The sequence below is a fragment of the Camponotus floridanus genome, unplaced genomic scaffold (assembly GCF_003227725.1).
Source record: "Camponotus floridanus strain SB8 unplaced genomic scaffold, Cflo_v7.5 scaffold7, whole genome shotgun sequence".
NCBI classification, from domain to species: domain Eukaryota; kingdom Metazoa; phylum Arthropoda; class Insecta; order Hymenoptera; family Formicidae; genus Camponotus; species Camponotus floridanus.
Window position 1 is genome coordinate 4289995 of NW_020229838.1, and position 72089 is coordinate 4362083.

A 72089-nucleotide genomic window follows, 5' to 3' on the forward strand; every position below is an offset into this window, starting at 1 on the left:
TAATATAATATAATATAATATAATATATAATAATAACGGGGTGGAGGGAATATGCGCGCCAACTACGATATTATATTAAGAGATAAATAAGAAGAAAATATACATGCGATTTCTCATATATATGTGCATATATATGAGCAATGAATTCATTTGTATTCGATTCGGAGAAAAAGTGTCAAAGAGAGTATGTGTATGTGTGTGTACACACATACATACACGCATATTATGACATGGTATTAGAAATTGCTATATATATATATGTATATATATATATATATATATATATATATATATATATGGGGATTGATATATATATATATATATATATATCAATCCCCATTTGATAAGTAAAACTGTACATCAAACAAATTTTCTGTACTATAAATTAAATAAATTTTCCTTGTCCAATGATGAAAGTGTGATGATAAAAATAATTTTCCGTCTCTTTTTATTTTTCATCCTAATCTCTTGTTGATATTCTACCAATAATATTACGAATAATATTCTATAGCTTTTTTCTTTGGTATTAATTAATTACGTACGTAAATGTAAATGTGTGTGTGTGTGTGTGTGTATATGTATATACACACATATATATATATATATATATATATATATGTGTATATACACATATATATATATATATATATATATGTATTTATTTATCTATTTATTTATATGCACACGATACATGTGACCCCGTAACGACGAATGTGCGTATATGATAATAACTATAGTATCTCTACATGCGAATGCACCTCGTGACAAAAAGTCACGTTGGTCCTTCTCTTCAGCCGGAACATCCAACATATTCTCTTCTTCCGATTTCTTCTTCTATATGACTTTCTCTTTAAAGTTAAGATATTCGTTTTTAGTTAAGCTAAATTTACACGTGACATTTTTGACACTCCCCTCAGTTTAACATTCTTTTATGTATTATATTATGTATATGATATCGGAGCCAGAAACGCTCCGATACATAAATTATAATATTTCTCTTGTATTATCAAGTTATAGAACAAATGTCAAATTTGTAAAGTCAACATTACAAATCTATAGCCTATAAAATGAGTTTGTCCAGTTTATTTAAAAAAAACTGTACCCCTCAACAATGAGAATAATGGTATTTCATGCTTTTTGCATTCTCAATAGCGTCAAAAATATCGCCTTTTATATCTTAATCGAGTATTTTACATTATCTTTGGATCATTCGCATCACGTGCTCGCGCTCAAACCAGGATTTTTCGATTTAGAGCATGATCAAAAGTGAATTTACTTTGGCTAAGTCGCCAATCGTATTTATTCTCGCGGAAGTACTAGCTGTGTCATTGGCACTGTCAGAAAGCACAATATATAGGAAGCTTAGTTTTATCATGCAAAAAAGAGCAACAACTTTTGAGTGGTAAGGTGATTTCGACTCTTTGATGCTTTATGCTTGTCGGTCAAATTTGCATTGAGAGCGCGAGAACGGTGTCGTGTAGAATGTACAAAACTTGCGCAATCGACGCTTTTGTACCATTATTTACAAATTTATTTAAAGATATGACACACTATGCTCCCGAGGCTAGAAAACTGTGGTCACTCGAGCGCAGAAAGATCGATCATTAATCGCAAAATGGAAAAGGAAATGTAAAATACGCGAGATAATTCTCGCGTTTCTACATTTTCGTAAAATACGAGATGAACGAGACTGTAAATATGTGGAGACACAAAAAGCGTTTATGATATTAATTTTTACTAGACTCGAATATAGTTACGGATCACCTTCCGAGATCTCGTCGAGAGCAAAATCATATTTATTTCGCAATTTTGACGTACGAAAGAATCGCGTTACCGTTTCGATGAATAATATTATCGCGATGATAATTCTGCGTACGTAACTCAATTATCACAATGCCGATGACTGAATTATCGTGAAAACAATCTCAAGCTTTTACATCGATGATTCGAAATGTGTCATTTTCGATCTCTCATCTTGGATTTACACATTTATTTTATTAGCCGCTTGAACTTGAAGAGAACTAAAACGGGAAACGCGTATGATGAAGATTCAAAAAATCTCATCGTCGCGATATCTAATAATGGTATAACTATACAACTATATATATATATATATATATATATATATATATGCATATGTATATATATAGACATATGTAATTCTTCAAAGTTTGCGTACAAGTTAGAAGATTACTCTTTCTACTTTACGATAATCTTACAAATTTACTGCAATTAATTGTAATTGCATATTCTATGATGCACGTAATAAATAAATGCTCGAATACATATTAAATCTTTTATCTATCCTTTATATATCGCGTACAGCATCATGGCTGCAATTACGATCGTTGCTAAAATATATTATAATTGTTACGTATAAATACGAATTCTTCGTTTTTAATTTTTAAGACTGCTTTTCAAATCGATTATATGTAATAAATATATACCGACCGTAATATTGACGAGAGAAGAAGACGGACAGTCGACATTCCTAGACAAGTGGCTAACTTATTGAAAAATTCGATCGAGTACAATTCAATCGTCGCTATTACTGCGCTCGAGTCGATCGTCGGAAAAAATTTTGAAGGATTTGCGTATATCGCATCGATCCGTCCAAAGTCGGAGTCGATCTTTCCTTAACAAGTAGTACAATGTTATTAAAATATTTGGTGTAAAAATATAGAGTATGTATAATAATACACGGGCGTTGCGGGATGATGCGCGGGATTTGCGCAATCAATTTTCAAAGGATAATTCTTGTTGTTGTCTTGTGTGTATCTCCTTCCCGCGGAGACTGTAACAAACCGCGCTTCGTTTTTCGTAAAAATTTTCCCTTTCTCCGAGCATCGTGTCGACTAAAAAGGACTTGTGCGTCAAATTTTCAAATCGAAAAAAAGCTTTATCATAGGCGGAACATTAAATTTTATGTCCCCATTGTATTATTTACTACATTGTGTTATTTCTCGAAAGTGCACTACCATTTAAACCGACTCTCCTTAAACTACTCTTGCTCTTTACTCCCTTTTTTTCTCGACGCGCTTAAGCCCTTTTTATCTTACAATATTTGAAGATGAATCTATATCGTAGTTTCACACGATATATCTCAGAAGGATGCTCTCGTTGCTCTCTTTGTTTTTCGTTTAATTAGCAATCGTTTGAAATTTAAATCACGATCCTCTTTAAAAATCCTCGCTAAAGTGTGATTCTCTGTGAGTTTGCCGTTCGTATCGATTCAAATTTCTTTCTTTTCGCAAAATGCTCGCGACGCGCAAACAACCGAGTAAATCGCTCACGAAAGTCGTTTTCCAGCGATTCTTGGTGCGGCCATACCCTACGTTTTACGTTTCGTCCTCTGTCGAAATTTTGACTCGGTAACGATCCAAGACGTCGCGACGTCGGGTTTCAGGTCACGTCCACCACGAATCCGTGAACCCGATCATCGGCTGGCTGCTACGTCAGCAATTTGAAGAACATCAAGGCTAAGGATATGTTGATAAAGAGCACCAGCATCACGAGTTGTTGTCGAGAGAACCAGTCCTGAAAGTGTACGGCACATTATATATTATTACATTATGCAAGTGTCTGTCTTCGAACGATTATGCGTTACGTTAAGCTTTGTCGCTCGTTGCCTCACGAATTTTGGCGAGATTGATATCCATTATTTGTTAATTAACGAAATTGCGTTTGTGACACGATGTGCAATTGCTGTTTCATATAATCGCGTATTTATTTATATATCTTTACATCATCATTTTACGTGATTTTATCAAGATGTATAAATTGCATACTTATTTATTCTCTTTTTGTGACATGTAAAAACTAATGTTGATTTTGATAATGTTGATTTTGCATTAGAAACAATTATAATCTCGCCGCACAGTTTATCGATATGAGAGACGCGCGAGAATCGATATACATATAATATCGTTTATAAACTGTAACATATTCTGCCCAGATATCGTTTTATCTCGCAATATTTTCGGAGCGATTGTCGCATTGTCTTCGTCACGAATGCAGTTTCTCAACAAACAATTTCGACAGTTGTAAATAGATGTAAACACGAAGGATAGATACTCACTTTAACCTGAGGACTGACTAGATATAAAAGCGGATTGGCTCTGAGCCTCTCACTTTCGTCGATCTGCCTGCGGATCTCCTCTCTCCTCAAACTGCTCAAGATACTAACTTCTTCCCTCGACAATGGTGCCGTAGCTGTGAGCTGAATCGGCTGCGCCACGTCCGGCAGTGACTTTTTTCGTTGAAGGGGCATTGCCGTTGTCGGCATCGCCTGCACAAAGGAAGTAAACAAAAAACAAAGAGAGAGAGAGAGAGAGAGAGAGAGAGAGAGAGAGAGAGAGAGAGAGAGAGAGAGAGAGATGGGTTTTTTTGAACAAGAGAATGCGTGATTACTTATCGACAATTATATACACATTGGTACATTAATATATATGTATGTATTATAAAGGCATACAGAGGAAAAAGAGAAAATGGAGTTATATAGTCTCTCAGGGTGAGTGTTATTATACATGTAGTTTAAACATTACTACTATATTTGACAAGAATATGGGGAAATAGTATCAAGTCTATTCTCCGAGCAACATATAATTGATTTGATCAAACATGTCTTTAAGAGATTCTAACGTTCAAAAAACGGTTACGCGAACATGCGTGCTTTACAATTTATATTAATACATTTAATTTAATTAAATATTGAAATACATTTAACTAAATTTAATACTGATTTAAGCCTTTATAAAATAGGGCAAATCACTTTTGAACGAAAGCGTGCATCTGTCTGTCAAACACTACTAATTCAACATATGTTTTTCTTTATTCTTTCCAAGCTTTTTGTTTATATTAGAGCTATATCTCTCTCTCTTTATACATATATGTATTCTCTTTACACATACACTCACGTACACATTGTATATATACGTAATTAAGCAATCACTTAAACGAGCGCTTTCTTTTTTGTAATTTTGTTTAGTTTTGTCTTGCTAGTCTGATAACAAAATTAATCAATTTGTGATATCAATTTGTTTTTTTTTTATATCGTTTTACAAATGTTACCATTATTAAATTCTCAATCATTGTCCATCTAGACAACAGAATATCTTCATTTATTTTACATAAAATGGCCATTATATATAATCACGATTTATTTAATTTGAATCTTATCTGGATCGATAACCCGGTAGAATTTTTTTATAAAATCGAATAGAATAATGTTCAATGTAATTAAAAGATAGTCGTATAGATTTGTAGAAACGTTATGCGTGTTTTGTTAATTCAGAATTTAACGCAAACTCAACGAGTGACAAGGAAAAAGTTATTGGCATAAGCAGAACACAGAATCTTTGGAGCTGTTTCAAATTCAAAGGCCTTAAAGTTTCGAATCCTATGTAATGACTGATGTAATGATAACAAAATTGAGTTTTAGTCACATTTTCCTGGTCTGGCACTAGATGATTGCATAACAACATTCTTCAAGACTTACACATATAAGATGAAACATATTTATCATCTGTTTTACGGTTACTTTTTGTAAAATAAATAACATAAAAAGATAGTTTCAACTGAATTAAGGTTAAAAAATTTACACACGTTGATTTTCCTTCCTTTTCCTTCAAGGAAAGAATGCATATGTGTATATACATATATATCGTTATTATGAGAAAATTTTGTACGAGTTTCCGCACAAGACATTCTAAATCCGTTGTGCAATAATTGTTCAGCAAAGTTCTCGCCAAAGATTGCATAATTGTGTACGTTTCATCTCTCGTGATACATACCATGTAAACACATAAAATATATTGCATATTTAAATTATTCTATATATATGCATAAATTATCTTGTAAAGAGCTTTTTCTGTTTTTCGCGCTGATCGAGCGTTATTCGTGCGCGCTATCGTCTTTTTTTTACAAAAATTGCGCGATCTTTTTAACGAGGGCAGAATTAAACGATACGATATTTTACACGCGCCATATTTATTAACTTTTTTATTCTTTCCGGATATTACGCATTTTACTTGTAAATTTTCATTTTACGCTTTGTCGTGCATATATCATCGCTAAACACGGGTAGAATCCATCATACAACGACTGCGAATAAATAATATTTTTCCCCAATTTGTTGTTTCTTATTTTCTCATTCTTTCGTTGTATCTTCCAAATTTTCTCACGTTATTTACACATTTTTTGTCGAGGGTAAATTTTTGTCTGGCGTACCTCTACGGGAGGTGCAACGATCCAAGACTCTGAGGCTCGTCGAGCCATCAAAGCAGGACTGCATAGCAACGCCTCTTCCTCTTCATCAGACTCGATCCAAAACATGTTTGCTTTCTCACAGTAAGCAGGTATCTTCAAGTTGTTTTAAAATCTCGCAGGCTTTTAACTATCTGCGGAGATGAGAATTATTGCTGTTTCTTATGATTTAAGTTTTTTTGTATCATTGCTGTTTGTCCGTTTGATTGTGTGTGCGTGTGCGTGCGTGCGTGCGTATATGTGCGTGTGTGTAATTATTTATATATATATATATGCCATATATATATATATATATATATATATGGCATGCTTGATAAATATTTCTCTACAAGTGTAGAGTTGACAAATATTTGTTACCTTATATATATGTGATAGTGAATACGCTTACACAATTTGTGTCGTTGAATTATATCAATCGGTGTGCTCATTGATGAGATTCAAATAGTTTTCTTCCATCGTCACAGATTTGCTTAATCGAGTATCATTTGCAAACGCGACTGCATCTGTTATCACGTATTGTGATTAATCATTAAATTTTAATATGCTGTTACACTTTTGCATGTTGAGGTGAAATCAAGCCGACATCTCGATTCTTCGAATCCACGTTACTTCTGGATTGAGCTTGGAAGCAATAATTATAGCTAGCTGATCTTCCGTTTTTACACTCGTCTGGACCAAAAGTGTCTTGCGCGCGAGCGTATGATTGTATATTCGATGATAAGAATCTCCTTCTCGTGTCTATCGTCTTACGACTCGATGGTCTTTTGATTTTCAGCGAAAAGCACGAAAGAGGCTAGTGTGAAATTTTCGGATACGCAGCTTCCTAGTAAGAAAGCCAGGCCGTAGACTAAATGGCCAGCCCTGCCTAGCACGACCGAAATAGAGCGACGCCCCACTATTTTCGAAATAACTTTGCCGAGCGTCGCGACGCTCGCGGAGATCTGCGTCGGGACACTGCCAAAGACGATCTTTGCAATTTCGCGATTGATGCTTAAGGTCTTCAATTTTCCCCAGTTTTTAAAGCTACTTCAAAGTTAAATTTTTTCCAAGCTTAAGATAGCAAAATATGTGATAAAAAAAATTTCGAATCATGTAAGATACAATGCGTCAATTTTGCCCGACCGCGCGTGTAATACATATGTAAAGTGAGTCCAACAACGAATCACCTATGAGTCATGTATTTAGCATGCCATGAATAAATCCGGCAAGAATTTCAAGATTTTCTTCTTTGCCAGGAAGAAGCTCGTCTTATTTACTTGCAATTTCTTTCTCCCGAAATAATAGACTGACAGATGCAACGCGCTTAATTAGTTTCGAAAATGGCGTAAATACATATATCGCAATATTCTCTTATGATTATAATTATATTCGCTTTTCGACAAAAAATTGTCTGCATTCAATCAAATATGATAATAAATCATATATGATTATAATTAATACATAAACGATTATATTTATTTATCCGTAAACAAATTTTCCGTTAAAATTTTAAAGACTCGCGCGGCTTAGATATTTCGATGGAATGTATAAGCATATGTTTACGCAAAGATATATTATTGCAAATAACAAAGACTTGACACAATTTTTAAGATTAATGATAATGAGAAAAATATAAACATCGGAAGCATTCCATTATTCTCGAGTCACGGATGTGCATATGATCGTATTTTTCATTGATTGCGCGATTTCGCAAATCTTTACATGTCTTATCATTTTTTCTACAAAACTTTCACTCCTTGTCGAATATTATAATTGCGCATATTCGACATCAACAGTAAGTCTTATCATGTGTGTAAAATGCTTATGGATATATTTCAATTTCCCATCATTTAATTGATTTTTAACATTAAATTTGTGTGTATTGATTTTTTAACATTCACACACACACACACATATGCATAAAGCTTGGAAAATATGACTGAATGTGTGTGTGTGTGTATATAAAATATTAATCATATATATATATATATATATATATATATATATATAATATGTGTGTGTGTGTGTGTGTGTGTGTGTGTGTGTGATTAATATTTTTTTATTAACTCTTTTAAGAAAGTAATAAACAAAGACATTCCGATAAAAGAAAATCCGATTTATGCGATGTTGTTTAATTTGTCGTAAGCACACAATAAGTTCTTTTATATATATGATATACATAAATATATTTAATTACATTTAATTACATTGAATTAACGTTTGCAATATCGTTATTTGGTAAACGGAAGTCGATACAGTTTCTACATAAAGATCGATCTTGTCCAAAATATGATTTGAAAATTTATCGAATGCGCACAATATCATATTTGTTGTCACATCTTCATTTGTGACATTTTCTACACACATCTATATGATCGCGTATTTATATATAAATAATTGTGCATCTGTATGCTATATTTTAAAAATTAAAATATGACTACTCTGCTAAATATCTAGAAAAGCTCTTGTTACATTGAACAAAATAATTATTGACAAGATTGGCACTCTCAAGAGTACGAGAGAGTAGGAAAAATATATTTATATCGACAACTATTTGTATATTATATTGACAAAGGAATACATTTTATTATACATATTACACCTCTCTCGTACTCTATTCCTTATTTGCGCGATATACTAATTATGATTCATTTATAAGCGAGTAATCTGAACACATGAATAGATTAACGACTTGACTCTCAGAATTCAATCTCTTGTTTAATAACGTTGCATTCAGAATCACATTTGCGCGTTTACACAAATGATGATAAATCTTTTCTCGCCGCATTCTTTCGTTATTGTCAAAAATATGATTTATAATTTAACATAAAATGTTAATGCACATATATTAGAAATTGTTAAATCGACCCTGTATAGAAAAATAGCGAGTATTCCTTTCTATAATAGCTTAATCGAAAATCTTGGAGGATAATGCCTCGTTCGCCTTTTTTTTGTTTGCGTCGTCCTCGGTAATTTCTGTCGATTAGAAATTCGACATAGCAATTGTAAAGATCGCGTAAAAATTAATCGGTTAATGTTAAGATTAGATTATTGTTGGCAAAATCGGTCTTAATCTTATTACATAATTGTACATAATTTCGTTATATATAATCTGCATATAGATTTATTAGCTTTATTTACACGAAACATATTCGCGATACATACACACACACGCACGCACGCACGCACGCACTCACAAGTGCGAGTAAATATATATACATGTGTGTGCGTGTGTGTAGCTTGGATATTCTTCATGTGTGAAAAGAATAGACGTCATAAATAAATTTAATACAGACGATCGTGAAATTCTTGTTGTCTCTCTTTCTTTTTTCCCTCAAACGTTCAATTCTCACGCATAGGAAATAAGCATTCGGCACGCATTTTTTTTTCATGTTACCTATAGATGGCAAATTATCGTATAATGCGTAGATATGTCTGCGCGACATAGTAAATGATGAAACAAGTAACGTAGTAGTATAATGTACCGCGTATATAAAATATACCAATTTTGATGATTAACATCGTAGATTTAAGATTCTTTAAGGCTCGCTTTGTATCAAGTGAGGTTTACTCTGTCACCTCTCATTTTATTTTAACGAGTTTCTGTGTGTAAATGTATAGATTTAAATTCACGATAAGCATGCGTTAGAGAAAAACAATCTCTCGAATAAGAAAAAAGGAAAAACAAGCGGCGTGGAGGTGATGGACAATAAGAGAGTCTCTCGCAAAACGATCATTTGAACTCTGCTTTGATCTCTTGGCGTGATAATATGATAATATACAAGTAATACAGCTAATAATTCGTTTCTATAATAGCAATAGTAATTTGTAATAAGTTAGATCCAGCAGAAGCCATTCCGATTGAGGATTTGAACACGGAAGATGTTTCACTACAAACTAGAAACAGAGCTAGTTATAATACCTTAGAATACAGAAATGAAGCCGGTAGGATCAATCGATCAAATAATCTAAGCGAATAATACAGAAATGATTAGTAAATAGATGGATAGCGATAAGGTTCGAAAGAAGGATCGAAAAAGGCTTAACATTTAGTTAAAGAGGATAAAGTAGAATCGAAAAGCAAAAATGGTCCCCGCCTCCACGCCACGCACCAAGCTTACCTTTCAAATTTTGTTAATTAGCACAATTAATAGACATTGTGCGCTGATTTAGTTTTACATATATATATATATATATATATATATATATATACACATACATACACACATACATACACACACACACACACACACACACACACACACATATATATATATATGTGTGTATATATATATATGTATACATATATATATATATGTTCTCATATGTGCGTATTTAATTTATATATATATATATATATATATATATATATATATATATATATATATGCAGAGTTATATTTGTAAAAAATAAAAATCGTAGATTTATGTAGAAAAGTTGTAAAATAGAAAATTACTTTTAGTCATTTTACTTAAAGTTTTTAGGCCACCCATGTCACTCCGACATTATAATATATTGTTAGGTCTACGGAAACATTTATACGCACATATATATATATAATACATATATATTGTACATACGCAAAGATATACGTATCCACTTTTTAAACTCGTAATTACACACTTTTATATTTCTTTTTTTTTCCCTTCTCTCTTTCCCTCCCTCTCTCTCGCTCTCTTTCTCTCTCTCTCTCTCTCTCTCTCTCTCTCTTTATTGCGTAAATTATTAATAATCTTATATTTGACTTATAAATTATCTAACGGAAAAATAAGTCAGAGGGCATTTTGCAAGAATTGCTTCCTTTTGCTGAAAGATGTTACATTATTGTTTGGTGACTGCGCATATTATCCCGCACGAGTACTATTTGCGTGTCGAATCGATTCAATAAAACGATATTGTATCGCTAACTTACATTTTCAAACAGTTTACAAAATCTATAGTTTGCGGTAAATTTTCTTTTTTTTATTAATATTTCTCTATCTCAACCAAGATGCAACATATGCGCGATTTAAGATATCTCGAAATCTCTAACATACATCACTAATTTTTCTCGGCTACATTTTAATTGCTAAAATTATTTAATCTGCGCTCTCTTTATCATCATAGCAAAAACTGTTGCAGCGAATTAAACGGAATGTCTACTATGTTTCTCTATGCACTCTAAAACTTATTACGCAATGGTATTTTGAGTAAATTATTTGAATTGTTATCACGTCACATTTATATCGTACAATTGTTATCGTTGCTATCGTTAAATCGAGACGCCATTACGACTTTGTTGTAAGATTAAATAATCAATCGATCAAATCGATGGTAGTTGTAGATGGAGATAATGATTCGTATTACACTATACTGTAATGTTTGCATAGAAAAATAATCTGTCTTCCACAAATACATATGTACATCGTTCGTTTCCAATACACTTACTATTTTAATTAAAGTTTTTATCAATCGACGAGCATTTTTATCGTTTGATATCGCGATAAAGATAAGGGCTAAGAACAATTTACACAGGCACAAGCACTTTCCCGTTCCTCATAATGTTACGAAAACTTGGTAGCGTGAAAAATGTGATCGTTATTAAAATTTCTTCTCATTTTTTCGTATAAGGCCCCTTTCTGAAAATCTGTCTTACATCAAGTAAATTGCAAAATATAACGAGTTCAACGAGAAACACAACGAGTCGATTCTGCGCAGAGGTTCGTGCATGCGACAACTCTGCACAATTAACGATTTCGACATTCAAATATTGGGATATTACAATCGCATGCTTGTTAATTAAGATAACATTGTATGAAATATTCGTAAATTTATAGAAAAATATCATCACCTCACGGCGAAGGAGATGCGGCGGCGTCAGAATTGCGTATTGTATTCAAAATTATTTCGAGACGGATAATTATCGGACCTTAATTTCCTGAATTAAAGTACTGAATTATTCAATATTAGGATGTATCGGGCGGAAACGATCAAAATCACATTGTAATTTTCAGTCGTTTCGAAATGCGGCGTAAATGAGTCTCTCCGAAACTGCGCTTTCTTTCTCTGCTGTGTGTGTGTGTGTGTGTGTGTGTGTGTGTGTGTGTGTACATATACACATAAATGTGTGTGTGTATGTGTGTGTATGTGTATCGTCTTGTGGATACATATTTTATACTTATACTTATAGGGTTGCGCGGCCCTTTGACGTTGCGGTGAAGGCGGGGACAGTCCGGCCTGCTTCCTGGGATAGCATGCACAAAACACAGCACAAAACGCCACACAGTTACACAGAAAGACAAACAGAGACAGAGAGAAGAAAAGATACAAATAGATAACGCTAGTAGATAAAAAAGATGAGTGTTGAGACAAATTTTAATAGGAAAAAAGGGGGGAGAAAATGGTAGTGCGTCGAAAATGCAGGCGCGAGGGAAAAGTATTCGAGATAAATTTTATATATTAAAGTATATTGATATAAAAAATACAGAGAAGAAAACAAGAAAAGGAGAAAGGATGATTATATTTGAATTATGAAAATGATTGTTTTTGTTTTTACATTTCGCAGCAGAGGAGTGTTGTATTCGCGAAATATACGAAATTAATGTCATATATTTTTGATGCATTACGAAAATTTCGAATATAATTCGATGTTAATTATGCGTTTATCATGAATATTGAGCATATAATCGTTTGTATTTATATTTATTGTTATAAAAAACTGTTGAGAATTATTTATATAATTTGCACGGCAATTATGCAGGTAATGATTCGTTTATCACAAAATATTTATAATTATGTGATGTGAAAAAAAGAAATACTTGACAGATTAATTTTTGGATTTCAAAAAACTGAGATTTTAGAAAAGGATTTTCTAATGGAAAAATTTGGTTAATTCGACAAAAATTTGTCGACCACTTTTATATGTTTTATATGAAGAAAAAATTCAAATTTAATATCATTCGCGATGTATGCGATACGTGTATATTTTTGCATGCGCAATGTAAAGTCATTGACACTTCAACATTAGTAAAAATTGTAATCTTGTTTAATTAACGTATCATTAATGTGTATAATTAACGTCGAAATCATTTTCGATTTTGATTCTGGAAAGGCGTTTCACTTTATGTTTCAACAGACTGAACGCCAAACAAATCGCTTCACCGAACATAAACCTTTGTAATTTGCGAGAAATCGTTTTAAAGAATTTATTCGTATAAAAAATCAAAATTTAAATAACAAATTGCCTTTATTGCTTTTGCATCCAAGTGAATAAACGATAATAAATTAATATAATTGTATTGAAAGTAATAATAATTGTATCGAATTAATTGTATCGAAAGAAACCTTCCGGACGTTTATAATGTCGATACGTGTATAAAACTATCGGTGCAACGTACGATTTAAAAGTATAACGATTAAGGAAAAATATAACTTATATAAACAAGATAAATGTAATTCAGTTAAATGCAGTATGATGACGTCAATGCATGTAACTTGGTAAAAATTTTGCAACTTTTGAGATTTATTTCAATCACAACATATATATGTATATTATGTACAAAGATTTCTATCAAAGATACAAATATACTCTACTTATAGAGATTTATATATCGAAATATCAATATATTATACATATGCGCGCCCGCACATATATTTGTAATCTTTTTTTTTTAATAAATGCTTAGACATCATTAGTGCACAAGACGTATGTATGTGTGTAAATAGTGTAAATATATGCAAACGCGGCGAAAGTATGTTTATGTATTATACATTTATACATTGGAGACACACACACACACACACACACACACACACACACACACATTCGCTCACGCACAAAATTATTAAAATACTGCACGCGCGCGTGTATATATCATATATGTATAATATGTAGCCAAGAGTAAATGTGAGAAAATAAAGACTCACCTTCGGCACAATGCCGCCGCCGCCGCCGCCGCCGCCGCCGCCGCCGCCGCCGCCACCACCACCACCACCACCCCCGCTCCCGGACGGTCCACGAGTCGGAGCCACATAGAGACTTTCGGTGCGTTTAGGTTGTCCAGGACTCGGCAAAATGTCTTGTCCAAGATTACGATTTTTTATAAAAGCCCCTTCAAATTGGTTGGGAGTCGGTGCTGCGTACGTTGGCGTCGCAGCGCCGCTGCCTATTACAGAACCGTTTAGAGGTGTACCCGCTCGAATCACACTCGGAGCTCTCGTCGATCTATTCATTGTACAAAACAAAAAAAATTATTCTAATAAACAATTGTTTCAATGAGCAAAGAATATTTCTCAATTCTATATAAAATGTAGAGTTTTTAAACTCTTAAAGAGAAGAAGAAGAAGAAGATGGCGTAGCAATTTTAAATATAGATTTTTCTCTTTATAAATCTTCTTTTTCCAAATATATTATAATAATATTTCGCAGCCACAAAAGATTCGAGTATGAGGGCAGAGTAATGACTAATGAATATAATAACATATTTCACATTCGTTTTTATGTTATTGTTATAAACATAACACCACATATGTATATTTAGCTTTATATTTGCAAATATGTAATTGCTACATATAATGATATGTATTGTATAATTAAAATCCACTTTTTCTTATCTTACAAATCGATATTTCATGCTTTGTCAACAAATCCCAATTGTAAAAGAAAAGAAACGCATAAATGTAACAATGCTAAGTTGTAATGCGTTAGTAATGATAGAGATACGTGCAAGAATAAAAATAATTAAATAGAGAGAAAAAAGAGAAGAAGGAGGCAGAGCGAGAGAGAGAGAGAGAGAGAGGGGGGAGGGGGGAGGGGGAGAGGGGGGGGAGAGAGAGAGAGAGAGAGCAATTTGTCAATTATGTGACAACATATATACGGAAATACAGTAAAATACGATGAAATACAATACTTATCAATCATTAAATTAAATTTCAATTAAAATATATCAATGTATGTATATTATACACACCTATCGGGGATATCCGAGGGTAGATTGGATATAGTTTTATCGACGGATGGCTGTCTCGATCCAATCAACCGGGAATGCGCTCTGGCGAAACGATCTACAGAACTATCGCGACTAGGTGGCCTTTTATAATGATCCAGTCTACCAAATAGAACATAATGATTTTTTAATTTCTTCAACTTATTTAAATGTAATTATAATTTTATAGAAAGATTTGAGAAAGTTTCGCGAAGTACGCAAAAAAATATTTTTTAAATTTCTATTTCTAATATTATTTTCCTTTATGTGTGATTACACCATGATGCTTCGGTAAGTTGTATAGCATTTTTTAAATCTGAAAACTTTTTGAAGCAATTAGCTGGATAAAAAGACATCTCGGTTCACCTATCGTTTAATGTTTGACCAATGGTACCGGGTCGATCCTGAGGACTCAGAACTCGACTGTTTCTTCTTAAACTTGTAGAGCTCGATGGTCTCGCCGCATCTCCGATTCCATCAGGCTGATATTGCGATGAATGCGTTTGTTGCTGCATGTATGCCGGCTGCGAATTATATTGATTCACCTGACCAGGCCCATATTGGTAAGGTACTGTCGTCTGAAATTTCACTTTAGCTTTAGTGATCTTTCGTAAACGAGAAACTGCTGAAATTTATTTCGATAACGGAACAAATATATGAACGGATATTATTCATATTTGAAACTTTGTCGAAAAATTACAATATTCAGCATGCGTTTTTGAGATAAAGGGTACAAGGTATTATGAATAACTCGCATTAACTGTTCCAGAAATTAACGACATTAAATTGGACAGATGAAATATAAATCGCCGAAAAATCATGTATTTGTCCCAATGTTTGGTATGTGTGCGTTGTAAAAGATTATTCAAATTCTGCAGGCTTATCGAATTAGTAAGAATCGAGTGTAATATTATCATTACACTATTACTATTATTATTATTATTTTACTATACATACTTGATTGAAAAGAAACGCGGATATATGGGTATATAATTGTATTATTATATTTAATTTAATAATTTGCAATTATATGTTTAAAGGCTTAAAAAATATGTAACCTACGTTTCGAGTTCAATCAATATCATTATCGTACAAAACAGCATACGTTTAAAAAAATTGTTATAGACATTATCTAAACGTTAGTAACAATATCATTGATATCATTAATCATTAATATCGTTATATGCGATTAAGCGCGTACAAAGCTCGTGTGTGAAATCATCATGCTCCCGCGGAGAAACGCATTTATTTGCTTATACATGTACAATATATTGATAAAACTATAATATTATTCGTCATATATTAATTCGAGCGAATATTTTATCTTGTATAGTCTCAGGTGCGACCAAGCCTAAAAGGAAAAGAAAAAAAATGAAGTGGTGTAGGCACGCATAAGCAAGTAGATATCGAGTTGTCGAAAGTTGAAAAGGAAAAGGAAAAGATGCCACGCAAAAGACAATATAGCGAACAAAGTCACCTGTTGATTAGGGTAAGCCTGCAAATTTTGAAAGCTTTGCGGCCCGATAGATTGTTGTTGGTGTTGTTGCTGCTGCTGATAACTGGAATATTGATCGATCTGCAATGGATTAGCCTGCGGATGATATTGCGATTGGTACGGACTGCCGTGAAGAAATTGATTTTGCTGGCTATACTGATTCGGCTGATATTGGTTCGGTATACTGTTTGGATACTGGCTCGTTGGAGCTGGATTCTGCGACACATTTTGAGAGTACTGTTGATACGGATTCTGATCAGTCGGAGAAGTTTGCGCGCTGAACTGGTTCATAGATGATTGATTCATCGATGAAACGGGTGATACTTGATTCGGTATTTGATTTTGCACCGGCGGCATTTGATTCTGCGGTAGCGATTTCATGCTGGCTCTACGTATCGACTGCATTACACTGCCGATGGTAATGTTCGCTGCGGTCGGTATCGCCGCCGCCGCCGCCGCCGCCGCCACCCCCATCCCCATCGCCGTTCCCATCATCATCGTCGCCGTCGCCGTCGTCGTCGTCGTCGTCGTTGTCGTTGTCGCGATTGTCGTCGTCATCGCCGTCGTTATAGAGTCAACGGTCTTAATCGGCGTAGCGCCGGGCTGATCCACGCTGGCTGCCTTATGCAGGATGCTTTTACCAGGCACGGAGTCCTGAGGCGGGGGCATGTACTTGGGTATCTCTCGATTTCGCAACCTTTCCAAACCCGGTTGCCGGAAATCCGGCGCAAACTGTCTCGCCGTTTGCTGGGCTAACTCTGAATCCTCCCTGGCGTGTTCGGCGGCTATGTCGGCCAATTCCGCCTTTCCTCGTGCCGTTGCCGTTCTGGAGATGGCAATGTCGGCTTTCTGCAAGGCGATCTTGCTCGCTCTCTGAGCGGCGCTTACCGCCGCCTCTATCCTCTCGCGAAATTTAGCGGATCTGATTAAGAAGAGATGCTTCTTCTTTTGGCTAGTGATGAGCACATTGTTTTTGTACTTTCCCTCCTCTTTACTACCGTCGCGAAATGTCGTCACGCCGTAACCGTACTTGCGATTGTTGAACCATTCGCCCTCATATCGCAGACCGTCGCTTCTTTCGGATATGCCAAAGCCGGTCCTTTTATCGTTTTTCCACTCGCCCAAGTACGTCTCTGTTACCGATGCGTCCATCTGCTCGTCCTGCAAATCAATCGGTCGCGCGACGTCAATGTAAGTCATTCCGGACACTATAGACTAATTGTTATTTCAATTATATTTTAATTTTTACTTAAAAAATAGTGTGTCCTCCTTTCGTCGGTAATAAACAAATTTGATGCTCGCGAGGAGCAAGTTTCAAAGATCCGATTTGTCTCGTCGAGCGATCAAAAAAGATTGATTGAAAGAAAATAACCCACCTCGATGACAAAGGACGCATTACTGTCGGTGTGAACCGACGCCGATGCTTGACTTTGCGAGCTCTCCGTCGACATCCATGACGCGGAGCTGGCGTTACTCCTAATGCTGCCACCGGTACCACGCTTCTCCAAATCCCCCGTACTTCTTTGCTTTCGTATTTTGAGACCCTGTATCGATAGAACATTCCTCTAGATAATGCTCCAATTTGAATGATAAGAACTTTGTGAATAATTTTCCGTCATTCCGACAGACTTCTTACTGAAAGAATGCCCTTCTTCAAAGATTTCTCGGTAAGGCTCTTTCTTCGGGCGGGTGGATCGTCGCTTCTGGCCTTTAGAACGAATCCTCCTCGACTGTCATCTACACGACGGTCCCTTTTGTCGGTGGGTTCTGGCGTCGGAGCGACCAGCGGTCCACCGTCGGCGCTCCTCAACGACGTCAAGGATGCCCTAATTTGTTTCGGTGGTTTGTAGTGACTCGCCAAACCGAACGGCGCGCTTGCCCTTACTCCGTATCCGTGCCGCATGCCGCGAAGCCATTGACCTTGATAAGTACCTACGATAGATGATCGATATATAATTTAATGGAATAGAAACGAAGGATATGTACCATCATCGCCGATCGACCGAATCATTTTCCCTCATCGATCACGTACACCTGTCGCTCCTGCCAGTCATCCTGTCTATTAGAACCGATAAAATAATTTAAGCTTGTAATAACTCTCTTTACGAGATTTGATTTTATCGATATGAATGTAAGATCAAGCGGTTTCGTTCAATACGGCAATAAAGATTACATTTTTATAAGACATACATTTATACTTTATAATTTAGTCGAGCAAAAGTTTAATAAAATGCGAAAAATTTATTGCCATTCTCCAGAAATTACACATTAGTCGACATTGTAGATGATGAGTTTCCTACGTTCGGCAATAAGACGTATTGTTTTTGCCAAAACGTGATCATGTTTCGAAATGTCTTGCATGAGTCACGAAGCAAGTAGTTACGCGCGTCCGTTCAGGGATGGAATGCGCTCAGTGTACGTATGGTTTCGTGCTTTTTCGATAAATACGTGAATTCCAAATCGACGAAAAACTGTGAAAGATCGTATACTCGTCCTGTTGAAGTAAAAATTGCAGCAAAGTAGCGCGAAAAAACGAGCGAGCGAGCGAGAAAGAGAGAGAGAGAGAGAGAGAGAGAGAGAGAGAGAGAGAGAGAGAGAGAGAGAGAGTGTGTGTGTGTGTGTGTGTGTGTGTGTGTGTGTGTGTGTGTGTGTAATTCTGGAACAAGTTTGTCACGATATATATGTGTATGTATTAATTTTTAGCAGATGATACATGTCCAACTTTTATTATCTAATATTATTTCTATAATTCGTTTCTATAATATCGTTTCTATAATTCAACATATCAATCGATATATAACTAGCGAGACATTTTATTATAACATGGATACATATTATTCCTTTGAAAGAATTTTATTATATTAATAATTTAATGTTTCACATTGAATAGGTTGACAATGTTTATTGGTATATACATATACCAAATTGCTCCAATGCACAATGACTAGGGTATTGCACTGGAGTATGCATCATGATTTATTTTTTAGTCACTCTTCAATACACTTTAGATGTGAGTGTGTATGTACAAGGTATTCCGTCATTACTATTTATTTTTATTTTTATTAATCCATTGAAAGAAATCTACGTCAAAATTAATTATATTGAAAGTTAGGAAATTTTCTCTTCTATTTCATTTTTTATCAAGTTTTCTCTTTGTAAAATATTTCCGCAAATTTATTTCGTCAAAAAATCTGTCATTAAGGCACAACAGCGCTGGTTGGCGCAATATTCTATATATGGCGACGCCAGGCGTCTCCCCTCTTCGCGACAACGGAATATTATTTCGCTAGCGTTTAAACAAGTGGGTCACACGCGCGACAGTTTCTGGCGCTTGTAAGATGCCAATGTATACAAATTTTCAAAATTTTCACGATAGCGACAGTGCCAGTTTTAAATGCTTGTCGGATGTTTACAATTGATCTTTTTGATCGGCATGATTGAAAACTGTAAATGATACAATGTACCGTTAAGACCGAAAAGCGTTCGGACTTTGGTATGTTACATATGTATAAATGTGTATGTATGTGTGTATGTGGATGGGGGAGGGATGCGTGTCTGTGTCTGAACGTAAAAGTTTGAATGTTACAAAAAAAAATTAAAAGTTTGAATGTTACAAAAAAAAATTAAAAGTTTGAATGTATTACATTATAAATTATCGAGTCGGGATAGTGAGTGTTTGTTTAACATTTTTTCTAAAACTCGATTAATGGTATATAACATTTACTATTGTATTGTTATTTCTAGAACGCCCAAGATCCGCCACGCATATCAGTTTTTTTAAAAATTGTCTCATTTTTCTATAGATTTTTATTCTGATACACTCTTGTATAAGAGTAAGTTAAGAGTATATATAAGTAGATATATGTGTATATATATATATATATATATATATATATATATATATAAGTGCATATAAAAGAGTTATCTCTTTTAAAGAGTTTATCTCTTTTTTCATTTCCTGTTTTATCTCTGACAATGAGATTAAGAATGCTTATTCGTTTTATACAATTTGTATATATATATATATATATATATATATATATATATATATTCTCTATTAGTCATTTCTCATTTAAAAAATTTGCATTTATTCAATTGTCTCGTGTAAATTTCATTTGTTATATCATTATAGTTCAAGCTTTTTATATCGTATATCTTATTTCTACAGATACAAATAAGCACGTTTACATAATCTATGTACATATATTGTACAGTGCATGCATATCACACATTGCACTCGTATGTAAAATATCATTTTTATATTAAATTTTAATTAACTTTCGAAATATATATATATATATATATATATATATATATATATATATATATATAATAGTAATATTTTTTATATTTTTATCACAATGAAAGGCCATTTTCACGAAAAATCCCGTAAATTTGATGGTCTCTCGAAATGTTAATGAATTTCGAGCTGATGCTTCAACATAACTGTCAAGACGCTGCAAAATCCAATAGAAACGTTAACCGAACTACGCGACATTATCGCGGAAAAATGGATCACGCCATTATGTATCGATTCGCGTATCCATCAGCAACGACCCAGATTAATTATTGCCGAGCTTCTAATTTGCACTATTTAATAATTGTGCCGCGACTTTTGACGATGCTCTTATGAAAATTAATTTGTTTAATAAATATACGATTTAGTAAGTGTTAATTTGGCGCAAATTATCTGCCAGTAATGTAGATTATCAAAAAGTCGTTTTTTTTTGCAGTCGATTCCAGAATGCGAATTAATTATGGATACAATTTGACATCTTATCAGTTCAGTGCTTAATTATTTAACGCTCTTCATTTAAATGTTTATATATAAATACATTTGCACACACACATTATTTTGTAAATTGCGTCAAATCGGACAATTTTGTATTTATTACACGTAATCTATAAAACATTTGCGACATAATCGATGATTTCTGATGATATTCTTTCAGTAGATTATGGTTACAATGCAGAATTAAACATAGAGTAATTTAATATAAAACGGTAATTATCTTGGCACATGTCTGTTACATAGAAATGATGACACAGCGCTGGCTTTAATTTACACAATTGTAGCGTGATATTTGCCTGTCGATGCCAATTGTAAAAAATAAGCAACAAACTTTGCATTCCTTTCTTCAATGTCATCTGTCCTTTCTTCCTGTCATCAACGAAATTTGTCATCATCTATCAAAGCATTCAACTTAAAATGCTGTAGAAAAAAATGGGCTATAAATGAATTTTATAGCGTATCAATTAAAATGATCGCAATCTACAGGGTAATTCAAACGTGTTATACGATCCTGATTTGCTATATGGCACTAGCTAGCCTGCCTGAAATAGCGCGGCCATCTTCCGAGATGGTGGTCGGTTACATGTATATCGAGACACGTTTTGGTGTTGGTGAGAATTGGCCGTGCGAGTGTATTTCGGTCCGCAGCCTCCACTAGATTGTCACAAACCACCCCAACGGTCGACTGATGTACAATATATATCTTTCTGTCTGAGGATAATGAGAGTCCTAAAAGGAAAACAAAAATTAAAAAAAAAGAAACGCCGAGTAGTATATGCTCTCCGCATTCCATATATATGTATATCACTTTCTATGCACATTACGCGAATGAGGAAATTGTTGTCTCAAACTGTTTCGAAGATTACGGTTTTTTATATGTGAAACTATAATTATATATAACTAATAACTATATATATGTGTGTGTGTGTGTGTGTGTATGTGTGTGTGTATGTGTGTATTTGTATATATGTATATATATATATATATATATATATATATATATATATGTGTGTGTATTTGTTTATTTATTTATTTTTTAGTTAAAATATGGCATTCTCCTAGAGAAGAGAATAAGATGTATACCACAAGAAATAGAAAAATAGAAAGACAATGTATACATATCGCTTATGTTTTAATCTGATGTATTTGTTTACATTTATGGCATAATTTGCATTGTTATACGTTAAAACCTATATGTGCTTTGGAAGAAAATCAATCTACTTTCTTATTGATTACAATACCTATTCGTGTGTTGTTGCGCTGTATGTAGCTTCGTTTTATATTTATGATTTCATTATTACATAGCTGTGCATCGAGTTGCGTTAAAACGATAATAAAGTGGCAATTTCTCTACGTACTTTGAAACACACACACACACACACACACACACACACACACACACACACACACACAAATATATATATAATCGCTTTTAGGAATTCACAATTATCTTTAGTTCTTATTAAGAACAATTGAAAGTTTAAATTATCATTTTTACATGCTATCAGCGGCAGATCATTGTGTAATGTAAGGGAGTATGACGCCAGGAAAAATCAAAAATAACAGCTTTGTTGTATAAAATAAAGGTAAAAGCGGTTCACCAAGGTAACCCACGCTGGTATAATATTAACAGCTTTGCATCTCATATACACATTGCTATTTGCATAAAGGGTTGCAACACGCTAATACCGCTCGCTGAGGGCAAAAAGTAGATTGTATAGTTTTTTTATTATATGTATATGAAATTGTTTGATTCTCTTTCATTTTTCTTTTCCAATGTATGATCTAGAACGGGATTTCGCTCTCATTGCATACGACCATTTGATTAGTCATATAATGCGTCGCTAAATTATGCGACACGCAAACTATCGGACACGATTTGCATCATATTTGTAACTGAATTGTGCACACGAGGTTGTAAGTGTCGTTACTATATCCTTTTCTTTAATCGTAATACAATATACTGTAAGCTATAATTGTGATGGAATATAATTGGTTAGTATTGTAATTTAATTTTATGTTATTTTACAATTCTCTCTTTCTCTCCCTCTCTCTCTTTCTTTATCTTTTGTGAGTATAAACGCGAAGCATTCTAATAAGACATTTATCTTTCTATTATGTCACAAAATGCGATTGCTTCTCGTTCTCGTTCCAAAATACCAAATTTATGTATTTTTTTCTTTTTTTTTGCTATATAATATCCTCTTTTGTTACGCTTTAATTAAATCCCAATATGATAGCATAAAATCGTTCCGAATAACTCGCCGCGAGCTTATCTTCCATTTTAGCGAAATAATTATCAACTCACAAATGACTTGTCAGCAATTATTTGTACAATAGTTTCAATAATTTTCGCGACACGCACGCATGTGTGACATGAGCTTTCGAGGATAAAACCACCCACTCTCCCGTGAGTCATAGGCGTATTATATAGGCGATTTATCAGGAAAGCGTGGATGTGGTTCAAGAAGTTCGTTAAATATATGAGGGTCTGGATTGATATAAGAGAACGGAACGATATATGGTTGCACGTTCACCCTCCATATGCGATCAACAGCGATTTCTCGCGCACTCGCATCGACACACGCACGCATCGGCGTCGGTATTTATAAATAAATACCTCGGCCACGTGCCATGGAAGAAATAAAAATGTTTGAAAAATGCCTTAACTCGATCGAAAAGAGTTAAGACAACTTATGTATGTAAAATATATATATACGTATATATATAATATGTGTGTGTGTGTGTGTGCGCGCGCGCGCGCAATAAAAAAATATCAAGGCAAAGTGCGACGAGTTGACATGAAAAAAAAATGCTTATAAATTTATTTGCTTAAAACATGTAACAACACGCAGTTACTCTTATACATATATTTAAGCTGTAAGGACAGCAGAGTGAGAATAGCAAAATTATTTCATACTTTCCATCTTTAACAATGAATCACAATGAATCATTCGTCACTCTCATCTATTAATACCCTACGTAAAGCGTTTCAAAGAAATAATATAAAGATATAATTTATAATTGTGATAGATGCGAAATGAAATGCAAAACTAAAATATGTATCTAAGAGATTATTTCATCTGAGAATTTTTCACTCCTAAGCTTTATACATATGTTCCTATACATTACATATCCTTTATGTAAAACAATAAGAAAAAAATTGTAAGAAAATAATAGTTCAGCAAATGAAATAAAGTCAAATATTTATAAAATCTTATTTATTTTTACTCATTTATATATAAATATATATTAATTTAGAACTATAAGTATTTCTATTTCTATATATATATATATATATATTGAAATACTTGAACTTTCACGAATGTCTGTTTTAAGATCCAAGATTTTACTTTTTTATAATCATAAAATAATTATACGCGCATGCACAAGTTGATCCTCGAATCTGGGCGATAAATCTAGATTGCTGTTTCTTCTTCGTTGTTTTACGGCACCATAAGGGTGATGTTTGTCAAGTTGGAGGTCGGGTTCGCCGGTGCACGAGACATTTTGCACATTTTTCAAAAGCTCCATTAAGAATATGTGGTTTATGTATGTTAATTTCTAGTTAAAGGCCAAATTTCTTTTGCCTATAAAGAATATAATTTATTCCATAGGAAATAATGTGGAAAAGCGCGGAATATCACAGAATGTATGTGCATATATAGTACATATATAAATTATCATTTATTGCCTCTTGTATTGTAATTTTATAGTTCATAAGAATATTTTTATTTAAATATGATATATGGACATAGCATATATATATATATATATATATATATATATATATATATGTATATAGATGTAATATAAAGATATAGCATATTCTTTTTAATTATGTTAATTAGTTATAGCAAAAACTGAATTTTAATATAACACAAATTTTTTTAAAATTTAATTAAAAACGAAAGATGTTGCAATAATTATGTAATTTATTCGATTTTATCAGGCGCGTGTGTGTATTGTATGTGTGTACAATATGAAACAATAAATTAGAAAAATAAAATTTTATTGATTGTGTTTGTATTCATACGCCGCATTTCGCATATGTAAAAAAGAGATACACGCATGCCGAAAATATGTGGATGTAGGATATATACTCGTGCGCCATACTTATTATTCGTGTTCATTTTTCAAAAAATTGTTTTTCCTTCCTTGTTGTTCTGATTGTGTGTCATATATTTTATTTTTTCCAGAGTATTTTTTTATATAGAATATTCACTTTTGATTTTTTGAATTTTTCAGAATAATCCAAGCAAAAATTGATTCTATATTTTTCAAAGAATCTATTTTTGACAACCTATTGATTAAATTCTTAATTTAAATGTCGCACTTTTTTTATTCATCCTTGTTTTATCTCCTGTCCTTTCTCGAAATTTTTCAATTCTTAGATTATAAACACATTACATAAGATTTAAATGATTCTTAAAGAGCCTAGATTTATTTACTTAGTATGTACATTACGCATATGCAATGTCAATAAAAAAAATGAAAGGATTATGTAAACATTGATCTAATAACATTTAATAATTTAGAATGACAAGAAAATTTATGATAAAAATATTACGATGGAAATTGTTTCTCTTTTTTGTCAGAGGATTGAAATATAATTAATTAATGACAAAATAAATTTATGTAAATCATGTGTGTTATCTATATGTATTAGTAGAATACATCGGATGTAAAGATATCTATGCTAATGTAATAAAATCTTGCGAGAAGAATACGAAAGAAAGTGAAACGTTGGTAACTGCGAAAAAAACCGCGTAGATTTTATTTCATCGTAGAAGTTACACGACGCTAGTAGAAAGTAGCGGGTGAAGGTGAGAATACCGTAAGCGACCTTGACCCGTAACGGAAAGGTTCAAACTGGGAGGTTAAACTAACCCGAGTCTTTTTGCGGAAAAGTTGGGTGCGTCCGCGTGCGCCACAGTAGATGGGTAAAAACCTCTACCTTGTGTTTACATGGACTCGCCCTTTTCTACGCGGTACACATACATGTACAGCACCTTGTTCATTTTCTTATTCTTCCTTCTTTTCTCGTTTTATCTCGCACCGCACCATCGCGATGAACACTGGTGCCAAGATGATAAAAAAAATTTTATTTTTACAAATTTTCCCATAAAAGAAAGATATTAAAATATATTTGCACATAATTTTTCCGAATTTAAAACAGATTATTCCCCAAGTACAAATAGTGCAAAGTTTGTACTTGCCAAAGAGATACGAAATATAATAATTATTTATATACATATATATGTATATGTGTGCGGGCGCGTGTATGCTACACACACACACACACACACACACACACACACACATACAGAATGTTTCCGGAAATTTGCGACAAACTTAAAGGGGTGATAGATGTCGATAAATGGAACAATTTTTGTTATGTAAGCAACCTGTTCGGCGATGCCTCCTTAAGACAAAGTTTAGCGTATACAACTTCTGTTAATACCCGAAATGAGTTCATTGACAAGATTATAAACGCATGCGATACAATTCGCAATAATTCTGGAATTTTTCAGAGAGTGCGTTAGTCAATGCACCGTAGATGTAATATTTGTATTGAGGTTGCAGGTCGTCATTTTAAACATCATTTTATTGTAATTTGAAGCAAACAAAATATCATTTAAAAAACGTATGATTTTTTTAAATTTTAATCTAACCATATAGAAATCAAATAGCATTCGCAGCCTGGCGGCATAAGGAGGCATCACGGAAAACGGGTTGCTTAACAAAAATTATTCCATTTATCGAGATTTATCACCCTTTAAGTGTTACAAATGTCCGCAGGAAAACTGTATATTGTCCACATCATTTTTAATCTTTTTATACTCTACTTTCCATCCAGAATCAATTATTTTTTTTAAATTTAATATAATATTAATAAGTGTAAAATCGCATGTGTAGATGTATTTGAAAAATGTTAATAAAATAAAAATTCAAAAACCTAGAATATAAAATTCTCTCAATACAACAAATTTAATAATTAATGAAGAGTGACTAATCGTTTAATGCGTGTGACTTGCTATCAAATTTCATAATAAATTAGAGAATTTGAATTATAAAAAATGATTTGTCTCTTGTCTTTGATGTAAATTAAGACAATTTGATGTTTAATTTTTTTAAAGAGAGAGATTATAAATCTAAAGTCAAATTTTCAAATTGCACTTCACAAGAAATGTATCACTTGGCAATAAGTCGCTCATCTTCTCTCGAGAAGATTTGTCTGATACATTGCTCGAAAGATTGTTTAATCTGTTTGTGATTATTGTTGCATTATTTCTTGCATAAAAGTGACTAAAGAATATTGTCATACATATTTAGGCAATGCACGTTCGAACATCGTTTATAATCATTTATTCATTATTTGATAAATAATCAATTTATGATAAGAATCGATGAAAAATTATTCTAGCTTTTGTGCTTGTTTGATTGTGCATCAAAAGTGCTGGCATTCCATTTATGATTATTGCAAGAAGCAAAAAGAAAGGTGAACATATAAAGAGAGAGAGAGAGAGAGAGAGAGAGAGAGAGAGAGAGAATATTCGCGGTAATGTAAATAAATTCTATTACATTTTATTATATCTGCTGGATTTCAATGTTTTATTTAAATTATAAATCGAGTTGCGCGTTTTTTCAGGTTTTGTAGACCGATCTATCTCTAAGACATTGAAACGGGTAATTTAATTGTAGAAAATGTGTACAGTTGCAGCACAGAATATATAATTCTACTGGAAGAAATTAATGTATCCAGATGAGATTTCATACTTTTACATAACACAAAAAAAATTAGTTATGATATAGCGAAAAAAAGAGGCTTTCAAGTAATGGTTCATTAAAAGTAAATCAAACTAGGAACAATAATTCAATCGAGTATTTCATGCTGTTTGATAAATGTCGAATAATTCTCGTCGAGCGATCGCACATGCTATTTTCGACGAGCATAATGTACGCACGCGTGTTCAATGTGACGTGGCAGTGCTAGAGCATTTCCAGTTTCTGAATTCTACTTGAGATTTACTTGAGATCATGAGATTGATCTTGAGATGCCATAAATAATATAATAAAAATATTACAATGCGACGAGATGTAATAGAGAAGATTATTATTGAGAAAATTCAGCATTTGATTTATATATTTAGTTCCAATGATTTATTAGAACAATACAAAGAAATCGTGAGACTTATCTTTAGATTTATATATAGTTTCAAACAAATATTTTATTGCTCGTAATGAATAAATATGATAATTGTTACGGAAAGAGATTTTTTTATGTAATTTCATAATAATCTCTTTTTATAACACGCTGACAATGAAATCTGTCGTCGAAATTATATTTATTCACCGAGAAGAATAACATGTATGTGAATGTAATAGATGTCGTGTTAATTAGTGCATCGAGGCGATATTTTGTGTTAACAATAAGTATGATCTTCTTTACGTTAGTAATGCGCAAACTCTTATAAAGCAATGATCGATCGACTGTCAGTAATTCTAATCTTCATTTCAATTCGGACATGACATGGCTCATTTAGTAGCGTGTTATTTATTATAATTGGAGCGATACAATGGCCCCAATGTTTCGTCTTTCCTCCGTTCCATTCGATATAGAATACGTTTTGCGATAAATTAAATGAAAATTATACAAGGTGTTCATTTCAAAACTTTTCATTCGTTTATTTCATGACTGACTATTTTTTGCGAAAAACACCAAAAGACGTCAATTTTGTTTTTGAGAAGGATACATTTAAGCACATTACATACGAACATTTTGGAAAGAGATATTTTCTGTATGGGACATTTAAAATTCATCGTTTATGAAACACCAGTAGAAAATGTAAACGATTTGCTTCGAAGAATTATACAAGAATGCAGAGCTATTCCTGTAGAAACTTTTCAAAATATTGAAATTTCAGAATTTGAGAATTGTTTATATTATTGTTTAGAAAACAATGGAGAACATTTTGAACATTTGTTGTAATAAATGACTAATAAATAAATTCCACTCCAAAATGTATTTTTGTAAAACTGTTTTGACACCAAAAATGTCCAAGTGCGATTCCTCGAAAAATATTTACTTGAATGAAAAAAAGAAACAAGTTGCACAGAGAATCGAAAGATCTTTAAAATCTTATTTTTGATATACCACTTGACTCCTATTGCCATTTTAGATTTTCGAAGGGGTAGCTAAGGGCCCTGACGAAGGGGATGAAAAAATTTCGTTGCACTTAATATGCTTAAATGTCGAAAACAAAACAAAATTAACATCTTTTGATATTTTCCACAATAAATAATCAATCATGAAATAAACGGATGTAAAATGAATCCTGTATATCATACATTGTGACCTGATCATGAATATACTTTAAAATATATAATAATAGGATTTTTAGTCAAAATAGTGGAGTTTTTGGTACTCACCGCTGTCGGCGTAAGTCTCGGAGCCGTAACCGTCTTGTAGACCGCTGGACCACGTGCCTTCGTATCTCGCCGTGGATGTAGTAGATTGTCGAACTCCGTAACGACCCTTGAATCCCTGAGTCCATTCTCCTCGATAGAGCCAACGTCCACGAGTCTCCATACCCAAGCCATGTCTCTTGCCATTTTGCCATTGTCCTTCGTAAGCTGACCCGCTAAAATATGATTTGCAAAAGTTAGTCTTTTAAAAAGCAACTTGCTATAAGAAACTTGAAAGTATAATAAAACAATTCTTTCAGCAATTTTTAGTTATATCCAAAATATCATTACGATTTAAGCTGATTAATAATGAAATAATAATTTAGATACATGTAGATTGAATTCACACGAGTGGTGGAGAATGTGGTTTTGACACTTTATACCATAGAACAGGGAGGGGAAGAGAGAGAGAGAGAGAGAGAAAGAGGTTTTGTATGCGTGTATGTGTGTGTGTATGCGCAAGCGCGCATATATATTTTCTTTAAATATATTTTTATGCGTATTATAATTATAATATTCAAGGAAAATAAGCTAATCGAGCAAACTTTTTCAATTGCGATTAAATCCCCATTTGTGCTAAATTCATTTTATTATTTGTAAAAAGTTTTTTCGAGTACAGCATTAAAGGTATATCATATATATATATATATATATATATATATATATATATATATATATACACACATATATATATATATATATATATACATATATATATATATATATATTATTTTTTAAAATTATTATTATTTTTTTACTAAAACCGAAAGAAATTTTCTTGATGAACCTTTCAAAGGAAAATTCTTAATTTCCTAGAAAGATTTCTATCAGTAATCTCTACTCGAATGCGGTTTCAGATGATTGTTAAATAGAAGACATGTAATTAAAAACGTGACAGCATGGAAATATGAAAACTTTTACAGGAGTAGTTTCCTTGTAGAGAGAAATGGTCATAACAAAAATTCGTAATAAAAATTTATATTATTTGCACAAATTATTACAATTTATATTTACAAATTTTTATATGTAAAAGTTTCTACACGATGCAATTTAATTGTAAATTTCAATATATTATAATGCTATAATAGTGTTTTAATTATATATTCGTGCAATATAAAGTTGAAAAATGAATTAAAAGAACATGCTTTATTCTTATTGAAGGCCAATTATTACACACAAGACACACACACATACATGAAGAAATATAATTAAATATGATTAATTTAATTGATATAATTAAGGTTATATATCACATAATACATATCGATTAAGATTTTTATCTTACATTAAATCTTTGTGTAATAAATAAGTGGTAAATTTTATATAGACAGTTTCGCTAAAAGAAAAAAAATATTTTACCAAATAAAATTTAATGTTTGCGGAGCAAATATCTTTTAAAATACAATAGTCGATAATACGATACACAAAGATTACAAAGACGAATCTTTTGTTTTGTTTGTGCTTTGACTACCATAAAATATGATAAAAAATAAAGTCAACAAAGTATCGAAAAATGTTGCAGAAAGATTGGAAAAGATTTTACTTTAGCTTGTGTGAAAACGAAATAGATGTATTAGTGAGGAGAAGAAGTATTTCATCGTACCTCTCTCAATCCTTATTTTTTACATATTATTCGCATCCAATCTATTCCATTTCCCGCAAAAATCAGTAACAAAAAAGACTTATTATTAAAGTTGTCGAGAACAGTCTCACAGAAATCCACACGCACGTATACAAAATAACGCTTTAAAAAGTTAAAATTTATAATTCACTAATATTGTGTTTCAAATGAAATCTCAGATATATATATATATATATATATATATATATATATATATATATATATATTGAAAAAAATGGCTTCTCATATCAAGCACATGAAAAAAACATTTTTAAATGTTATAAAGAAAACAAAATTATTGTAACAAAATGATTTCGATTTTGTATATTTCTATTATTCTTATGTGAGATAATATTTCCATTATAAATTATAGGTTACATGGTTTAAAAATTTTAATTACGATTATTAGATCTTTTCGAGGTTTCCATGTTTCGCACACGTATGGATACTGTGGAATTTATTTTTAGTTGTGTGATGCACACATATATCTGTATTACATACACACATACATATATATACATATATACATGCATACATATATATATTTTTTTTTTCTTTTTTCATACAATTCCTGATCCTTAAAGAGTAAATAGAATTTATAATTATTGCACAATTTTTATGTTATAGAGTTATGTTATAGAATATTTTTATGTTGTAGCGTTTCAGAATTGCACAATTTTTATGTTATAGAGTTATAGAGTTATGTTATAGAGTATTTTTATAGCGTTTCAGAATGTTCTTTTTATATAATTAATGTCAATGGTAGATTTATTTTCAGCTAATAGAAAATAAAGATGAAGAAATGCTCGAATATGTGATTGGTCAATAAATTAAGAATATTAACATATATTGCTGTTATTTTTCATATAAAAAAAATGATATGGAATATTTTTCTCTGCAAATGTCGTTGTTAATAACGTTAAACTAGTATATTTGATAATATTCGACATTGCGTTTTAATTCAAGATTCTAATTTCAACTCCAATCATGCCTTCCCTTTTTTTATCGAAAATAAGACTGTAACTTTACAAGACAAAAGATTTAATTAAATTAACTTTTTAATTGCAAGATTTAAGAAATTTCTTCATTTTCGGCACAAAGATGTATTACTCTCGAAAATTTTGACGATTATCCCGACCTTAAACTAGATGCTAAAGTGAATCTTAGTGATTCGATCCCCGTTGTCCTTGCGCGCAGTGACCTAGTTTCCCAGGATCGGGAGATTCCCTCCCTGGTATATACCGAGATACGTGTCAAGGTCCGCTATTCGCTCATCTCGCGTTATGCGACGCCACGAAGTCACGTAAATTCAAAAGCGTCAACGAAATATCTAATCCACTGGAAAAGCATTTTCTTCTTTACAGTTATCAAAGACGGTTATCGAAGCTTCTCAAAGTTTGTTAGTTTTATTAGTCTCGAATTATTAATTTTGCAGCTTATCGTATTTAGTGCTCGTTTGCCTTACGACGCGAACACCGTTAACGCGGTGATATTACAATTTAATGCTGAATAATCAGCCGTGTGAAAAAGCATACACTCGTCCTGGCCTAAACGATTCTACTTTCAACTCCAATTTAGTTTTAATCGGGCGCATTCCGCGCCAACGCGAAAAGAATGTAAGATTAATTTGTTTCGCAAGTGAAAAGAAAGTGCAATTAAGTCATCAATTTGGCGAATTGTATACGTGCACCCTGCACATACATACACGTTTGCGTCGCGCGCGTATGTACATGGAAATTGATCAATTATTCTAACAATTCCGTTTGTTGCGCGAAATTTCACTCGGAATGCAACGATCGTGCATTGTGAGGAAAACATCGATAAGAGAAAGAATTGTGTCCTACTAGCGGTATAATCCACATCAACGATAGTTGTACTCACCTAGGCCAAGTGTAAACACCGGATACTTCAAAGCCGAAATGCCAGCTACCGGAGTAGGCGCCCTGACCTTTCGGTCCGGTGCATACGCCGTGGCCGTGGGCCTTTCCGTCCTCCCAACCGCCGCAATAGGTCCCGCCGTCGTCAAAGTCGAATCTACCTCCGTTAATCTGCGTACGATTCGACGGCACGGTGGCGGTACCGGTCGCGCCAGGTTGCGCCGGGCTTATGCCACCTGTTTGCGACAATTGAGCGCCCCCCGCGACCCCATTTGGCGCCCCGGACGATTGCTGGCCGGATTGTTGCTGCATCTCTCGCGGCTATCGCGGGCACTGGTCGTTCGATTTCCTAGTCTCCCTACCCGGGTCTCTTCGACGTTCGTCTACCTCTCTTTCGTCTTCGTCTTGATTACGATCGCTATTGCAGTCGTCTTAATCGTGCTCTCGGACAGAGCATAGTCAGCAATGTCTGCGAGTCCCTCGTTTCGGATATCGTTCCATTCTTTTCGCTGCTGCCTCTTCACGTCCGCCTTCGCTAGGTCTCTATAATAATATCGTAGAATCGAGCGTTGATTTACCGCAACGCGTACTTATCGTCGACGTTATACTTGTCGTCGCGAGAAACACGAGCGTACGCGAATATACACGTTACCGAAATTTTATCTTATTGTTAGCGCTCAAGATCGCGGAGGCGCGACAACCGCGCGTCAATTCCCGGATCGCGAATTCAAGCCTGAATTCTCAAGGTGCTTGCCTGTCATCGCGACGCAACCCGCAAAAGAGAAGCCGGACGTGAGAAAAGAATCGGTGAGCCTCGCCGGGCCGGGTTTAATTTTAGTTCGACTTCGAGGAACCAAACATGCGAGCGCAAATCTACATCTCTCGATCGCGAACGCGAAACGTTTCTCATTCACTTCCGGAGCCGAAAAATTATATGTAAGAATGCTCGCGATAACCGCTTTAAAATCGATACATTTCCTCGAACGCTTCTTATCCATTCTCTCTTGTTCGCATCTTCGATCACATAAAATCGCCGCCACCTGAAGACAACGTCCCCGGTCACCTCGCCATACTATCGTTCCGGTCCGTCTCCTTCTCGCTTACTAGCGCGCACACACATGCACACGTACACACACACACACACACACACACACACACACACACACACACACACACACACGCACGCACGCACACACACACACACACACACACACGCACGCACGCACGCACGCACGCACGCACACACACGCACACGCACATACACACACACACACACACGAGCGCGCGCACACTCACACACACCACTTGGACACTTGTACATATACGCACACGTGAGGTCGCGGTCGTCTGCGATTATAGATCAACGGAATCGAGTCTCGCTGAGGGTCCCCGAAAAATCGCGCATCCAGCATCTCGCATACGACATTCTAGAACTTTGAAGCTCTACGATGACCGTTGAAAGATGTTGCTCTGAAGTGAGAAGATTCGTTGTAAATTGCGAACCAGATTGCGTTTTCTGTTGAAACTGTCGAAATTAGACGAGCTCAACGGAGTCGCGTTTTCGTTATTCGTCTGACGCTGTTACGCAACGCTTCTATAAGCATCCGTGATCCGCTCGGAATGTGCTTCTCTTTCTCTCTTCTCTCTCGCTTTCTCTCTCTCTCTCTCTCTCTCTCTCCTCTTTTTTACTTGCTTCTCTATCTTTATCACGTTTGTATTTTTTTTATCACTCAATCTCTCATAACTTTCTTTTATTTTCGAAAACTTTTCTCTTTCAATTTGACGTTTCCTTTGTAAAACGAGGACCCGATAAAATTCTTTGATGAGTCATCCACGAGATCTATCTATGGTAGATCGGTCGATGACTAAGATGACACAAGACTGGTCTCACGGCGAAATCTCGGCGAACACTGAGTTTATCTTGAACGGATTGCAAAGTGGACGTAAGACGAAGAGAAAAGCAGAGCGATGCCGAACTCTATGTATACACATGAGTATGCAATACACATATACACATCGCGCACGCACAAAGAGAGAGTAAGAGAGAGAGAGAGAGAGAGGGGGGAGGGAGAGAGGATCGGAAAAGGCAAAGACAGACACACGTGGATACGCGCGCGCACGAGCTTTCTTTGCGTTGACGGCGATGGATGCCGTTCGAGCTCGGTACGCAACATCGGTAGCAGCAATATCTACATCAGCATCATCGTCCGCATTCGCGCAAGCACACCATTGGGGGCATTGTCGAACATACGCCGTTTGTCTGCCTTGCGCGGCTAGAACGGTACCGCGCGCGTTTCAGCTTTAGCCGCGAGCTTCGGCTAGCAGACTAGGAGCTTCTATTTTTACTATGGAGTAGCAAATTGTTCCTTACACGAGGCGGCGGTAACGGCGGCGACAATGGCAGCTGCGGCAGCCGCGGCAGCAGCAGCAGCAGCAGCAGCAGCAGCAGCAGCAGTAGCAGCAGCAGCAGCAGCAGCAGCAGCAGCAGCAGCAACAGCAGCAGCAGCAGTAGCTCTGTCGAGTCGAATCGTTCGCCAACGCGACTGAATTCGGACAATTTATAAATAGTAGAAGTTCTCTCGCACACGCGTGGCGCGGTGCGGACAATCGAGAATTCGCGGGATGGGTGATTCGAAGTGATCGAGGGACCTTTCCTAACCGATTCAAATAGCACTACCGATAATATCGCTCAACGAGCTCAAAGGCTTGAAAAGGATGATAATTAAAAAGTTATTCGTAAGATTAATTTTCTTTCGTTTGTCACGAAAAGACTATCTTGTAGCGAAAAGCGCGCTTTCGCTGGTTAGACGAAGAAGGAGAGAGCTTTTTAGAATCGTAATCGTATTCACAACCGTATGCGTGCGAACGAGTGTGTTGGCGTTGGGGGAGAGCTAAGAAGCTAATAATAATACAAACATAGGATCTCAATCTAATTTTCACGTTTCGGTAGTGTAATTTAAAGGAAAAGGGCAGAAATACAACTACGTTCTATTCTTTCGTTCGCGTGAAAAAAAGGAGAGATACAAAAAGATGCACAGGGCTGCGCGAGAGGATGTTGCGTCCATAGATAGCTGCGTGTCTCTGTAGGAAGGCTGTATTTTAACGAAGCGCCGTGATAGCGGCGCGATATCGGGCAGTTACTCCCCCGCGAACGTGGGATAAGAACTAGGCTTCGATTACCAAGCGTGGGAAGGGGAAAGGGGTTGTTCTGACATACGTTGGAAAAGAGGCGAGTCAAAGTCGATGATCCGTACAAGTCTGATGTTACCACACAGGGGGGTACGCTACGCTCTATTGATGACAAACGAAGCCGGGACGAGACGGAATTATTTATCGACGCGTGCCTTTTTCTTTTTTATAACATAAATCAATTAATCGATGCCTTCGCTATTAATAATGATGCTAACGAAAAGTGACGGACGAGTTGTATTTGGTTGGTTGCGCGACGAGAAAAAAGAAAGACTGGCGTCGGCTTGTAAGCTATCGTTACACTTTGCACGGATCTGTTACCTGAAAAGGCGACCAGAAGTGTGCCAGCGGAACAGTCTCGGCACAATCTGTCGTTTATTACGCGTGGCGGCGCGTGTCGACATCGGCGTACAAAACTCGGAGTTGGAATTCAGGACTGAACGGCGAGACTAGAACGACAAATAGACGAATGCGATATAAAGAGGCAAGTATAAGCGCAAGTTGTCGTCGTTGATGCTGCTTAGCATCGACGATGAGATATTTGACACGACATTATCTGCCAAATGGTGCGTATAAATTATTCGAGACAAAATTATTTTCTATCATGACGCTAGTTCATTAATTAATTAATTAATCTATCGATAAGCGATCCAAACAATTATTCGCGATATATAATAAACAAACCTCGGCAAAATTTTATTTCTCTCTACTTTTAATAATATCGTTGAACAACATTTTGCGAATGTAACAAGATTTTGCGATCGAGAAATCTCATCGAAAGAGGACCAAGCGCTTACGATGTAGAGTGAATCGGCTTCTCTGTGCTCGGCGTGGAAGGAAACAGAGATTTCTTTAATTAAAAGTTGAGTACACATTTTTCCCCTCTTCCTATTTTTTGTACTACACGTACTTTGCTCCGAACGTAATTTCATTTCCCCGGAAATAAAAAAGACCAAAAGATGAGAAAAAGGAGAGAGTCGCAATAGTCTAGAGAAAAATGAACGATATGCTTTCCCGAAGGATTACTCGAAGCTGTGAAGAACTATCTTCCCGGGTCATTTTACATGCAAAAATTTGAATTTTACAAAGGCTAGGAATTAAATTTTTTTCTACGTACGTCAATAACGGGTACTTTGACGGATCGAACATTGTCAAACACTTGTTCACCGATTTAAGGGTAAATAGAGCGATCGACTCATTCTATATTGCGTACATTTCTGATAGATGTGTACGTATGCGCGATTGATTCACTTTTCTCACCAACACTCGAGCGAAAAATAAAGTCGATGCAAAGAATATAGGAATCGACGATGCAATTTCGCGCGAGTTGCCGAAATTAACGGCATCATTTATCCTTGGGGAAGAGCACTTTTGCAAGCAGAGATTCGCACACGACGAATAAGACGCATATGACCGCACAGCTTGGGGCTCGAACACATTTCCGGGCGATCGATCCGGCTCGGATGGAATGAAGCACGTGCGGCGTGCAGCGCCGGTGGTGCGGCGTCGTCTCGCACCCTCAATTTTATTCAAAATCCTTCTCGGATCTCACAGACACACACATCCGCACGTGCACTTTTACACTATGTAAGCGCGAGTCCCCTGTATACGTCGCGCTCCTGCGAATCGTCGTTGCCAAAGGGCAACGATTTTCCAGCGTGTCGGAGAAAATGCGCTTTCAGGCGTCGCGTGCGCCGGTTCTTCTCTCTCTCTCTCTCTCTCTCTCTCTCTCTCTCTCTCTCTCTCTCCCTCTCACTCTCACGCCCGCGCGCGCGCGCGCGTCAGACAAATGCGCCTTCACGCGGTATAGTGGCGGCGCACGCAAGTGCACCGCCGTATCCCTGTTGTAGGTACCTAATATGTGTCACGAGGACACATTTTCTACACACGCACATGTAATGTACATGTATGTACCCGCGCGATACATTCTCTCGTTCTACGTGCACCTGTTTTTAAACGAGCATGTGGCGAGTTCTCGGGACATCTCCTCGATTATCGAACGCGTTTGCGGTCGATCGATCCGATGTTTGCGCATATTCGCTCGCATTCGCGAGCGTTATCTCGACTGGCGTTTTATCGACACCGACTTTTCATTTCGGATCCCCGTATACGTGTTTCCAACATTGAAATGAGTTGATTTTTCAATCGACATGTCAATACGATTCGATTACAATTAGATGACGATTCGTTTTCTGCAAGCATCTTCGGATGCGTAAACGTCATCCACGAGAAGAAAAGTTAGAGGAACTTGTACGAACGAATTGTCTGCAATTATCCGATCTGATCCTCCCCTGCGACGACGACCTCTTCCGCTCGTGCGCGTATATACGTCCGGAGTACTGGTTGCCGTTGTGTTTCGTTGTTATTCACCTATGTTTACCGCGGATGTACCAAAGAGTGTATCTTTTCCTGCAACGTCGACGCACGCTCGCTTCCCGTGCTTACGGAAATGTGCGTGAGGTCAGGGTGGCATGATTGCGACTATCAGATTCGCAGTGCGCCGCCGCCAGCGTTGACCGCACCGTCATCATCACTATCGCTGCCACCGCTGCTGTTGCCGTCGTCGTCATCGTCGTCGTCGTCGTCGTCAACGACGCTCACTGGCGCCCTAGCGATCACTGGCGATGCGGCGGCGTCGCGTCGCGTCGCGTCGGCCTCGGTCGGCGATAATACCAGCTTTTTGCACAACGCGATGCGACAGTTGGACGAGCAGAACTGACAAATTTGTAGCCAATACCCTGTTTTAGCCTCTTTCCTTATCGATAATGAGAATCGACCTTTTTTTTTTTTTTGAAAAATCCACTTTTGGATTTCACAACTCGCTACATTTTCCATTGTATCGACAACCGGTTAGCGTACTACGCTTCCTGTTTTGATACACATTTTATCTCTCATCTATCTATAAATTATGAATAAAATCAATTTTTCTTTTAAAATTCTAATTTAGTTTCAATTGTCGAAAATTGAAATGACTCGAATTTTCTGTTTTTCTTCCTTTTTCATTATGGAAGATTATCAGCTTATCAGCTTGTTTCTTTTGAAACGTCATTATTGTTTCCAATCGAGGTTTTTTTTTCATTCAAAAATTATCACACAAACTATATCCATTTTCTATCCGTTATCCTCCATTCTCGAAAATATGCAAATTTCATTTTTTTTCATGTCGATTCATTTCCATTCATTCATATCCTTTGGATATTACATTGTCTGCGGATATCCTTACTTACTACATTTTTTATGTTAATATTTATCGGATAATTTTTTCAAAATTTTCATTTCAACTATCTTTAGTAATTATTTTGTTTGCATCAGTCAAGAAGCAGATTGTTATTTATTATAGCGCATTTGATAAAGAAATCGATAAAGATTATATATTATTATTATTCAATATTATATAGTAATTTACAAAGTTTTTCTTGCGTGCGATTCATTTATACATTGCACCGTTTATTTCTCATATAAGACAAATAAAAAAATGTGTGTGTGTACGTGTACATGTATATATCAGATGATATATATGATTAAAATTAAATATAAAATACATGTTTCCCACTCTATTCTCGAGTCAAAAAACGAAACAATTGAATAGCTCAATACATGAATGCATCAATATCATGTCTTACGAATATGTGAATAGATAAGCGCCGATAATGACTTATTGTATTAGTAAATAATAACAATTACGTCTTCACGATATCATTTATATGTAAACTGTGGAATCCGAGACATGCCGATTAAAAGCTTATTATCGCAAATACAAGCATCATTTCGGAAAAAGCGCGCCTTCTCAATTATATTTTTTTTATGCGTTCAGTCTAGAAAAATGACACATTTTTTATTGATCGCTGGTCATTGTCATCGTGCGGCAAAACAAGAAAATCACTGACTAATATAAATGTCAATCGATAGAGAGCGCATTGAAGTTTTCTTTGAATTGCGAACAAAAATTCCAGTTACAATTTTTGCAGAAAGTTATTAACTATGCGAAAATTGACGAAGAAGGAGAATTGAAATAGTTTACAATTTACAGGGTATATCTCACGCGTGCGATCCTTTTTCTCTCTTCTTCTAAGAGTTAAAGTCGTTTAAAATTTGTTTATTAATTTACGTTATTAATTTATATGTATTTTCTTTATCTGAATTGTTTTCAATTAGTGATCATTATTGGAGTTTCAAGAAGAAGGAATAATTTTTTACTCGAGCGCAATCAGTTTGAATAATTAGGATTATGTAAGTGTTTTATACGTTTATCACGATAGTACATAAAAAGACAACTCGCGGGTGCACGTATTAGGTTTCAACCGGTAATAAAATTATTTTCTTTTCCCAAGGGAATTGATTTCTGTCTAGCGTGCACAGTATTCCACACGATGTCTCTTGACAGACAACATCGGCAGAAACGTTCGCCATTGTAAGTTGATTTAACATAACATATCTATGTATATTTCGAATTATTATCGTGTCCCGGATTGTGAGCGGTAAATTACGACATCGCCAAAGTGTGTTAATCGGCTTACATAATCCCGTTATCTTTTTTCAATCCACACATAATATTTTCAACGTTTTTGCATTCATGCCTTTTTCAGTCATCTTTATCATTCAATTTTACAAAATAATTGATAATTAACGAGGTAATTGCTCATAATTTTCCACAAATTGCAAACATTAATTTATCATAGTATGTTATATTCCAATCAATTGTATTTAAATGCAATTAATAATCATTACCGTATAATAATCGTTTTATTAATTACGTAGCAATCGTTTATCGTGCTTTTAAGTATGTATAAATTTGTGCAAAAACGCATATTTTAACTATAAAGTATGAAAAAAGTGTGTAATGAAATGGAAAATGATAAATGTTTTAATTAAATATCTATACATATAATATAAAAATAAAATTAATAAATCAAAAAGAAAATGACATAAGAGCCAACGCGCGATAGTTGGAGCGCAGACAAGCAACAACACCTCTTTCTTTTTTCAATATTAGTTTATTAAAAAAACACTACATTATAATAACAAAAAGCGAACGTTTCGGATTATCTTTTGATCCTTCTTCAGCGATCCTTCTCTAGCGCGATGTTAACAATATATATTACAGATTACATATATATTATAGTGCGCCTCATGTATATTCGAGATTCGATGAGTTCGTCAAGTCAGTTTTTTACAATTAACAATATAGTATGCCGCACAGACTATATTATTAAGTGTAAAAAAGCGCGGAATCTGATCTTCTGTGACGCATAGCATAACTATAGTATATTTAATTGATTGTTGGAAGCAGAGTGCTTACTAGACCTCCGCGGGATGCAATTTAGCGTCACCTACGCGTCGAGAATAAATTCGTTTAATGTAACGCGTCATCTGTAATATATATTGTTAACATCGCGCTGAAAAAGGATCAAAAGATGATCCGAAACGTTCGCTTTTTGTTATATAATGTGTGTTTTTTTAATAAACTAAATAATATTGAAAAAGGAAAGAAGTGTTGTTGCTTTTCTGCGTTCCAACTACCGCGCGTTGGCTCTTATGCCATTTCCTTTTTGATTTTTTGATTACTTGAGCCAAGTCTCTAATTATTAAATAAAATTAATAGTTTTCAATTTAAAATAAATTATCAATTAATTACACGTACATTATCAAAAAGAGATAAACCTGTCATTTCTTTCTTCCTGCTCTCTCTCTTACTCCCTTCTTTTATTTATTTATATCTTTTATTATTTTTGTTAAGAAATGATTTATCTCTGTTGAAATATTTTAGTCATATATATACATATGTGTATATATATATATATATATATATATATATATATATATGTACATGTACATATGTGTTTACATGTACACACATATACACACGTACACACATTACTGATTGAAGAGAATCGACTTATATAATTTTATTATAATTGTATTTCTGTTATCTTACAGTTTCATTTTTTGATATGCGTATGTATCATAAAAAGAGACTATAGTATCGAGAATGTATCAGATTCTGTTCTTTTGATTTCATAATACCTAAGCAAAATGTACACACACACACACACACACACACACACACACACACATATATATATATATGTATATTAATATTATATATGTATATTAGTTATCTGTATATTAATGTAAAAAAATTAGGAGATGGAATTTATTTTAAATTTATTAATTATACATTGAAATCCCTTAAAGAAGATATGGAATTGTGTCTTATCGCCTAATTGCTTCAAATTGTGTTAGCAAATACAACAAGTGACAATCTAATTGACTTGAACAGTGAACTTAAAGAGTAATATGATGGAAACATTGTATATAAAAAATTCAATAATTTACTGTAAATAGTAGTTATATACTATTTGTGATGTATTTGTTATAATATTATATTTATTTTCTTCAGCTTTTTTTATGATGCATCCAAATGAGTTTTAATCATGATGTTGTAATAATTCATGTTATTTCGTGAAAGATCCAGGATTTTAATTTATCAAAAAAGATTTTTAGTAACTATACAGCTATTATGAGTGGTTGATTTATATATTTACAATTTCGAGATGCATTCTCTTGAAGAGCTTAAGTATATTTTATGTGTATTTAAAAGCAAAAGAATTATCAAGATAACACACACACACACACACACACACACACACACACACACACAATCACTATCTATTTATGTTGCAGAAAAAGTGCTCTTAGAACTCGTAGCAGCATAGATCTTTCAAATCTGTGTTGTCACTCTCCCGAATTGGTGGATATGAAATCGTCCAAGGAAAATTTGCTACAGGTTGAGCGTGACAATTCCATGAAGAAAAATGAATGCATCAAAGAACAAAGACATAGGACAAATTCAAGCAAAAGAAAGTCGCACAACGAATTGCGGACGATTCATTTAGATGAAGTCGCTTGGCACGATGCAACTAATGATTGCTGGTTGGTGATCCATGATTACGTATACGATTGCACAGAATTTCTAAATAATCATCCGGGTGGCCAAGACATTCTCTTGGAATATGCTGGACGAGATGCGACTTTAGCGTTTATCGGTACTGGACATTCCACCGTCGCCAAAACAACCTTAGATCAGTATAAAATCGGTGAACTTCCACCGAAGGAGAGGATCTTTCGCGTTTCCAACGGTGTCAAAATCTCGGGATTTTAATTTATATACTTGGATTATTGAATCGTCATTGTTATGGACATTTCTATATATTTAAATAAATACTAATTAGATATTCTACTTTGAGAACGAAAATTGACGTAATTAATTAATTTTCCAAAACATTTAAATGAAAATAAAAATAGAATGCTTGACGTAGTTTGATCATGTCTTAAAATATCTTTGTTGCTCTCTCTCTCTCTCTCTCTCTCTCTCTCTCTCTCTCTCTCCCTCTCTTGATGATCTAGAGAAATAATAAATTAAAAAAAAATATATTTACACTTTGAAAAGATAACAAATATACAAATACTGCATTAAATTTTTTTCTTTTTACTCGATTTAACAATACGGTAATAAGTGAAAGAAAATAATAGTGCACAATGTTTGCTTATAATACATAGAATTCATTTTCGTAATATATTTAACTTGAACTTATTACATACATATTTGTTTTATATTAGATTAAAATTATAATTTCCTCGCTTTATTATGTTTATGTGTTATTATATTTAAGATGATTTTTATATAACACTTTTCTCTCTTGCCTGTCTTAACGCATACATACATACATCGCTCTATACTATACAACATCTTAAGTTAACATCAATTTTACATACTACTTTCTGCTTTGTATGTTGTTAGGACCACGTTATTATGCCCACACAGCATTTGTTTACATTTATAAATTATTTGTGCTAAAGACGAAACAGCAGAGTATGATATGCGCAAGATAAAAATAATTTCTTTAACGGGTTTCTCATAATTACCAAGTGTTTTATTTACAAATTAACGCAAAAAGTACAGTTGAAATAATTTTTATTAGAGTATTTTTATTAGATAACAGCTAATTAAAGAGTAAAGTAAAAGAGTAGTTATTTATCGCAATGCTATGTGTCGTTGCATCCATGAGAGGAAGTTTGATGTATCATTTATGATTGAATTTTTTCGCAAATGTTTTCTCTGCTTGGCGGAATAGATTCTCATTTTCAAACAAATATTTCTGCAAGGATTATTAATTGATGATATTAACTTGCTCATAATATTTTTTACTGTGACAAAAATTGTCGTATTTTTACATTAAGCTACAAAGACCGAATCCTTGGCCAGAATCAAAGGCCGACTGCAATACTGTAGTTTCCATGCAAAACGCAGCGTCTTCATACATTGCTGCTATTCGTTGTTGCTGCACTCGACTTTCACTTTGCGATCTGCAAGCAAGTTTAAATTTTTTCAATTGGAAAATATATTTCTAACAATTCTAATAATCAAAGATATTTAAGAGATAAAATATTGAAATTTTAATAGAAATTTTAATAAATTTTTTTATAATTATGTTTTACATAAAATTGCGACAATATCTTTCACCCACAAACACACACGCACACGCACGCACTCACAGGCACACACGCACGCACGCATGCACGTATGCACGCACGCATAGAGGACAGAAACAAATAATTCTATAATTTTTATAGAGTATTTCAATAAGGTTTCTTTATGGGATAATGCAATTATATATTTTTAATAAACATTAAAGGCATCCGAATTTTAATAAAATTATTTTAAATAAAACATGTTTGTATAACGCCTCGAGCATAGTAGACATACATTTAGAAATGCATTTTTTGTGTATTTCATTTTGCTCATATCAAGCTTTAAAATTCTTTTAGAAATCTCGTTATTCCTTATTTAATGACTGAATCGACAAAAAAGAAACAGTAAGACACCTTTTATTTTTATTATTATTTTTATTTTTTTATTATTTGCATAATTACTGGCCCGACTAATTTTTTAAACTTCATTTTGATGCTGCTACTAATTTTCAGCATCTACATTATGGTTAAATAAATATAATATAATATAATCTTGAAATAATTTCTGATAGATTGTGTACATGTATCATAGTATACCGCATGTGGTCATTGAAAAACTTGATAAATTATTTGGCAAGAGCGATTCCAATTCTGAAACATACTATTACATATAGTGGTAATCTCTATACATTTTTTTCGATTACTCACCTGGGAGGCACTGCCCGTGCGCGATGATGCGCTCTGATCTGCTGTTCTCTCAGGGCGGAACAGATAGCGTCTCTGGATTGTTGCCGATGCTGCTGTTGATGCTGTTGATGCTGATGTTGATAGTGCGAGTCAAGCGTCAGCTGTGCTAAATACTCGCGAAGCTCGGGCTGACTGAGCAAAAGGTCGCGATGCGTCTGGAGACTCGAAGTTGGATTGGATGACAACATCGAAGATGATGTTGTCGTCGAGTCTGACCACGGTGGTGGAGGAGTATGTGAGCGTGATATCATCGCATATTTGTGATACAAATATTCCTCGTAGGTCGGTGGTAAACCGGTCTGTAAAATGAAAATATATTTTAGAGAAGATTCGATAAAATTATTATACATAGCTATTTTAATATTCAGACATTGTACTCTTAAGTTTATATAACATTGCTTTATTGCTTTAACTAGCGATTGAAATTGTTGATTTAGTTATCTTGTATTATATTAGAGATTTTATTCCTTCTTGATTCTCTCTCTCTCTCTCTCTCTCTCTCTCTCTCTTTCTTTTTCACTCTCATTTTTTAAATTTATATATAAATACGAAATATAAACAATTTTAATTGTGTATATTTCTAAATGAATTTTAAAATAAATAAATTTGAAAGTGTATATTTGGCTATAATTCTGTAACTGATGCAAAGATTTCGATGACAAACATTTTTGTAAAAAATATATGCATTTTAAAATTTTTAAAGAAAAACTTTTTTCTTTGAGATAAAAAGTTGCGATAAGGGTATGTATTTGCAATTTTGCAGAATATGCCTTTGAGATAAATATGTTTGTTCGACGTGTGTCCCTTTTTCTAATAATCTTGGCTCCATATCTTCTTTTTTTTAAATAAATATCATATATTTTATAATATCATATCATTGCGCACAGTTTTTTATACTGATGATTTAATAACTATCAGAGACCCTTTAATAAGAGACTGATCATCAGATAGAATGAGCGCATATCGAGAGTATGTTTCGTTTATGCAAAATCCTGAGAGAGAGAGAGAGAGAGAGAGAGAGAGAGAGAGAGAGAGAGAGAGAGAGAGAGAGAGAGAGAGAGAGAGAGAGAGAGAGAGAGAGAGAGAGGGAGGGAGAGAGAGAGGGAGAGAGAGAGAGAGGGAGAGAGAGAGAGGGAGAGAGAGGGGGAGAGAGGGGGGAGAGAGGGGGAGGGGGGAGGGGGAGGGGGAGGGAGAGAGGGAGGGAGGGAGGGAGAGCGGGAGGGAGGGAGGGAGGGGAGAGAGAGAGAGAGAGAGAGAGAGAGAGAGAGAGAGAGAGAGAGAGAGAGAGAGAGAGAGAGAGAGAGAGAGAGAGAGAGAGAGAGAGAGAGAGAGAGAGAGAGAGAGAGAGAGAGAGAGAGAGAGAGAGAGAGAGAGAGATGTAGGTAGGATCTACGAGGAAACTGTAGATTTCACTTACAAGAATGTATGTGTTTGTGAATAGATGTGTCTGTTAATATTCTTACATAGTTAAGACATAAAAATAAAATAGGTGGACATACAGTAGAATTTTGCAATAATCCGTCAATAATATGAAAAATAATATGAAATAATATAAAAAATTATTTTGTCATATATTATTAAAAAAATTTTTTTAAATTGGTTTTTAGTATTTGTATAATATTTCTATTAATATAGAAATACAAACATTAAAAAATACTAATATTTAAAATTTTTATAAATAATATGTCAAAATAATTTTTCATACTTAATATTTAAATAAAATAAAATTTGTCATTATAATTTAATTATTATTATTTATAATATTTAAATTTAAATAAAATTTATTATTATAATTTATATATATATATATATATATATATATATATATAATATTCATTATTATAATAATTAAAATTTCATTGTTATAATAGTGCTTATTATATATATAGATCATTATTAAATTTTCACTACTTATCTATAATATTTTATTAATAAATATCATTTATATTCTACGTAGGGTAATTAAAGTTTGAATATGAGCGATAGTTGCCTAAAAATGGCGGACCAATCAAAAGTGGCCTCGAGTCTCTTATTAGAAGGTATCTAATAACTATGATAATCCGTTATAGATTTTCGACGAATTAAATTGAAATATATTAATACGTTATAGCGATCATCTTGTTTAACAGAGTTAATCGAGAGATTAATCTTTGATTAATTAACAAAATTTTAAAAACTGTCTCGTTATTGTCACATTGAAATCACGTTATTTTAGCCAACAACTACGTTCCCAGAGTATACATACAATAATTGCTTGCCGTTATATTTGCAGGGCTGCGGTTTCAATATCTGATCGTTGTGTAGTTTCATGTTTCACAAATATCAAACGCAATGTACTTTTGCGAAATAATAAATTGCGGCTACGGTTCTTCTTTTTAAATTTCTTTTTAGATTTCTAGGAAATAAGATATAATCAATAAGTAGAATATTTGGCACTAATAATCGACTAATGAGTGACAAGATAATAAGTGATATCATTATTTACTAGCATAATTTATTGTTGCTAATTAAGAAAAACATAAACATTTCGACACTCATTCCTGATGATATATTAATCCATGTAAGTTTAAATGATCAAGTTAGCGGCTAAATCAATTTTACATTTCCCTTAATGTTTCCTTATATATATGTATATATATATATATATATATATATATATATATATATATAAAATAGTCAATTTTGTTTTTAATGTTTTTTTTTGTATCGACAATCGATTGTAACGATTATTATTCACGACCATACATTAAGTGAAACGGGACATGTGTGGATCGCATATAAATTATTATCAACATAGATAAACTCTTAAAGTTAGAAAAATATCACCAAATTTATAAATGCAACACTTAACAGTACTTTTATTTTTCTAAGACAATAGTTTGCAGCAAATCTTACCTGTCGCGCTTTTGCAATCGCGACATCGTACGTCGGTGGTGGTGACGTCATAGATGGAATAGCAGTAGAAAAAGCTTGTGATCTGTTTTGCATATTCGACCGATTAGTCCTGATCTCTTCGGTATTTGTGTTCATCGTGTCCGGTATGCCGGTATATAATACTTCAGGTATGGCGGTGTTCTCTCGAATTCTATCACTGAGGACACTCGAACTTGAATCTATAAAACATTATCGAAAGCGCATGCAAAGTTTTTTCTCTCCATTTTTTCTTTTGATTAATTTTAATTTTATTAATGATATATACATAAATATAATATATATATATATATATATATATATATAATACACACACACACACAACTACATATATGTGTGTGTAAAAAAAAATATATATTATATGTACTATATACTTTATATTTTTAATTAAATATTTTAAAAGTTTGATGGAAATTTAGAATAAAAGTGCATATTAGCGACAACCTCACCAATTTCCACATATAACCTTAACATATATATCAAGAATATGTTGTCAAGAATATGTCCCTGATTAACTTGCCAAAAGTTTTAGCCACGTTTATTACAAAGTTATTTACAAAATAAATGCAATGGTCCTGTGAACTTATTTTGAGTAAATCTGCATCAACTGCACTTTCAGCGGGAGATTAGATGTAGAATGAACTTTCCTTTATCTTGCAAAATACATGCATAGATACAATCAAATCCAAACCTATTTCTATTTTAAACCAGATTTGTTTCAAATCAGAAATAGGTTTCAGTTAAGTTATATCTTCTGGGAGGAAAGTTCATTCTACATCTTACCACTTGCTGAGAGTGCAGTTTATGCATATTTACTCAAAATAAGTTCAACGGTCCTGCATTTTTCCATGAACTTTTTACATGAAACGAGGTTTACTCCATACCGCTCCCTGTTTTTATGTAATCTATTATTGTGTAATTTTATATAGATTTTCAGTATTTCAAATCGAGATTTACATTACTAGATTTACATTATGCCATCAGTTAGTCACTATGTTTAATTGTTTATAACTTTGTAATAAACAACGAGTGGACGGCTAAAATCTTTCGAATGTCACTCAGAGACATGTCCTTGGTAACATATATTAAGGTCATCAAAATTGATGAGGTCGTCTCTACTGTGCAATTTTATCACATTTAGTTTTAAAAATATAATAAATATTATCAATACACACACACACACACACACACACACACACACACACACACACACACACACACACACACACACACACACACACACACACACACACACACACACACACACACATACAATAATAATAATAACAATAATAATAATAATAATAATAATAATAATAATAATAACAGCAACAACAAGATGCAACATATTATCAAAATCTCACATGTCATTCTTGAATTCGCATGAGCATAAAGAGCTCTGCAAGATATGCAATATTTCTGTTTAGGACAATAAATAAAGTCATAGAGAAGGAATTTGGTTTTTAGTTTTTACTCTTTAATTAATTGGAACTTAATTCCATTACCGAACTAGAACCGATATATCCAAAAGTGATAATCGAAATTGTTAGATAGCGAAATATTATTGTATTAGCGATGTGTTGATAAACCTATATATATATATATATATATATATATATATATATATATATATATGTATATATATATATATATATATATATATATACACAGCGTGCCCCACCTAGAAGTGACCACCTCATTTGATCTTTTAAACTAAAAGAGATAGACCATAACAAATATATATGAAATTAAATGGCTTGAACTGAACTTTATTGTGAGTATGATTGATTACAAAATTTATCTGTATTGAAAAATGGAGAGATATGCATAATTTTTTTATAATAATAATTTTTTATAATAATGTAGATATTTTGATATAATAAAAGTTGTAGTGTTATTTGAAACGAATATAACGATATATGATTTAATGTAAATATTTTACATATTATATGAGATTTTTCGGCTTGAAATATCGCGGGCGACGTCCACCATTTCATTTTCGGCACTGCGACATAACCAACTTCTGATTGAGTATCATGATTAATGACGTACGTCAACCTCTAATGCACGAGTCGTATAATATGTAAAATATTTACATTAAATCATACATCGTTATATTCGTTTCAAACAGCGCTACAACTTTTATTATATCAAAATATCTACATTATTATAAAAAAATTATGCATATCTCTCCGTTTTTCAATATATATAAATTTTGTAATCAATCATTATACTCATAATAAAGTTCAGTTCAAACCATTTAATTTCATATATATTTGTTATGGTCTATCTCTTTTAGTTTAAAAGGGGGTGGCCACTTCTAAGTGGGACACGCTGTATATATGGTATCTTTTTCAAAAACCTTGAAAAAACGGACTCATCAATGTGGTTGATCTTCATATTTTTCAGATCGCTATGCTGCAGGAGATATAGAGTCCGTTATCAGAAGTAAGAGGAAATGCCGAATTCTATCAAACTATTCATTACAACTGTTAAGTAAATTTCAGTCAACAATGTATTGTTTTCCTTGTTATTGTGTCGAAAACAGGCATTATCTGATAGAGAAACATTAATCCAAAAGCAGAAATCTTTTATAGTTCGATTTTTTATAATTTTTTTTATATTTTCGAGTTCTGCAGATTCGAGTTATTCAGTTAAATTCGTAATGTGGTCCAGATACATATATAAGAGCATTCTACAATACATATTCCTTTATATAGTCAATGCTGTTTTTTAAACTTAAAACCATCCCGGTCCGCTGCAGAGCTTAACAAGCCAAAAGCGATTATTCCTAGATCTCTATACGTTCATCTAGGAGACAAGAAATGGCAACTTGTATCAAATAACCATCGCAGTGCTTATCTTGTCATAGAGTCTAGTGAAATTGTAATAAAATTTGTGCATAATATACGAACTAACTGACCGGTATAAGTGTGATGTGATTCAGCACTATCGGCGCTTCGAGTCCTTCGCGAATGATTGAGTCGCTGCTTGTTGTTCTTCATTGTAGGTTTCGTGGCTTCTGTTACCAAGCTGCTGCTTCCGGTCTCACTCGACGTTCGGGTTTTTAATCCTCGCCTGTCATCTTGTTGTTTCCGCGAGTCCTTACCCTCTCGTTTATTGCTCTTTGATTTGGGCAGGAGGATAGTCAGTTTTTCCAGAACGATCGAGCTACTCCGTGACTTCGGCAGATCTACGACGATACCGCAGGCACACACCGGCAAATTCTCGTTAGGCATCCTGCAAAAATAGCCCTTACAGAATTTATTTTTGTCGACGGATTAATAAGGATCCTATGAATAAAAAATATTTAGATAGATTATATTTTTTGTCATCGGTCTTCCAAAACAATATTTTACGCTATTTTATTAAAATCAGAAAGCAGAAGTAATGTCTTAAAGCAAAAAGTATCAAAGTAAGATTATATTAAAATAAAATATTAAATATCTACTAAAATAATTTCACATTAATTAACAGAATATGTGTGTGTGTGTGTGTGTGTGTGTGTGTGTGTATGTAACATATTCTTCTGGATTTTGCTCTGCTTTGATTTGACCTAGATTACCCACGATCGATCATCAAAGTCGATATTTAACGAGCCTAATTCGCTCAATGAAAACAGTAACGGAACTGGTGAAACCCATCAAAGTTAAGCACTCGTTAGAAACGCCCTCCTCCTCAATAAAATTAATTCAACTACTGCTACACCTGATCACGAATGAAATCACCTTCCAAGTTTTATAATTGTTTATTTTTATCCTGTATTTTCTTTGCTATAAATCACGTTAATAATCAGTTTGATTAAAAAAACTATATTTTTAATTTTCCAATTTGCAATATCTACTTATAATTTTACAATTGCAATATCTACTTATAATTTTACAATTGCCAATTATGATATAATTAAAAAATATAATATAATTATATATATATATAGGTATTATATCCGAAATAAACGTCAGTCGAAACTTATTCGAAAATGAGGTCTTACCAATTGCTTTCAAATTCGTAAAGGAAACTTCTGTGACTTTGCAATTGTCTTAATTATTATTGAGAAATATTGTAGGAAATTGCCTTAGATTTTTCAGAAATTTCATTGCGCTCTCTCGGCAGGTCATTTAAGTATTTGGCAAAACTTTTCTTGTAAATAAAGTGAAGCGGATTAGAATTTTTCTTGCTCTTTCTCCAATTAATATGTAAAAGAAATTAATTTTTCCAATTTATATAAAAGTTAGATAAATATACAGAGGGTAGATAAAAATAATGTGAACACCTGAAAAATAAATATTGTATTTGTTTATTAATAAGATGATGAGCCATCATTTCCCTTTAATATAGCTTCAATTCTTCTTGGAATAGAATTATGCAATTTTTGAATAGTCTCCAGTGGAATATTGTCCAATTCTTCTATTAAATAATACTATTTTTCAAGATAACGTACACACAGCTAGAAAAGTTAATCTTTATTCGAAACAGTATCAAAATAAACTCGAACATTTTTTCTGGCCAGCACAATTACCCGATTTAAATATTATTTAACCACTATGGGCAGTTTTGGAAAAGAGAGCGAGAAGCAGATTTCCTCCTCCGACATTTCTGAAGCAATTGGCACATAATATAATAAAAGAATGGGAAAATATTCTACTGTAGGCTATTCAAAATTTATCGCATGATTTTATTTCAAGGAGAATAGAAACCGTATTAAATATAAATGGTGGTCTATCATTTTATTAATAAACAAATGTAATATATTTTTCAGGTATCTACGTTATTTTGTCCACCTTTCTCTACATATGTAAATAGATATATTGCTACTCACACGCATGTAACGCTTTTATTTTTGATTCTTGCTTAGATAACAATTTGCAAATATCCATATAAAAATTTTTACATAAACTTTTAAAAATTTAGACTTTTAATTTCTTTAGACTTCATTACATAACGATTCAAGAACATAAAACTGTCTGACACAAACGGAAAAATCTTCGAAACAAGTAATGTTCTACAATTCAAGCTATCGGTTTTCGATGGAAATGGTGGCAACGATAACAACAAGGACAACGAGGACGATGCGAACAACGAGGACGACAACGACAATAACGACAATGGGATGGCGAAAATGGAGCAACAGAGAAGGATAGGCTGCAGAACTAGAGAAAGGCAAATAGTTGGAAATCAGCAATTGCGACTGTAAGCAGGGAACTGAGAGCTTGTAGGAGAAGGTCGTGTCGGAGGCGTATATACCAGAAGCTTGAAAACCAGGTCACCACTGTAGATCACTGAGCTCTCCCTTCAATAAATCCGGGACAAGTAAATCCGGGATAGTTCGTCTACAAATTAAATATAAATATTATTAGCTGATCCGTATCTATATTATAGCTGTTACAGTAAACAGCTTCTCTGACAAATGTCATCATTGGTGGGTTTTCCATCTAGCAGATAGATAAATATTTTATATAGATAGAAAAATTTGTGATAAATTTTGACTAATTAAGTTTTTGACACATATGTAAGCATTTGATTACATTTAGATTAATATATTTATTATAATAATGTACAATATTATGTTCTTATTGTAAAATGTTATGTTTCATTATAAAATCTTTTTATGCATTTTAATAATCTTGAGTAGAGAACCACGTACCTACATTTAAAAACTTGAACTCATTCTCAATTAACTTGCGATTGACAGAGGTTATTATTTTATCTTCTTTTATCTTCTTTTGTCCAAACTTTTATCCAAAATGTTTCATCATATCATATGTATGAGAGCAAATTATCGATATCATTTTATTGATAAAAAAAAACAAGTTTTAATTATTCACAAATAAATAAACTTCTGGCAGAAATGTCCATTGAATAATTGTGATTCACAAAAAAAATGGATTTATTTTATAGTTTATTTAATTTACGTTTTTAGTTTATTGTTTATTTGTTTATTGTACATATATAAATTGTCCTATTATATCACACCGGCACAGGATGATGGCATATTTATCAAAAAGTTAACGTCTGCAAGTGATATCGATAATAATGCAAGCTGGATTTGTGCTAATAATCACTAGCTATATTGATAACGGAATATGGCTTGCTTTGATGTTGATTCAAGAGAAATGATATTTTTAATTATTTAACAACATTGCTGCAACATTGCAAAAACCAATGCGCAATAGCGTTTACAATTTCATTAGAAGTAAATATCCGTGAGAGAAGAGTTTTTGTCAGTTTACTCATTTTCATTCTATTTCCATTCTTATTAAACTATTTTATTGTATCATATCTATAATAGTATAATAGTATAATAAGTGAGTAATAATAATCTGCCATGAGCAAATGAAGAAATCATTAGTTACACCGCCACCGCCATCGCCGCGCCGCGCTGTCCCTTGTCTGACACGCTACAGCTCGAACAACCGAGCGCTTCTCTCATTCGTCCAATTTTAATATTTAATATTTCTTTATTAATATTTCTATATTTAATACATTTCTGTTATTATTACTATTTAATTTTTCTATTATTGTAGAAATCGTAAAGTGATGTGGGATTTTTTTGTTCAATTTACTGCGCTCTACCTCTTCTTAATAAACTCTTGTATTCGTATATAGTGTTGTGGAACACCCTGTATATATATATAGATGTTATATATATAGCATTTAATAGAAATTGTAACATAAAATAATTTTATGTTAGTATGTAGATATATATATATTTTATATAAATAGATTATAGATAGATTATTCATATAAACAAATAGTTGGAATTAAGGGAGTGTTTATTCCATTTTTACGATATATTATTCCTTTGAAAATCCATTTAATTGTAGGAATAAAACTTTTTCCTCGTCTAGCGAACGGTAGTGATGTAAATATATTGTTTTCTTGTGTTATCGTGTCTACTAAAAAATAAGAAGAAAGTTCGAAAAAATAACACGCCCGGCTTACATGCAATACAGATAAAATATATGTAATAAGCTTGAAATTAATATCATTTAAAATCGCACACTGTTATACACGAGATGTACTCTTGTATTGAATTCAAGTATTTTGTATTAGATATGAATATTGTCTCAATAATGTAGTGTGCCTTTTACAACGAATAGCGAATTGTTTATTGATCTGCTATCATCGCATTTGTAAAATTATTAAAATTTGTTTCGTATTATTTGAAGTCTTTTGATGCATTCATATTCTTATCAAGCGTTCTCCGCCTGAGATATCTTGTCATAATTTATTTCCCTATACGTTATTTTTGTTGTTTCAATTAATTTATAACAATTTGTCGTGTTTTCAATCATCAATCTTTCAAGATTATCAAGATCACGAAAATATATTCATTACAATACTTATGTATTTTAAGAGATTATCAAAAAACTTAACAATGATTAATTTTAATCCTGTGTTTTATTTTAAGGGCATTTTTGAACGTGTCCGTGAATCGATGTGTCAACGTGTCACTGCTTATATTTAGGAAAATGGTGAATATTTTCAACATTTATTGTAACATACTCAAGGTCATATTAAAACCAAAGGTAAATAAACCTAATTAAACGATTGTCGTCTACAATAATTAATCCTAAATTTTTCCTTGTGTAAGTAATACAGCTAAAAGTATTTTCAACATAACTCCTGAAATAATTATTTCCGCACCTGTTCATATAACATTTTTTCGTCAGGTATGAGGAATATCTCCTTATAAATATATCTCTTAAATTTTTGACATATCTTTTTAGAACACCCTGTATATGTATTGCAAGATGAGTAAAATGCTTCTCCTGACATGCATAACTATTTTCAAGTATAATATTTTGAGTTGCTGAATAATTATTATGTAACAAATATAATTAGAACACTATAATTAAATTTTCTAGTATACGATGTTAAACATCTCTCTCTTTCTCTCTCTCTCCCTCTCTCTCTCTCTTTATATATATATATATATATATATATATATATATATATAATACACTGTAAAATTGTCTATAATATATTTTAAGAAATTCTTGTATATTGACATTTCTCAGCCAGAGAGAATCTGTTTACTTTCTCATATGTATTTATTATTTGTAAATATTTCTTTTAACACAATTAGTTTGTTATGTCCGCAAACAAGAAAAAAAATAGATATTCAAGAGAATGTATATATATATATATATAAAATAGATATTCAAGAGAAGATAGCACTATATTTGACATTCTATTGCTCCTAATTTTTTATTAATGTGATTATTTCATATAGCAATTATATATACAATTAAAAGAAAAATTATATAATTTTATTATAGATATAGTATTTTTTATAGTTTATTGTTTTTGTTGTATTGTTGTAAATTATTTAAAAAATTTTATTATATTTTAAATATATTTCTTTTTGTATGTAACATACAAATTAACAATGCAAACGGATTATAAACTAAATAATAATTGCTATATGAAATAATCACATTAATAAAGAATTAGGAACAATAAAATGGCAAAAATTGTCTTCTCGTGAATGTCTATATTTGAAAAAGATATATATATATATATATATATATATATATATATATCTTTCTCTTCAATGGCTGAAATCGAAGAGAGGCATATTGCGCTTGTCCGACGTAGAGGTTATTGAGGTCATATAAGGGCGTTTACATTCTTTATTTTAATATTGTGTGTGTATGTATTTTTATATTGTAAATTTTCAATTTTATAGTCCACGATTTATTGTTTTATGTATTATTTTTGACAGTTGCTGATGATGGTCCAATTAAGAGATCAAAATGAACCAATATGAACAATTAATAGTAAATCATTTCAGCAAATTATTTGAAAGAGAAAAAATTATACTCTAATTATTGCGCGCGGCTTTTAATTAAATCTTTTCCCTTATTTGTGAATATTTAATATTAAAGATTATAACGATATAAAAGGTAATATTAAAGATTTCAACTTCAGTTTATAAGAAATTTATTTTAATATTTCAGAATAGTTGTAAATTTCTGAAAAAAAAAAAAAAAAATGTTTTTGAAAGATGTTATTTTGCTTTTTTTGTCATGTTCGAAAAAAAAGTACTTTTTTTTTAAAACCTATTTAAAATTTTCTTAATGATAAACTTAACAATAAATCTTTAACGTAAGGTGCACTGAAAAAAATGTAATAATGAAATTGTTTTTAATATTCACTTAAATTACGTTCTTAAAAACATTTATGTTTTCATTAAATTTCGAAAATTTTGCCTATCGAATTCTAATAAAGATATTGAATATATACGGAATGTGCATTGCCATTATTTTGAAGAATGCCGCGAGTTCAATGATTACGTTCGTGAATAAAGTGATTTCTTGATCAGTTTTTAAATATTATTAGGATGAACTAATTATTATATATTATATTTGAAATATTATTATATAGAAAATTTAACTATTTCTTAAATTTTCAATGATCTAGAAATTTGCATGTTTAATATTTATCTGTGTCATGTATCATGATACATCTTCGTGATACAAAATTATTATATTTACCTCGTAGTGAATGTAGACTTTCGTGCGAAACATCGAAAGTTTGTTGCACGGCTTTTCCTTATCGAATATGTGCACCTCACATATTTCTCGAACGAGAATAGCGAATCAAGCAATAAAAAGGCAGACAAATAGAGAGAGAGAGAGAGAGAGAGAGAGAGAGAGAGAGAGAGAGAGAGAGAGAGAGAGAGGGAGGGGACAGAATAAAGGAAAAAACAAAAAGAGAAAAACAAGATAATCAAGCCGAAACTTGAGGAAAAAAAGAAGAAATAATTTTTCGAAATCGTGCACACACGAAACTCTTGCAAGCTTATGACGGCACGCAAACCACACGACCAAGTGGCGCAACTGAACTCAGCTGAACCGAGTCAGAGCTTAAATTACCGAAGAGAGAAGACGGCGGGGGTGGCAGCAGCGGATGGTAGCAACGGTGGCGTCGGCAGTAGTGGCGAAACATGGATCGCGTCGTCTCTTTGGCATCGATTTGCTGGCAGTGACGCGCGCTGCGCTCTTCGTAATTCGTTTGCGAGCGCGAAAGAATTTCGTATTTCAATTTTTCAAATCAATAGTTTAAAAACATTCAATCTAACCAGTTTGCTCTTGGTATTATATAACGAGAATGAATAAGTAATGAGACAATCACAAAAGCGACAATCTCTTTCGGAGAAATTGCTATGAAATATTAATACTCCATGTTGACAATATGAATAAATAAACGTCGTATTATACATTGTATTATTATTTTTTTATTTCGGTTTTTAATATATATATATATATATATATATATATATATATTTATTTATTTATTTTTTATTTTATTTTTTTATTTTAATAATAAGATAAATTCCGAATGTCACAAATAATTTAATCTGGCATTATCGAAAGTGTATTCATACGATCTCGATTATTTCAAATATGAATATAGTATTGTAAAAGCAATATATCTTATTCACAACAAATTCATTGAATATGGATTTAGTTTTATGAAATTAATTGTTATTTAGTGAAAATGTTGAAGTAAAGCATTTATAATTTTTTTTAATAATTAAATTGAAAATAATTAAAAATATTAGATTTTTTATGGGCTGTACATTAAAAGAGAAATTAAATGAGAAAACTATATTTTTCAAGAAACCTATTATAGAATTGTTTACGGGATTAAAAAGATTTTTAGCTAGTGTGTTTTTAATCACGAGAGATTCTATATCTTAATCTATTACTTTTCTCGAAATTGGCATATATATCATTATGCCAAGCGAAGCAATAGCTTAGAATTGACATTAGATAGTTTTAAAATAATTGATTCTAGGATATTTAAACGTTGTAAGTATCAGACAAGTAACGCAGTTAATTTTTTATTTGTACAGTTATTGCTCATCAGCGAAACAATCTCATATTTTAATTGATGCCATCAATGCCATCAACATGATATAATACATGATGTTGTAAACAATTTTTAATTAAAATATTCCAGATCTTCAACGATCCTTTGCAATCTTGAGCGAAAAAATATAGGATCTTAAAACGACATTATTGAGTCATAAATGAGTTCATTTGAGAAATTTCTAGTTTGATTACACAACGAGAGGCTAAATCTTGGGAAAGATATCAATGATGTATCAAATTAGGATGGCCGATAAAAAATGATGAAAATAAATAATCGACGACAGCGGAGGCAATATAAATCATGGCTAAAGATTTTCTTATCCATCTTCTACAATCAATACAACTTTCATCATATTTGCACAAAAGCGAAGGAAACAATTTTGCATCTCACGACACGCATCTTTCTATTACATGTATACTATACGAACGAGAGAAGATTTGAAGTTTTATTTTCTTTGCTCTTATTAAGCGTAATTTTATAAAGAGAATTTTATAAAAAGAATCTTTATTCGCGTTAACAACTTATAACAATTCAGTTAAGAAATAGATGTAAGAAAGCAATTGCATTCATGAAATGCACATGAGTATATTATTCGTTAATATCGGTTAATTTTGTTAATTTTAAAAATAATAGTCTTTTTCTAATAAACTAAGTTTTAATATAAAGAAAGTAAGAGAAAAATGATAGAATTATATTTCCCATCTAACACAAGTAGATTTTATTCTAATAAAATTTTAATTTAAAATCTGATATTACAAAGCCTTTCTTTCATAATATAAAAGAATCAGAAACATGTAATGAATGAATGTGGCATTTTTCTTAATATTTTTCGTTGAGAAACTATCATCTTAGAAATTGTCGTTTAACTTTATTAGATATGTTTTTGATAAGTTTTTCGATCTATTAATGATTTCTTGCATTGAAAATTTCATTCAGACTAACAGCAAATAGTAGAGCAGACGGAAGGGGTGGCGAGATCAAGGTGGAAAGAGAGAATTGTACTTCGAAGCATGTCGGTTAGGGGCGCTACACCCTCGACAACATGGCTGTCGTAGCTTAATACCTTGTGCAAGTCTCGACACATTCGGACGCCCGTGAGCTGTGTGTTGTTCAAGGATCTCAGCCATTCGCGCGAATAAAAAGTCACGTGAGTATAACAAACAACGACGAATCTCGTTCAACATTCGCAACATTCGCGGATATAAAAGTTTATGAAAAAAAAAACGCTACTGAAAAATATTCGAATGAAACGAGTGTTATCTGACAAGGTACGGTTGCCTGCGTGTGCGTACATGGTGTGTATGTATTTGTCTTCATATACTTGTATGTATAGTGTATATGCGTCAATATTTCGGAACGCGTATCTACATTGGCGATCAATAAAACGATGGTGGCGGGTGGAATATTTCGACACGACGTGCTTATATTTTTATATGCGATATAACTGCTCTTTCTCATCAATTGTGTTATCATTTTGCATTTGCACCCTTGTATTTGCATAACCGTAATGCTTTCATCTTTCATATATGTTATGACTTTCGGTGGATATATATCACCCATATCCATTTTGCCGATGATATTCCACAAGATGTCGCATCGAGAAGGGTAACATCTGGATATTATTCAGTTATTAACCACATCGGATAATGAATAGCGATAATTTTGTGACAAAAATAACACATTCAAAAAATTAAAAATAAAAGATAACAATATATTCAAAATTTAAAATATTTGATTTTCATTATATTTTGCCATCTCATATACATATCCATATATATTATATAAATAATATAAAATATACTCCAATCGAAAGAAATCGTGAAAAATATGCGATAAGAAACACACATATCCTCATTCAAATAAATATATATCATCTTCTCAGCAAAAGAAAAAGAATTTATGTTAGTAAATACAATACAATATGCGCTTAATAAAATTAAATAGTAATGATATTTTTCATTGGTTTTTTAAATAAAAATTTAAAAATCATTAAATGATATTAAACCACATAAATATTAAAATATTTATTATATTGTTCGCATTCTCTTCTAGCTTTTTTTTATTATGATCAAACCTTATTAAGCATTTTGCTCTGCATTTTGCGAATACATATATTATTAAATCAGTTCTATTTGCGAATATTTATTATTCTCATTATTTTTCACCATTATATCGATAAAAAGCTTCAGAATATTTAATCATAAAATAAAACTAACTTCTAAACTATAGGAAAAAATATAAAAAACGATTGAGATTACTATGACTTTATTATTTACTTATCGATACATCTCTTAGTTTTATCCTCACATAACGAGAAAAATTAAAATTTTAATATGTTTTGTTTGCTCTGCGAGAGCTCTCAATATCTAAAGTAAAACCTTCTCAATAATAAAATTTAATTAATAACTTGATCTTCGGCATTTACAGATTAAATATAATTAAATAGAGTAAACATATATATATATATATATATATATATATATATATGTTTACTAATTTAATAAAATAACATATTTGTAATATTTTTATGTGTATATATATGTATGTATACATAAGTGCACGTAATTGTATGCGTGAAAATATCAATGATAATATGTTATTAATAATAGTCAGCAAATATATTTTATTCCTCCTACATTTTATTGAAAGTAGAAATAATTATTAGTAAAAGTAAATATTATTTTCGCGCATAACACACACACACACATACTCACACACACACACACATATTACGTCGAAATACATAAAAATAATATTGAGGATATAATGTGTTGGAATCAAATTTTTTGGGCTTGCCCTCAATTTTATCGAACTTTTTTTTCCGGCAGGGGCTTAAGTGCGGGATAAGCTTTGTGTCTGTAAAGTCGGTTGCAAATCAGCCAGATCGAGTGGTGGTACGTCGACCGCTATCTGCAAAGTCGGTCAGTAGGTCAACAGCAGATACATTCAGCGCAATTATATATCTTATCGGTATAGATATTCTCACAATCTTACCGTATCATTTCATTAATTATCTATTTTAAATTATTTAAAATATTGATTTGTATAACAAGTTTCTTTAGTGTCAAATTAGTTTGATATAATTTAAAAATTTCTCTATACTACTGCATCTCATGTTTTTTTCCTGCTTAATTATATTAGCTATTAATTACTGTGACGACAAAGTAAAACACATCGACATTGTAAGATCGATTATTTCGGTAAAAAAAATTTTGCATTAGACAAGAAGGAGTATGCTATTTTGTTCCCATAATATACTTAAAAAATTGGTAATTACATTTATAATAAATTATTCTAGACATTTTTTTCAAAAAACACGAAATACGAATAACAATTTGAATGTTGTTTTTAACAATTGCAAAACAATGTCTTACATTCTAAACTAAACTATCGGTTTGAAATAAGTTTTAATTCCTACAAGTAATATAAAAAGATTACAAAATAGAAATAAATCTCATTAAAAACAAATCTCATTAATAAGAGTTACAGAATACGTAATGCGAAGATGCGCTAAAAATAAATACTTTGATCATTAGAAGACATTTATCAATATAAAGAAAATAAATTTTTATATTTGTATTGCATTTTTATTTTGTTTTTCTTTGGATTTCATCGTTTTTAGTTATTTATTCTTTCATATGTAATTTTGTATTTACATATTGAGCCCATTTTTTCGTTTTTAAAACTTTGTTTTGTTACACATATACATACGTACATGCATATACATATAATAAAAAAAATTTCATATATATATATTTTGCAAAGTAATTTTTGAACAAAATAAAAATTCTCTTTGCGTGATTGTTTTCCAAATAAAAATATTATTTTTACTCTTTCTGCAGACCACGAGGACGAAGAAATTCATCAAACTGGCGCCATTCAAGATTCGTTTCTCAAAGATGCTGAAATCGCGGAGTTCCGGCGATAGTCGTAGCAATAGTGTAGAATTTGAAGAGCAACAACGACAAATTAATCAATCATTGGATGCAAACGAATTTACAGATACATTTGAAGCAGAAAAGGACAAGAATTGTTTATCAATTAGAAAAGAACAAATGATACCCAACTCACCTCCGCCCTCGTATGAACATGTTCTTGAAGAGGTAAATGCATTATATTCAAAATAAAAATTTTATTGATTAAGTCTTACTGTTAGTTCAGATTAGATTATTAAACATATGAAAATAATATTTAGTTAGTATTTTTTACTATCAAGTGAATGTCGTTTATATAGGTCAATTTTAATTTCATAAATTGCGAGTAGAAATACGATTTATTTTGTATAAGAAACGAACATCGAAAAGAAAATATGCGTTTCAAGTCCTCAGATTATTGATTCATAACAGTTAATTGTTGGAAAATAGGATAGACAGAAATTAATTCGTTCGATGTACATATAAACTGTAGAAATGCGTGCGATTGATAATTTGCGCCATTTATACATTGCATAATGACAAACGCGGTCTCGTGGCATTTTTTATAATATTACTATTTTCAGCTGCGATTGCTATATTACTGCTACAAATTGCGCAATAATTAAAGTATTATAGATGCACAGTAATTTCATATCGCTCAATAATTTCTTATTAATGGAAATTTTATTGTCGGCAACTCAAAAATATTTTTATTGATATTTTTTTTCTCTTACTTTGTCATTGATATTGATTGATTTTGTTACTATTGATACTTTTTATTTTTATTCTATCATATTAAAGAAGCTTTTGGGATATACATCTCAATTCTTTTCAAATATATTATAATTTAGACACGAAAGGAATCATCAGCCATTGCATTACGAGAGACAAAGGAAGAAGACAAGAAGAAACGAATTTCCGATAAAGAAAAAAGTATGGAGATTGTTGTGGGTGATGGGGATGATGATGGCAATGGTGGACCTGGAGGTGGGGACAAGAAAGTAATAAAAACACCGAAAATACTTCACAAATCGAGCAAAGAATTTTACAAAGCAATGGCCAAACAGTGGGGAATAACTTGCAAAATGAGTGATCATTGTAGATGTCTAGATTGTCAGGTACACGTTTGCAAGATTCTGTTTTACATTTCAAATAGATTAAAGAACGTAAACATTGAAAAAATTTTTTTTTGAGAAATAATTGTTTGAAAAATTGAGCTAAAATTTTGATAGACTTAACTTGCAACTTTGAAACTTTATTCTCTATTTATCTCATTTTATTGGCGCGATTATTCGTGATTGATGATTTTTCATCATAAGATATATTTTATCTCAGAGCCATTACTTTGACTGCGACTATGAAAAGGATGAGCAAGAAAAGGGTGATGGCGGCCTCAGCGCTGGTACGCCAATGTTTATCTCCGAGGTGATGCACGGTACTGCCTGTGCTCTTCTGTAAACCACCGTTTCTTCCGGTTCCACTTTTTTTCTCAACGGGCCAGACATCTACCTGATTATAACACGCACAAAACAAATGACAATTGATGCCTAAAATACAATGAGGGAGCTTCGACAAGAACCTGGTGTCATAAACACGTATAATACATTTATATATTTTATTATGTATAAAATATCTAATGCCATGCGAAGACAAAACTTGATATATTTTAACATAGGAAAACAGCGCGCGCGACATTCTTGCATTTTTAAAGAATTACAGAAAGGAAATTGAACATTTTCTATTGTTGCTGCAAGATTTAAATTGTTTAAATTACTTATCTCATTCAAATGTTCCTTTTTACATTTATATATTCAGCATAAAACGCGATATAATCTATATGTAAGTGTCTATTATTGTATTATTGTATTACTGTACACACATTGCGGAATATTACATTGACCATTTGCAAAAATGTAATATTTATATAATTATTTTTAACATATTTGACATTCTTATCGCGATTTCTTTATTATTATTGCGACTAGTAAAAACTAACTGTGAAGAGAAAGCACGTTGATTATTAGAGCGTGCTTTATTACTCAATTGTATTCCGCTCATTTCAATTGGAGCTTTAAAATAGAACTATAATGAACATGAAAAAATGGACATCTTGATTTAATCGCATCAATATTGCATTTCATTTTAAAGTTTGATGACGATATATCTCTGATTTTGCAATATACATTTATTATATGTCTATCACAGAACATATATTTGTATATAAATAAAATTGATATAATTAATTTATCGAGCTCATTCAAGTTGCGCTGTATCCATTTCATAGTATTTTCAAATTCAAGGGAAAAATATCCAAGTACTATAGAGCGGAATACAATTGAGTAATAGAGCATGCTAATAATCAATGTGCTCTCTCTCTATAGTTAGTCTTTATATATATATATATATATATATATATATATATATATATATATATAGGAATGTGTATAAGAATACGAAAAATGTAATTTAAAATAGCCTACGTACTCATAGTCCGCATATGCGTGTAATACGCCAGCTTTATCATTGGCCAATGTATTAGCACGTATTAGATAGAAACGAACACACGAACACACACACGAACACACACACACACACACACACACACACACACACACACACACACACACATATATATATACACATCTATGTATACGCACGCGCGTACGTGTATGCGTGCGTACATATATATATATATATATATATATATATATATATATATATATATGATATCAAAATTTTAATTATAAAGATTATCTTGTATTGAAATTGCTTTAAGCTGGATTATATGCTTAAAATGTACATGTATTTTCGAGAATTTGTGTTTTTGTTAAGTTATGCTTCACATTTATAACAAAAACATTAATGGCTCTATAAATTATTTTATACGGTATTAAGTATATTCGCTATACCCAAAAGTCGAAACATACATTTTATCATAGTTGGCCTATTTCTCAATGCTATAATTTCCAATATAGAGTTATTTGTCCAGATTTGAACATTCTTCGTTTATTTTTTAAACTTTGTATGTGTGTGTGACAGAGGGGGGGGGGAGAGAGAGAGAGAGAGAGAGAGAGAGAGAGGGAGGGAGGGAGAGAGAGAGAATATTTGGATGCGAGTGTGGGAATGTGTGTATATATTTTTATTAAAGAAAATTTTGGTATATTACGCATTATTTTCTTACACATCAAAATTTCAATGTGTATATAGGAAAGCATTTCAATATAAAATATTTACAAAGATATTTTATTATACGTGGATTGTCGATCTTTTTGTTTTTTGTAAGCAGTTAAAATTACATAATTACAAAAAGAGATATTCTTCTTTTTAAGATATATGATACAGAAATTTTTTATGTTAAATGTAGAGATACGTTATTAATACATTTGGCTATACTATGCTATGTGAATATTTAAAAATGAAAATTTAACATCAATAGATATTGACGCAGAGTGTTTCTTACATTGTTTACGCTAGAATCGAAAGAAAATAATTATATTGCTTTGTTATAATATACAGGGTGTTTCCGGACATTTGCGACAAACTTAAAGGGGTGATAGATTTCGATAAATGGAACAATTTTTGTTAAGCAACCCATGTCCGGCGATGTCTCCTTAAGACGCCAGAGTACGATGAACATTTACGCAGTTTACGAAAGTTTAGTGTATATAACCCCTGTTAATATTTGAAATGAGCTCATTTACAAGATTATGAACGCATGCGAAACAATTCACAATAATCCTGGAATTTTTCAGAGGTTGCGTCAGTCAATGCGCCGTAGATGCAATGTTTGTATTAAGGTTGCAGGTCGCCATTTTGAACATTTATTGTAATAAAATAAACAAAATATAATTTAAAAAACGTATGATTTTTAAAATTTTAATCTAACCATGTAGAAATCAAACAGCATTCATTATAGCTTGGCGTCTTAAGGAGGCATCGCCGGACACGGATTGCTTAACAAAAATTGTTCCATTTATCGAGATCTATCACCCCTTTAAGTTTGTCGCAAATGTCCAGAAACACCCTATACACTTTTTATATATGCTTTGTTATAATATATGTTATATAATATGAATTAGTCAGATTCTTTTTAAAGAAATGTAAGTATTAAAGAGCGCAAAAATTTATTATCAAGAGAGAATAATTAAATAACTAGCAATTCTATAAATAGTAATTATTTCTGTGAAGTATTTTAGAGAAAATCGAAACTCATGAAACACATGAAAGTATTCTAGATCAAGCCCATAAATGCCACAATGTTATAGTAATGTAAATTCATGATGGGCAAAGTAATAAGAAAGATAGTAATCGAAAAATTATAATACAAAATATAATACAGTATGTGTACCTGCCTATATCGTTTTTATAAAAATAATTTTTCTGTATTTCACAGCAAAAGAGAGATATTTATATTGTATAGTTGCAGTTTGATTATATTATCGTAAGATATTTCATATAGTCCACACACAATTCCCCAAATACATTTATATCTTAATTACAATTTTTTAAGTCTCAAATATAAAATCAACATAAATATCTAATGTAATTCAATCATGTAAGTACACATGCGAAAGCTTTTTTCTCAAGAAAGCCTCTATTGCGTTTTAAAATAATTTTAAAATATTAAAAATGTTTCTTTAAGCATGACTCTGAATTATCTTCAAATGGTTTTATTCTTGTCACTTGTTGTTTATTAGAATGTTATAAGCAGAAAGACTCACGATTATATATAATATTTAATTTTTAGACAACGTGTACATTTAATGGAATATATAACATATTTTTATAAGATTCAGTTGTTTATATGCAATAGATTTTGTTTCACACTAACTGCAGGATTGGTGTGGAATGGATCTTGCTTCGCGTAGAAAATTGTAAATCCATGTGGAACCGTATAATAATACACCTGATTTAGCACTGATAACAGAAATGGTGTGGAATAAATCTCACTTCGTGTAGAACATTAAAGACTCATTTTATTATCATACGATTTTATTATATTATACGATACCATATAGATTTGCAATTTTTCACGTGAAGCGGGGAGGTCCATCTCACACTGTTCTGTGCTTTTAGTGCGCTTTCTCTGTGCAATAGGTCTATTATTGTACGTGATGTTTGAAAATTATGTATAATTTATAAAACTTTTCTTGTTTATAATTTTTTAATAAACAATGAGCGATTATTAAAACCTTTTGAAGATCATTCAAGACCTTGACAACATATATATATATATATATATATATATATATATATATCAAGATCAAGACGATTCGACCCTAGTGTTCTATTTTAAATATTTATTTACAAATGTGCAAAAAATATTTCTGTGTATATATATATATATATATATATATATATATATATGATGACAAAGAAAGTGAATAACATATGACAAAATTTATACGTGTATATACAATATATATATATATATATATATATATATATATATATATACATGCATACGTATAAATTTATATATACATATATATATACACACACGTATAATTTATTTATTTACAAATGTGCAAAAAACATTTCTGTGTACATATATATATACAGGGTGGGCCATTTTAAGTGATCCACTCAAATATTTCGGAAAATAATGAAAAATCAAAAAAATGTTTCAGATAAAAGTTGTATGGCTTGAAGGGGGCCATCAGATAGTGACAATGATTTGACCTTGGAGAGTCATTTGAAGATGACGTAAAGGTAACCTTCAATTTCTTAAATGGAACTCCCTATTTTTTATTACATATTCGTGTAGCTTATCTCGAGAGCTTTCCAAAACACTATAATAAAGTATTTCTTCATTGAGTACTTTTCAAGTTATGAGGCTTGAAATCGTTTCTTAATTTCACAAGATATTTTACATAAACCGTAAAATATCTTGTGAAATATTCATTTTTCGATTATCTTGCTTTAATACTTTTATGTACAAAATAATGAGAGAAATCAATTGGTGTAAAAAAAACACATAGTTGTTTCAAAGAAAAAATATGTAATTGTTAATTGCAAATTACATATTTTTTCTTAAAAATAACTATGTGTTTTCTTTACACCAATTGATTCCTCTCATTATTTTGTACATAAAAGTATTAAAGCAAGATAATCGAAAAATGAATATTTTACTAGATATTTTACGGTCTATACAAAATTAAGAAATGATTTCAAGCCTCATAACTCGAAAAGTACTCAATGAAGAAATACTTTATTATAGTGTTTTGGAAAGCTCTCGAGATAAGCTACACGAATATGTAATAAAAAATAGGGAGTTCCATTTAAGAAATTGAAGGTTACCTTTACGTCATCTTCAAATGACTCTCCAAGGTCAAATCATTGCCACTATCTGATGGCCCCCTTCAAGCCATACAACTTTTATCTGAAACATTTTTTTGATTTTTCATTATTTTCCGAAATATTTGAGTGGATCACTTAAAATGGCCCACCCTGTATATATATATGTACACAGAAATATTTTTTGCACATTTGTAAATAAATAAATATATATATATATATATATATATATATATATATACACAGAAATATTTTTTAATATGCAATAATATGCAATAAGCAGTTACACAACAAACAATGAAAAGTAGAGATTCCCATTTAAGAAATTGAAACTGACCTTTACGTGACCTTCAAACGACTATTGAGTGTGTAACCAATGACATCATCTTATGTTCCCCTCAAAACCATACAATTCTTGTCTAAATCGTTTTTCTAAAAAATGCTTAGTTTTTGAAAGAAAAGGAGTGTACTGGTGGTCTCAGACGCCCTATATATATATCATATCTCTCTCTCTCTCTCATTCTTTCATAATTCATTTAGACTTTCCATTTCTCTTTTTCTTTTTCCCTCTCATTCTGTTAGATTTCCCGCACCATGCAACTTTTCTCACGCTGTGAGCGCCATTTGTGTACCGGTCGGTCAGTCGGTCGGTCGATTGGTCGGACGGTCGGTCGGTCGGTCGGTTGGTCGGTCTGTCTGTCTGTCGGTCTGTCTGGTTCCTTCTTCTAGTGTGTTACGCTCACATCAGTCAGTTCGGTATCGCATTATGCTGTGGATAGACCGCGTCGCACGGTGTTACAGCCGTGCCGTGTCAGTGCGTTCAAGCTGTGGCCATTTCGTTTGCTTCAGTGAATTTTCGATTCAATTTGTTTGTGGAAATTCTTGCGACGTAATTAGGAAACTGCTGGCATGCAACGGTTGGCGGGAAAATGGGCAAAACCGCCAGCAAACTGAAATCGCGGAGAAGTCAGAGTCAGTGCGCATTTTCCTACATGTTCAATATAATGCCACGTTTTTTTCATTTTTATTATTCACATATATGGTTGTCTCGAATTCACTGCGGTCTTTTCTCTTGATAGAAAATACCGATAGGCGATACGCCTGTGACATCCTGTGTAGAAAGTTTTGATTGAACGAGGTGCGTATTTGTAATAAAATAGATAAGAAAGGCATCTGTTTGCACTTTTATCAATATTATGCAAGCATTTCACGTAAAAAATATTGATAAATTAATAGTAAATATAAAATTGCAATTGGTTACTGCGTCAAGTTTGCATGTAGTGTCGAGTTTCTGACGGTATATCATTGACGAGGGAAAGGCACAATGTCGTGCACGTCGCATTTATCGGCGATGATGTATGCGTGCGGATCGGGTTGTGAAGACACGTGTGTGCACTCTGCTTAATCTCCATCCCCACCTCTCTATCCTCATCTCTTCTATTTGTGCAACCGTACAATAGTCGAGAGAGACCGAGAGAACGGCATTCGTAAAACATAAATTGTAACGTAAAACGTTACGTAAATTCCATACGCAACGATGCATGTATAATCCAAATAATCAAGTATGTCACTTGTGTATCAAATATGTTGAATTGATATATACGTACAATTGATATGATATGAATCAGCGTTAAAATCAATATGAAATTTACGGTTTTATAAAAATTATTATAAAAATTATTATAAAAAAATTACTGAAGAATATAGCTTCAAAAAATATATTTTATATTTATTTTTTAAATTTATATTGCGGTGTTAAATGCAATAAACATTTTAAGTCAAATATCCTAGCATATCATAAAAAAATTAGGTAAAAAATTATTTAATTTTAAAATCACAATTATTTTAACTTTGTAAGATGAGATTAAAGAGATTAGAGATTAGAGTTTATCATTTTTGAAAGGAAGCTACATTAATAAGCTACTTTATAAGCTACTTTAAAAGGAAGCTACATCAATTAAAAAATAAGGATACGATTTTAATGCAATTTTGCTTTCACAAAACTCAAAAATAGTAAACTCTAATCTCTTTAATCTCATCTTACAAAGTTAAAATAATTGTGATTTTACAATTAAATAATTTTTGACCTAATTTTTTTATAATATATGTATATACCATGATATATATATATATATATATATATATATATATATATATGATATATATGATATGATATATATATATATATATATATA

General features: G+C 32.5%; 5 protein-coding genes across 9 annotated transcripts in view; 3 read left to right on the forward strand and 2 right to left on the reverse strand.

Annotated features, from left to right (window-relative positions):
* Nucleotides 1-2135: 2135 nt before the first annotated feature.
* On the reverse strand, nucleotides 2136-35800 carry LOC105251718. The gene is made up of 12 exons (XM_025413699.1): nucleotides 34790-35800; nucleotides 33465-34003; nucleotides 29927-30138; nucleotides 18338-18633; nucleotides 18078-18245; nucleotides 16684-17862; nucleotides 15573-15784; nucleotides 15192-15329; nucleotides 14149-14446; nucleotides 6229-6372; nucleotides 4079-4288; nucleotides 2136-3537 (listed from the first exon to the last, which is right to left on the reverse strand). Exons 2-12 carry the CDS (start codon nucleotides 33770-33772, stop codon nucleotides 3451-3453), a joined length of 3252 nt encoding a protein of 1083 aa, XP_025269484.1. The 5' UTR covers nucleotides 33773-34003; nucleotides 34790-35800; the 3' UTR covers nucleotides 2136-3450.
* A 4971-nt stretch (nucleotides 35801-40771) lies between these two features.
* On the forward strand, nucleotides 40772-43895 carry LOC105251673 (cytochrome B5-like protein). Its single transcript, XM_011258627.3, has 2 exons — nucleotides 40772-41060; nucleotides 43334-43895. Exons 1-2 carry the CDS (start codon nucleotides 41020-41022, stop codon nucleotides 43809-43811), a joined length of 519 nt encoding a protein of 172 aa, XP_011256929.1. The 5' UTR covers nucleotides 40772-41019; the 3' UTR covers nucleotides 43812-43895.
* A 296-nt stretch (nucleotides 43896-44191) lies between these two features.
* Nucleotides 44192-58714, reverse strand: LOC105251671. Of its 3 annotated transcripts, XM_025413736.1 has the most exons (6): nucleotides 58300-58665; nucleotides 54044-54129; nucleotides 51723-52039; nucleotides 48764-48981; nucleotides 45830-46167; nucleotides 44192-45016 (listed from the first exon to the last, which is right to left on the reverse strand). In XM_025413736.1, the coding sequence occupies exons 3-6, from the start codon at nucleotides 52036-52038 to the stop codon at nucleotides 44881-44883; spliced, it is 1008 nt and encodes a 335-aa protein (XP_025269521.1). In that variant the 5' UTR covers nucleotide 52039; nucleotides 54044-54129; nucleotides 58300-58665; the 3' UTR covers nucleotides 44192-44880. The 3 variants fall into 3 exon arrangements, with proteins under 3 accessions (XP_025269521.1, XP_025269522.1, XP_025269520.1); XM_025413737.1 differs by lacking the exons at nucleotides 54044-54129; nucleotides 58300-58665 and adding an exon at nucleotides 58681-58714; XM_025413735.1 differs by lacking the exon at nucleotides 54044-54129.
* Nucleotides 58715-60720: 2006 nt separating this feature from the next.
* On the forward strand, nucleotides 60721-65974 carry LOC105251672. Of its 3 annotated transcripts, none has more exons than XM_011258623.3 (5): nucleotides 60721-60830; nucleotides 62512-62653; nucleotides 63526-63786; nucleotides 64449-64715; nucleotides 64933-65974. In XM_011258623.3, the coding sequence occupies exons 3-5, from the start codon at nucleotides 63583-63585 to the stop codon at nucleotides 65053-65055; spliced, it is 594 nt and encodes a 197-aa protein (XP_011256925.1). In that variant the 5' UTR covers nucleotides 60721-60830; nucleotides 62512-62653; nucleotides 63526-63582; the 3' UTR covers nucleotides 65056-65974. The 3 variants fall into 3 exon arrangements, with proteins under 3 accessions (XP_011256925.1, XP_011256926.1, XP_011256927.1); XM_011258624.3 differs by having other exon boundaries at nucleotides 62512-62604; XM_011258625.3 differs by lacking the exon at nucleotides 62512-62653.
* A 4557-nt stretch (nucleotides 65975-70531) lies between these two features.
* The window catches only part of LOC105251668 (breast cancer anti-estrogen resistance protein 3), an 11792-nt gene continuing 10234 nt past the window's right edge, over nucleotides 70532-72089 (forward strand). Inside the window, exon 1 of the mRNA XM_011258620.3 lies at nucleotides 70532-70866. Within this exon, the coding sequence (XP_011256922.1) occupies nucleotides 70824-70866 (43 nt within the window). The 5' untranslated portion in view covers nucleotides 70532-70823. The remainder of the gene's footprint in view (nucleotides 70867-72089) is intronic.

What these genes read in the sequence shown, in the direction of transcription:
- LOC105251672 (XM_011258623.3), top strand. Translation starts at nt 63,583, where the DNA reads ATGCTGAAATCGCGGAGTTCCGGCGATAGTCGTAGCAATAGTGTAGAA. An exon ending in ATGAACATGTTCTTGAAGAG is followed by an intron (nt 63,787 to 64,448) that starts GTAAATGCATTA and finishes ATTATAATTTAG; the next exon opens with ACACGAAAGGAATCATCAGC. An exon ending in GTAGATGTCTAGATTGTCAG is followed by an intron (nt 64,716 to 64,932) that starts GTACACGTTTGC and finishes ATTTTATCTCAG; the next exon opens with AGCCATTACTTTGACTGCGA.
- LOC105251673 (XM_011258627.3), top strand. Translation starts at nt 41,020, where the DNA reads ATGTCTCTTGACAGACAACATCGGCAGAAACGTTCGCCATT. An exon ending in CGGCAGAAACGTTCGCCATT is followed by an intron (nt 41,061 to 43,333) that starts GTAAGTTGATTT and finishes TTTATGTTGCAG; the next exon opens with AAAAAGTGCTCTTAGAACTC.
- LOC105251671 (XM_025413737.1), bottom strand. Translation starts at nt 52,038, where the DNA reads ATGCCTAACGAGAATTTGCCGGTGTGTGCCTGCGGTATCGTCGTAGAT. An exon ending in CGATTGCAAAAGCGCGACAG is followed by an intron (nt 46,168 to 48,763) that starts GTAAGATTTGCT and finishes TTCATTTTACAG; the next exon opens with ACCGGTTTACCACCGACCTA. An exon ending in GCACGGGCAGTGCCTCCCAG is followed by an intron (nt 45,017 to 45,829) that starts GTGAGTAATCGA and finishes ACTTGCTTGCAG; the next exon opens with ATCGCAAAGTGAAAGTCGAG.
- LOC105251718 (XM_025413699.1), bottom strand. Translation starts at nt 33,772, where the DNA reads ATGCAGCAACAATCCGGCCAGCAATCGTCCGGGGCGCCAAATGGGGTC. An exon ending in ATGCGTCCTTTGTCATCGAG is followed by an intron (nt 17,863 to 18,077) that starts GTGGGTTATTTT and finishes ATTGATTTGCAG; the next exon opens with GACGAGCAGATGGACGCATC. An exon ending in AGGCTTACCCTAATCAACAG is followed by an intron (nt 15,785 to 16,683) that starts GTGACTTTGTTC and finishes GTGAAATTTCAG; the next exon opens with ACGACAGTACCTTACCAATA.